This window comes from Chenopodium quinoa, unplaced genomic scaffold, assembly GCF_001683475.1.
Source record: "Chenopodium quinoa cultivar QQ74 unplaced genomic scaffold, ASM168347v1, whole genome shotgun sequence".
NCBI classification, from domain to species: Eukaryota; Viridiplantae; Streptophyta; class Magnoliopsida; order Caryophyllales; family Amaranthaceae; genus Chenopodium; species Chenopodium quinoa.
The window spans coordinates 1,456,144-1,528,232 of NW_018744790.1; the positions used below are offsets into that span (position 1 = coordinate 1,456,144).

The 72,089-nt window shown below is 33.8% G+C and overlaps 3 protein-coding genes across 4 annotated transcripts; 2 read left to right on the top strand and 1 right to left on the bottom strand.

Annotated features, from left to right (window-relative positions):
- The first annotated feature begins 23,157 nt into the window (after positions 1-23,157).
- LOC110703932 lies at positions 23,158-33,784 on the top strand. The gene is made up of 5 exons (XM_021881731.1): positions 23,158-23,396; positions 25,852-26,062; positions 27,447-32,220; positions 33,292-33,445; positions 33,536-33,784. The coding sequence occupies exons 1-3, from the start codon at positions 23,238-23,240 to the stop codon at positions 32,213-32,215; spliced, it is 5,139 nt and encodes a 1,712-aa protein (XP_021737423.1). The 5' UTR covers positions 23,158-23,237; the 3' UTR covers positions 32,216-32,220; positions 33,292-33,445; positions 33,536-33,784.
- A 2,114-nt stretch (positions 33,785-35,898) lies between these two features.
- On the top strand, positions 35,899-39,387 carry LOC110703933 (pentatricopeptide repeat-containing protein PFL1605w-like). 2 transcript variants are annotated; one of them, XM_021881732.1, is made up of 3 exons: positions 35,899-36,728; positions 38,695-38,783; positions 38,912-39,387. In XM_021881732.1, exons 1-3 carry the CDS (start codon positions 36,155-36,157, stop codon positions 39,077-39,079), a joined length of 831 nt encoding a protein of 276 aa, XP_021737424.1. In that variant the 5' UTR covers positions 35,899-36,154; the 3' UTR covers positions 39,080-39,387. The 2 variants fall into 2 exon arrangements, with proteins under 2 accessions (XP_021737424.1, XP_021737425.1); XM_021881733.1 differs by having other exon boundaries at positions 38,915-39,387.
- A 1,092-nt stretch (positions 39,388-40,479) lies between these two features.
- Positions 40,480-42,742, bottom strand: LOC110703934 (NAC domain-containing protein 83-like). The gene is made up of 3 exons (XM_021881734.1): positions 41,692-42,742; positions 40,989-41,260; positions 40,480-40,804 (listed from the first exon to the last, which is right to left on the bottom strand). Exons 1-3 carry the CDS (start codon positions 41,870-41,872, stop codon positions 40,571-40,573), a joined length of 687 nt encoding a protein of 228 aa, XP_021737426.1. The 5' UTR covers positions 41,873-42,742; the 3' UTR covers positions 40,480-40,570.
- Positions 42,743-72,089: the final 29,347 nt, after the last annotated feature.

Below are 72,089 nucleotides of genomic sequence, written 5' to 3' on the forward strand. Positions count from 1 at the left end.
CTGAACTGAACTGAACTGAAAATAAGTAAATATGAACAGGCCCTAAATATGAGGGAATTTAGGATAATTAGTTTTTTTTTTTTTTAATTTACACTTATAATTCACTTTGGCATTGTGGCCAAAAGTCCATCACTTTTCATCATTGGTAATTTCCGTATTGATAGCCTTTTTTATTTTTGAACAAAGCTTATTTTTTGAATGGATATATATATAGATTATGTTATGCAATTTGATAGTTCTGTATTTATAGGCAACCAACAACCGTAGTATGCATTATCATCTAATACAATACTTGTAGTGTTTTTTTTATTTTTATTTTTTTTTGAAATTTTTTTTAAAAAAAAAAAAAATTTGATGACATCATACGTCAAAATAGTGGGAAAATTTTTAATTTGAAAGCGACACTTAGGATAGGGAGGGGGGTGTATGATGTCAGCAAATTTTTGTTTTAGTATTAGTTAATAGAAGATTTGTCTATTAATTAGGAGTAAAGTAATAATGTAATGCATTATTCTTGGACATTTCGCTCTTGGGTTATTGGATAGTTCTCCTTTTTTATTTAGGGTTTGATCTTTCTAATTTGTCATGTCAGTTTATCTTATTTTGAACCCAAAAATTTTTTTCATGTCAAATGGAATTAAAAAAATCAAAAACGAACTAAAATTACAAAAGTATATAGAAAGCGAGGAGGAAAAAAATGGAGCATTGACGTTGACAAGGTGGACGATGCAAAGCGAATCATTATTCTATCAAGGGAAAGATTTTGGACTAAACGAATTTCAATAGAAAAGCCCTACATATGTTTCATATGCCTAAGCATGACTTAGAAGGAGGTACTATGCCTTAACAAATTGTACGGAAATTGCTTCTTGTTCTTCCGCCAGCTTGTAAAGGCTTGAGTCTTGGCGTAATAGTTGTGGCACTATGAGAGGTATGTCTTATCTTGGTGCTAACTACTAAGCCAAGTTTCAAGGATCAGAAATCATCAAACTCTTATGCTATGAGTTTTCAAATGTTGCAAGCACTCACTTCTAACAAGTCGATTATACAGGGAATAGTATGACACGTTATTCAAAATCCGCTACTCGTTTATATACAAGATACAACTGTTAGCTTTCTCGTTTATCTTACTTTAAAAAGAAAATTACAACTTTTAAGAGAGGGAAAAAAATTAACAGAGCTACGTGCCTACGTAACAAAAAAAAATCACAAGTAGTCAAGCAATGGGTATCTTGGAGTCGATCTCGAGTAAGATTAGCTCATTAGGACCCTTAGTCCTCTACTTACAGCAAACTGATTCGCTTGTACATAACAAAATCTCTTGCAAGCTTCAATAAAGGATCACATCTCAAGTACCTCTTTTTTCCCCTTTTAACTACTTATCATTTCTAGTTACGGTCTTTTGTTTATTAATGTTATTTGTTGGTATACGTACTACTTATTATTCATGTGCGTGTAACCAAATTGAAAATAGAAGTAGATTGTTAGAATATTGTGCAAACACCCTCAAATTACTATCTATAAATAAAAGAGAAACTAAGGAAAATAAATACAATTTGCGGAAGGTTAAACCTTTATCGGAAGTATTACTGTCACACTCGATAAGGACGATAACAAGTCAAGTGCTAAGGCTAAACGAAACCCCAAATTACAATTCAAATTATCTAGTTAAAACTTGAGATACTAGTGAATGACAACGTGTCACTTTTGACACATCATCCACTAATACCAGAAAAACAAAACAGATATTCAAAAAGAAAACCACAAAAATTAGTGGAAATTGTAAGCTCTACTTCACCCTATGAAAAGGTAATTGTAAAACTATATTCATTTTAAAAGATCATTTTTATTTTTCATAACCTTTGTTAAAGGTATACTCACATGCGTAAACATGGTGAGTATAGCAGTTGAACATTCATACTCACATTCATAATAAGTTATAAACCATAACAGTTAAGCATAAATCACCATATAAAGATTAGAGGTAAATGAGTGAACATGGTGAATACCGCAATGCCACCGCCCGAGGCCGAAAGCACTTACCAATTTACAAAGTGCACACTCCCCTTAAGGGTAATGTCAACCCAAAGAAGTTGAATAAGCCTAATGTACTATTGGTTTAATAATGTTTGATATAATTTTTCAATGTTCACCACCCAAAATGTATAGCTTTGTGGTAAAACAATGAATCAAATCCATCAACACATTCACTCAACAAAACACACAAATTCATAAATCATTGGGCGGCATAAAACATTAGAAATCTTATTTATAATTAAAACACTTTGAAATGCTCAATACAAAGTTCATACACACCATCAAAACAATTTAACAGGGTTGTTAAGACGATAAACATAAAAGCTTATCTTCAGTTTAATCATGTAGTCACCTTTGCTAATTAATTTTTCCATTTGAATGGGATAATAAGATGTGAGATAAAAAATGTAATCAACCCTAGCTATAACTCATGAGTTTGATTAATGTCATTCCCTTGGAAATGATGATTGATTCATGGATGTATTAGTGAAGATGATTGCAAATTATGGATATTATTAAGGTGGTACAATGGAGATGATTTAGCTACGGAGTGAATTGTGGTTAGCTAATTGCAAAATTCATGGAAATTTCTAGTTTGGGTGTTAGACAAAATTTGTAAAGAGGAGAAAGAGGAATATGCTTAATTTCTACCAATGAGCATGTGGAGTAAATTTCCAACAATGATGGTCGATTGATTTGCAAATAATAGTTTGAAGTTAATGTAGGGTGTTAGGTACTCTAAGCGGAATTTCATGAATCTCATTCATAAGCACCTAAACAGGATCTCATGCATATACAAATAAAGGATCACATTATAGTTTAGAATTAACCTTTGAAGCGTGAATCCTCTTAGCAACCTTCTTCTCTAGCGGAGATAAAGAGCCTCAAATGCAACTCCTCTATTTGGTCCACTGGGTTGAATCAACACTCCACCAATGCTAGTTGGACGGGAAAAACCTTTCAACTTTCTTGGAGTAGAGAACCGATTTTAGAGAGAAAATATTGAGAGAAAACTTACGTTGTTTTCAGAAAACTGAATACTGTATTCTTTATTTTCCCAAATCACTAATTAATATATAATCATATTATTATTAATTAGGGTAGGGTTTTCTCTCCCCTTTCCCTCCTTGGCTGGTCACCCTAAGGCCCACTTTGGGCTTCGGGTTTCTTTATTAATCCAAACCTAATGTGTGACCTTGTAGGATCCGTTTAGGCGGGCTTCAGGTTTGTTACTTACTAACCCAAAGTTCTATAGCATTCTCTAGCAAGACGAATAGACGACCTAAATAAACGAATTACTATCTCCATAATACGATCCATGATTATATTAAGTAATTGCACTAAAGTCGAGGACACATTTCCTTCAATCTCCCACTTGTCCGAGACAAGTATGCAATATTCAAATTCCTTAAGTCTCTTAGTGTCTAATTTGATAGTATGATCACATCACTATGCTATCCATACTAGCGTTCAAATTATTTCTTGAAATCCGAGTTTGAATTGCTAAGAAAATGATCATCTTATGATCCATTTGAGCACGGCCATGCATTTTCAATTCTTACTTTTCAAGAGGCCAAGATACCCATCCTATCTAACATAGGAGGACCTATTCAATCTTGTGGAAACCAAAACTCCCACTCAACTTTTAGCAAAACCCGAGTGTTTCCTTTATAGTCCCCTTTTACGGCATGACGTTTGACAACATCAAAGTTACACTAATCATTGAATCGAGTAGTGTTCCACTCATGTCTAAGGAATCCACTAATATAGTTTGCGAAGTTTTTGGAACTTCTAAGTAGGTCTGTTCAATCATATATCGACAATACATATCCATATGATTGACTAAACATCTCCATGTTTCCATAGCCCATGAAACGGCACTATCAATCAATCTTATATGCTAATCCTTTTATTGAGTCATTTAAGTCCAAATTAACAACTCAGATTAGGAACTTAAATATTTTATGAATCCAGTTCACTTATGGGGTTTCATTCATCAAATCACGTATTTGACAAGCCCATTAAATAATTCAATAAATATATTGGACATTTTATTTAATACTAAACCAAAATTAAATAAGATAAAAAAATTTCATACCATATAAACATAAAACATCAAAATCATGTCTTTAAATTGTAACAAGTTTCTCTAAACAAAAACAATCTAAAGCCATTATAACACTTGCTTCAACCCTACAGCCCTAGCGTGACGTTCATGCTTGGGTTGAGGGAGAGGTTTAGTGAGTGGATCAGCAACATTCTCATCCGTGTGAACTTTGCAGATCTTGACATCATTCCTGTCTACAATCTCGCGAGTGAGGTAATATTTCCTCATTACATGCTTGGATTTGTCGTTTGATCTTGGTTATTTTGCTTGTGCAATAGCTCCATTATTATCACAAAACAACTCAATTCCTTCTAGAACACTAGGTACGATGCCTAGCTCTGTTAGGAACTTCTTTATCCAAACAGCTTCCTTAGCTGCTTCTACTGCCGCTAAATATTCTGATTCTGTCGTAGAGTCTGCTACAGTGCCTTGTTTTGAACTCTTCCAGCTCACTGCTCCTCCATTCAGACAAAAGATGTACCTTGATTGCGAGCAGTAATCATCTCTGTCGGTCTGGAAACTTGCATTAGTATAACCTTTAACAACCAACTCATTTACTCCTCTATAGACCAAAAACATTCCTTTAGTCCTTCTCAAGTACTTTAGGATGTTCTTAGTCGCAGTCCAGTGTGCTTCACCTGGATTTGCTTGGAATCTGCTACATAAGCTCAGAGCAAATGCAACATCTGGTCGAGTGCATATCATGGCATACATGATAGAACCTATAGCCGAGGCATAAGGTATGCTACTCATCCGCTTCAACTCATCAAGCTCCGATGGGCACTGACTCTTGCTAAGCGAAATGTCATGTGACATGGGAATGAATCCTCTCTTAGAGTTTTCCATGTTGAACCTTGCAAGAACCTTATCAATATAAGTCTCCTGGCTCAGTCCAAGCATCCTTCGAGACCTATCTCTATGGATTTTGAGTCCCAAAATGTACTCAACTTCTCCAAGGTCTTTCATGGAAAAACAACTTCTCAACCATTACTTGACTGACTCAAGCATTGGTATGTCATTTCCTATGAGTAGTATGTCATCTACATACAAAACCAAGAAGACTAAGCTACTCCCACTAAATTTCTTGTAGACACAAGATTCTTCTTCACTCTTGAGAAAACTAAACTGTTTGATTTCCTCATCAAATCGAAGATTCCAGCTCCGAGACGCTTGCTTCAATCCATAAATGGATCTCTGAAGCTTGCAAACTCTTTTGGGATTTTCTGGATCCTCAAAACCCTCAGGTTGTGTCATGTACACATCCTCCATCAAGAACCCATTCAAGAAGGCGGTTTTGACATCCATCTGCCAAATTTCATAATTGTAATGTGCAACAATAGCAAAAAGTATCCGAATTGACTTAATCTTTGCCACTGGAGAAAAGGTTTCATCATAGTCTATACCATGTATTTGTTTGAATCATTTTGCAACCAGTCTTGCTTTATAGATATAGACATTTCCATTTTTTCTGTTTTTATTTTGAACACCCACTTGCATCCAATAGGTTTGACCCCATCAGGCAAGTCGACTAGGGTCCAAACTTTGTTCTCAGACATGGAGTCCATTTCGAATTTCATGGCCTCAAGCCATTTCTCAGAGTCAAGGCTCGTCAAAGCTTGTTTGTAGGTAGTAGGTTCAGAATTTTCCAAAATCAATATTTCAGAGTCTTCTATTAACAGGAAATCAACCAACTGCTTGTTTGGGATCCTTGTTCTACTCGACCTATGTGGGGCTTGAGCATCAATAGAAATATTCTCTTCAACATCTTGAAGATTTTTGCATGAATTAGATTCAAGTGGGACGATAGGAGTTTCTCTTAATGAATTAGCTTGCTTCGACACTTGACCTGTCATAGCAGAGTCATGCGCCCTCGCCTCTGACGTGGTTTGATCCACATCCATTTGTTGATCATCTCGAATATCTTCGAGAACTATTTTACTCCCACTTGTCTTTCTGGAAATAAACTCCTTTTCAAGAAAGACACCATCACGAGCAACAAACACTTTGTTCTGTTGACGGTTATAGAAGTAGTAACCCCTTGTCTCCTTTAGGTATCCCACACAGAGACATTTATCTGATTTGGGTGCAAGTTTGTCTGACAGTGAAGTTTTACATAGACCTCACAACCCCAGATTTTAAGAAAAGATAAGTTTGGAACTTTTCCATTCCACATCTCATATGAAGTCTTTTCTACAGCCTTTGACGGGCTTCTATTTAGTGTGTGTGCAGTTGTTTCTAGAGCATATCCCCAAAAATAAATTGGAAGATCAGCAAGACTCATCATTGATCGAACCATATCTAGTAAAGTTCGATTCCTCCTTTCAGACACACCGTTTAACTGTGGCGTCTCTGGCGTAGTCAACTGTGAAACTATTCCACAATCCTTTAGATGATTATCGAATTCTTGGGTCAAATATTTGCCACCACGATCGGATCGTAATGATTTTATTGTTTTACCAAGTTGATTTTGTACTTCATTTTGGAATTCTTTGAACTTTTCAAATGATTCCGACTTATGCTTCATTAAGTAGATTTACCCATATCAACTTAAATCATCAGTAAAAGTAATGAAGTAACTAAACCCACCTCTTGCCTTTGAACTCATAGGCCCACAAACATCTGTATGTATGAGTGCCAAGAGGTCATTGGCTCTTTCACCCTTTCGAGTAAAAGGTGACTTTGTCATTTTCCCCAATAAGCATGATTCACATACATCAAATGATTCATAATCGAATGATGTAAGGATTCCATCCTTTTATAACTTTTGGATGCGCTTTTGGTTTATATGATCCATCCGGCAATGCATAGATATGTTGGGTTTAAATCATTCGACTTTTGTTTCTTGCTATTTATGTTATAGACTTGTACTGTTGTAATACCCCGTATTTTCATACGTATTTTCCTAATTAATTATTATTTTCTAAAAAGGGTATTTTAGTAATTCAATTTACTATTTAAATCTTGGAGCCAAAATGATATTTGAATTTTGGCGCCAAAAGTATTTTGAAAACTAATCATTATTTTGGATAAGATTTATTATCCATTTATCCTATTTTAAAAACCGGATTATTTATATATTTCGGATATTTTAATTAAGGAAAAAGCTATATTTTTTATTATTTTAATAGATCCAAAAATCCCAATTAATTAGCTTATAATTTCAGATTTTCCTACGTGAAAATCTGATTTTTATTAGTTAAATTATTTGGTGAATATTTGGTATTTTATTATTTAATTATTTATTACAATAAATATTATTTACACAATTATTTTTAATTCCTTTAAACTAGAAAAATATGTTCCTAAATACTAAATAGGAAGGCCAAAAATATAAGCTTAGGAAAGCTAAATAATTTCGGCCATCCCATAAAGATTTTGGGAAAATATTTTGGTAATTTGTATTTTTATTATCTCCCTTAAATCTCCTAGTTTCCATAATTCTAATTCTCCATCTTTTTGATATCCAATTATTATATTTTCTTGCCATTCATTCTTCTTAATTATTCCCCAAGCAATTCCAATTTCCTTAACATTTTTCATAACATACATACCTTCCATATTCAATTATACACAATCCCTTCAAATATCAAAACTTTCCTTAAATCTTTGCTCACTTCCCCAAGTAATCTCTTAAACCCTAATTACCATAATTCTTCCTACATTTTTCTACCATAATTCATGCTCATACTATCCTATAAATACCCCTTCATACCTCTCACATTCTTCACACCAATTCTCTTCTTTTCTTCTCCTCAATTTTACACAAATCATCCCGTTCATCTTTGAAGTCAATTTTCGGGAACTTCTGGTCATTTTTTGGTGTAGTAACGTTTCACAAAACATTGTTACTCTCGAAAAATCCTTGAGGTTAGGCTCAAGAATCACCCAATTTGGAGCTAAATCGAAGGAGTTATAGCCTCTGAAAGTTCTGCCTTTTATTTCCTACGCAAATCCAATTCTTTTCTTCTCCTTTTCTTTTATTCAATTATTATTATTATTATTATGGGAGATTAATATAAAATTATTATGAGTAGTTTTAATTATATAAAATCAGATTTTAATAATGTTCATGTTGAATTAATTTAAGAGGTTCATGTACATTTAGTTGGGAGGGTTTAATTTAATTATTTGTGATTATTTGTTAACCTTATATTGATTAAGGTTATATTTACTTGTAGAGTATTTTTGATCAAGCTACTTGAGAGTTCTTTTGAAGTGTTGTTGGCTAAGTGAAGATCAAGGTACGTTAGGTGGCTAGATACCTTGAAAGTGATCGATTTGAATAACATGTTTGAATGATTTTATGATGAATTGAATTAAATTGAATTGAATTATGGTTTATGAAATAAAAGTATGTTTAAAAGATTGGTTTTAATAATTAAATTGGAGTATTGATTTTTATAATATGTTTTGATTAATTAATTTATTATTTATGTTTAAAAAGGATTGATTTTAAAAGCATGTTGAATTTATTAAAAGAAGTTTGAATTATTATTATTATTAAAGGTTGAATTATTGGATTTAAAAGAGGATTTATTGAATCATGGATTTATTATTATTTATGCTTTATAAGCATGTTGGTAATCCCACTATGCGGATTTGGTTTATTGATAAGGCCTTGGACTTTGTATGACCGGGTCTTTCCTCAAGAATAGCCTTGTAACATAAGGAGACTAGCTTGGGGGGTGTGCACACTTGGAAGAGGAATTGATTTTAATATGAGGAATTGGTTTTAAAATAATTGGATTTGGTTTTATTGATTATTGATAATGGAATTATTGAGAATTGGTTTTAAACCATGAGTTTGGAATTATTGGATTATTTATTGGAAATTGGTTTTAAAGCATGTTTGCGAATAAATTGAGTTTAATTATCTTGCACTTATCGTACTTAGCATATTTTGCTAACTCGTACTTCTTATTTGTTTTGGTTCGCCCTGTTTATCGTAATGGTAAGCAGTGTTGCTTATTTTCAGGTTGGAGTCAATAAATGATGGATTGAAGTCTCGGGATTGGTTTTCACTAAATTAGGAATTTGGTCTTGTATCTATTTGGAGTACTCATAACATTGGTTACTATTATGGTTATTATTAATAAAGAAGAGTATTGAAGTTTCCGCTGCAAAGTATTGTTATTTTTAGTAAGTTGAGTAGCCTTGCGTAATCACGCGGCGGTAATACGCCTAAGTCTATCTCTACGGTATAACTATACGTATTATACTAGTATTTTCGTAGAGGGAGATTTGGGGGTGTTAAAACCGTCCTATCAAGTACATATATAAACCATTAATCAATTTTGCACTAGCATAGAACATGTTATTATAAGAAATGGAACAACATTTGTTCTTAATCTCAAAACAAAAACCTTCATTATCCAAAACAGAAATGGAAATAATGTTATTAGTAATTAACGGAACGAAATAACAATTATTAAGTTCTAAAATTAATCCAGATGGTAAATGTAAACTATAACTTCCGACGGCAAGTGCAGCAACTCTTGCTCCATTTCTGACGCAAAGCTCCACCTCGCCTTTTGCTAGTTTTCTACTTCTTTTTAGTCCCTGCACATCATTAACTATGTGAGAACCACAGCCGGTATCAAATACCCATAAAGAAGTAGAAGTCAAATTAACTTCTATAACATAAATACCTGGTAACTCCTTACCGCTCTCTATGTTAGCCATAATATCTTTTTTGATATAATCTCCATTCTGTTCAATCTGTTCAAGTAACTCAAACAGCTTAGTCAAGGAATCATTACTGTCCAGCACAAGTCTGTCCTTATCGAAACCATCGTGGAGAGAGTGTAACATGACGTCATGGGAGATAGCCTCACCAAGTGGTGCTCCCAACAAGTCCAAGCGTTCAAATAATCGCATCATCGTTCGCAAATGGGCTTTCAGTGATCCACCTAGAGCGAGTTTGGCATTAAGTAGCTGAGCGCGAGTATTATAAGAATCAACTCTGAAGCCTATTCTCCATGGGTTGTTGATCCTCGCAATCGAATTAACGATATCAACAACATTTTCATCTTGGCTACCATTCTTATAAGTTCTAACCTTTCCTCTACAAATGTCACAAAGGTGCTTAAGCAACATGTAGGGTTCATAACTTACAAATCTCGCACTCCAACTACTTGGAATCGAGTTTAGCATGAGCTTAAGAACGATCTTAGCGTCCGAACATATTTCGAAAACAGCTCAGCAGTCATGTCTTTGTCATGTTCACTAGAGTAAGGACGATCCAAAGGATATTCCATATTGCGATACCTTAGAACAGTTCTTAGGTTCCTTTCCCAATCAAGAAAATTTCCCAAATTCAATTTATGTCCAACTTGCTTGGAATATAAGAGTTGTTGTTGTTGTTGTTGTTAGACATGATATCTACAGACAGAAAAAGGCAAAGTTCAATTTTATGTTTATAAAAGTACCTTAAAAAATGCAATGGTTTCTAGGTTACTTAGCACTCTATTCAATTTTAATGTCCCAATTTGAATAAGTGATTCCAAGATCCTATCAACATGCAACGTTAAGCAGACGGAGGCCTTTTATTTAAAATTATATTTTCAAGGTAAGTAAACTCTTTACTAATTACAACATTTGTAATTCTTGGTTAGACAGAAAAACATCTCATGCTTAACTGTCCCTTTGCTTCAAAATCCAAAACGCTTTTGATGATTTTGTTGAGGTTAACCAAATTAAGTGTGCAAAATTCGCAATTTCACCTCACCTCCCAAAATTAATAACAATACCCTGCGGAGGCATGACCTATTACTATTAATTAAGGGTTAATAAGTACTTTATATTTGGAAAAGCAAACCTCAATATTAGCAGGACCTAAGTTTATTATGTCGTTATTAATTAGTGAACTCTAGCGCATTGATAACATACATACAATAAACTTATAAGCATTTTAAGAATAATAATAAAATGCAAAATTAAATATGAGCTAGTATGGCCCCTAATCCTAAGAACTAAGCTTGAATAGGCACCTCCTTGGACTCTTCATGGATCTCCATCCACCTTCGTCATGGGCCTTCTCATTTGGGCTCTTCTTTGGATTAATTAAGGATTTAAATAATTAAACTGATTCCTAATTAAATAAATTACAAAAATACTTAACGATACGCAGATCGTATTTAAATTACAAAAATACATAACGATACACATATCGTATTTATAATTTAAATCAGGGCCATACTAGTCATTTATAGCAATAATATATCATATATATATATATATGTATGTATAAATTTCCATATAATAATATCACATATTATACTTGTCAATAATCAAAATATCAAATATTCTTAATTATGTCAAAAGGATAAATCAATTAATTAGGAAATCCTAGAATATAAATCATATTTAATAAACTGAAATCCTAACCACCTAAAAAGATTTTATCCTAAAAATAAGCTAACCAACTAATTTTAATTAGATAAAAAATCAAATTATGTAATTATCTTATAATCAAGTTAAAACAACCTTAATTGGAATTGCTCAAAATCCTCCTAAAATTAGTTTTTCAATATTATCCAAAAATGTTTTATTATTTTTTTTTTGTTTTTTAAAAACTAAAAACAGGGGCTGCGTGACTAAGCACGCTGCCCAGCCACGTCACAGCTATCGCAGCAACCAGTCCGGAGCCCAGCCACCGCAGCAGCTGGCCGCCGCAGCCAGGCAGTCGCCCAGCCACAGCAGCGCTGGCTGGCGCACCAGGCAGCAGCCCAGCACACCAACCAGCCAGAACAGAGCTGCCCTTCCCCTTACCGTCGTGCCTGCTGACCTCCGCCCTTGATGACCACCAGAGCAGCCACCGTGGCCCACCATTAGGTGGTTCTGCCACCCAGCCGTGGCTGCTCCCCTTCAAACTATCAATTTCATTTTTTTTGAGTTAAATTAAGTTTTACAACTTTTGCAAAATTAATTTGGTGATCTAATTACAACTAAACACAAACTCCTTTATGCATAATTTCAGAAAAATTAATCAAAATCTCCATTTTAATTAATTTAGGGCTTTTCGTATAAAATAATTTCCAATTCATATAAAACAAATTTTACATGAATTAATTAATCATATCTAAACCAATTTTAAATAGGAAAAATAGATTAAATTATATGAATCAACAATTAAAAAACGAAAAATTAGGGTTCATAACCATCAAAATTCGAAATTTAATTAGGTGCTTTAGGGTTCTTATATTAAAAAAAATTAGGTTTAGAGGCTATTTGAGCAATTAAATTCACAATTTAATCAATTCCAATCAATTAAAATCATATTTTAATAAGGTTATTTAATCCATAATTCAGTTCCTCCCCTTAATCGAATTAAAATTAGCCTAATTACACATCAAAATAATCATATTATTGTGACCGGTAAATTATATGCAAGGGGCTAACTGATACCACTGAAGGGTGTTAGGTACTCTAAGAGGAATTTCATGAATCTTATTCATAAGCACCTAAACAGGATCTCATGCATATACAAATAAAGGATCACATAATAGTTTAGAATTAACCTTTGAAGCGTGAATCCTCTTAGCAACCTTCTTCTCTAGCGCAGATAAAGAGCCTCAAATGCAACTCCTCTATTTGGTCCACCGGGTTGAATCAACACTTCACCAATGCTAGTTGGACGGGAAAAACCTTTCAACTTTCTTGGAGTAGAGAACCGATTTTAGAGAGAAAATATTGAGAGAAAACTTACGTTGTTTTCAGAAAACTGAATACTGTATTCTTTATTTTCCCAAATCACTAATTAATATATAATCATATTATTATTAATTAGGTTAGGGTTTTCTCTCCCTTTCCCTCCTTGGCCGGTCACCCTAAGGCCCACTTTGGGCTCCGGGTTTCTTTATTGATCCAAACCTAATGTGTGACCTTGTAGGATCCGTTTAGGCGGGCTTCGAGTTTGTTACTTACTAACCCAAAGTTCTATAGCATTCTCTAGCAAGACGAATAGACGACCCAAATAAACGAATTACTATCTCCATAATACGATCCATGATTATATTAAGTAATTGCACTAAAGTCGAGGACACATTTCCTTCATTTAGGACTTAGGAGTGACATACCTTTGTAGAGGAATATAATAAGGAAGATACGTCATAAATTCTTGTTGGCAAATCATACCACATTCAATGTTCTCATATTGGTAAGAAAAGGGGATAAAGAAAATAAGAAAGATATAAATAATTTCCATGTATAGTCTCAATTCAATGTTTATGATTACTTTTATGGATTAAGAAAATAAAAATTAAGGAATGATAGAATATTAAAAAAATTAGTAGTAATAATAAGTTACTCTGTAAAATTGAATTATTAGGGATGTAATTACCTAATAATTATTTTAGTATATACCCAAAAATTTGGGGTATTACACATTGCTCTTTGAAGAATATAAGAGGGTAGTAAGAAATCATAAACATGATCACATAATCCATACTAACTAAAAGTGCATATCAAGGTAGTTAGCTACTTAGCTATACACAATCACGTAGTCTCAAAACACTCACACACACACACACAAAAAAAAAAAAGGATAAACAATCATGTTGTCATGCTGGGACTAAATAGTATGGGTGACATTGTTGCTAGTGTCCTTGTGTTTGTGTATGTGTATGTCCAATAGACGTGCAAACTATTTTTTTTTAAAGGTTTTAACACATTATCAAACAAGTGCAATTGGATAATTATCCATTTTAATTTATCTTAAGTAAATCATATGAAATCAAACTAAATTGATAAATAAAAAGGTGCAATTGGACGATTATCACTTTATCATAAGTAAGTCATACGAAATCAAACTAAATTGATAAAAGTGAACCCCCCAAAGAACCCACAAAATTCAAAATTAGCTTCACCTAGTTGTCCATAAACACTTTATGCATATAAGACATACTCAAAATTGGATTTTAGGCGTTTGAGTGAGCATATGTTGGAACGTTTTGATTGAGGAAGAAATGAGATACATGCTTTTGGTGTGGTAGCTACTTGAATCAATCGCAAAATATGGCCAAGTGTTCATGACATGTTTATATAAAAGTTTGCAAATTTTGACTTGTGAATTGTTGGAATAAGTTGTACTGTTAGAATTTTCTAGATGATTTGCTAATTGTTCATGTAATTTTGAATGAGTTTGAATGAATCTAAATGGCATGTTAGATGAAATTGGAGTTACAAGGTGGTTATGGACAATATATTCTATGGCCTGGACTTAAGGAATTCGGACTAATGAATTGAACTTACAAAATTGATTAAGTAATTGGCCAAATTAAGAAATCGACAAGTTAATTAACTTGAGTTAATTTTAAGAAGAGACTTTTAAATCAACATATTGATTCAATTAAGGGAATACATCATTCGAACTCTCTAAAGATAAATATAAACTTTTTGATGATTTGTACGAAGTAGTAGTTTTTATACGTACAAGTTAAGAGATACACGCTACGTGTGTACAATATAAAAAATTAGATGGAAAAAAAATAACAAAGTGGTTTTATATTTTATGGGGAGTGAGAACAGTTGAATATGTAAATTTATGTGGAAGAAAGGGAGCGGTTATTATTGGGTAGTTATGATAGGATTTTTTGTTTTTTTGTTTTTTTGGTTTTTTTTGGTAATTTTGCAACTTGAGAAGGGTAATTTGGGGATAGTGAAATTTATCACCTAAAAGGCCCTTTCACTTTTCATATAGGATATTAAAAAAGTGATAAGTAAATTCTAAAGTGTAAAAATAAAGAGATAATGGATTTTTGTTTAAGAGGTTAAAATGTGAACTAATTATCGATGAGGAGTTTTGATTAAAAATCAGTTGGGTTAAATAAAATGAAAAAAAAATAAATACATTTTGACGAATAATGGATAGAAGCGGCGATTTATAAAAGAAAAAAACAATTGTATTTGAAAAGTCAAATTCAAACGGATTTGAATTTCCCAAATCCAATCTGGTCTAATCCATAACCTTAATAGTTTGGAAATTTGGGTTTGGTTAGAGGTGATCAACATTGGCCCGACCCGAAAATAGGGCGAATTTTTCCCTAGACTCTAATATATGCAGCTTCCCCTACACCCCCCTTTCTATACTACGTCGTTTTATCTAGTAGCACTTTTTGTATTATTTTTTTTTTCCTTTCCTTCTTTGCTTTCAATTCAAACAAGAATATTAACATTTTTACAAACCTCATTTGCTTCATTTTCTCTCTCTTCTTTTTCACTGATATCATTTTCTCTCTCTTGTTTTTTCTTTTTATTATAGTTTTTTAAATTTCTCTCTCTTCTTTCATGGAGATCAATGTAAATAATTCGTACTTTTAATGATAATCAGTCAATCGATTTTGATAATGCTTTGTTTTATGATTGTAATTGTATGATTATAATGTTTTGATTTCATAGTTTTTGTTGTATTGATTTTAATTTTGATAATGCTCTGGTTTTGGTATTATTGTTGTTGTTATAAGTTGATTAATAATTTAGGTTGTATTGTTCTTCTAATTCGATTGTTTTTTTTTGTTTTTGTATTTTTTTTATTGTAATGTTATTATTTGAATGTTGTTTTTTTTATAGACTTCATTTTCTCTCTCATTTCTTTCACCAATTTCATTTTCTCTCTCCTCTTTTTCACCAATTTCATTTTCTCTCTCCTGGTTTTTTTTTTTTGATTTATTGTTTTTCAATTTTCTCTCTCTTCTTTCATGGAGATCAATATAAGTAATTCTTACTTTTAATGATAATTAGTCAATTGTTTTGATAATGCTTTGTTTTACAATTGTAATTGGATGATTATAATGATCTGATTTCATAGTTTTTGTTGTATTGGCTTTAATTTTGATAATGCTTTGGTTTTGTTATTGTTGTTATTAGTTGATTAATAATTTAGTTTGTATTGTTCATCTAATTTGGGGTTTTTTTTTGTATTTTTGATTGTTGTTTATTCCAGTTTTGTGCGCTTCGTATGAGTATATATTGTTGTTTTAATTTTGCTATTCGATTATTTTTACCAGTTTTGTGCGTCGTAAAAAAATAATCTTAGTTAAAATAATGATCACTTCTGTAACAGTAAATGTTCATTTATATTTAATGTATTTTGTATGTATTAAAATACTTGTATATGTTTATTGTAGTTGTATTTGAATACTTATGTTGTACATGTGAATTTCAATTATTTTCATTGTTTTATAAATGCTCATATACATTTTAACTAGTGAATATATTTTATATTTGTTCTGTTGTAATATTGTTCATTTATGTAATTATAAATGTTCATTTATATATATACTTGTGTTTATGGAATTATATGTTGTACATGTGACTTTTTTTTAATGATTATCACTATTTTGTAGTTTTAGAAATAATGTTCAGTTATATGACGATAGATGATCATTTATGTTTTACATTTGGTAATTCAACTGTAATTGACCAAATGCATCATTATAATTGAACATTATTGCTAATGTAATTTATTACATGTTACATTATTGCAGTGGGAAAAAAGGATATTATTATTTTTGAAGAAGCAAGTAAGTCTGAGTTAGTGGGGAACGAAACAATTTAAAACTGCTGATGAAGTTTATGAAATGTGTTCAAATTCCAATTATATGGTCAAGCAAATAATCAAGTTGCTACTAGTGTTCAAAAGATCGAGTGCTCAACTTCCTCCCATTATCTTCCAAAAATGTAAAAATTCCTATAAATGCTCAAATGGCTCTAATATTTATAAGAATATCTTTAACCTTTTGTTATTAGGATCTTGCTAACGAGCGCCTCGGGGTGTTAGATAAGGTTAAATTATATTGGTTGAAATAGTATTAAGTTAGGAATTCATGACAAAATCATGCGTCGTTCGGTGCAATTAATGTTAATTTTACTCTAATATTTGCACTTTAATTCTCTTATCTAACGCCTCGAGGGCGCTCATTAGCTTTTGCCTTGTTATTAAGTACTATTCTTCTTATTGAATATTAATTTTTTTTAAAATCTTCTATAAGTGAATATTTTAGTATTTGTAACTGAGCATTTAGTTTTTAAAAATGATCATTAAGTTTTTGTAAAGAATCATTTAGCTTTTGTGAATGATCAAAATTGATTAACATAATACTTTACATAAAATCCGCAATTTTCATATAAAATTGTAAGAATTATTCTATAAACAAATAATATCTACTCCGTATCAAACTTTAAACGTATAAAATTAAATAGTAAATCACATAGAGTAATTCTGTTAACAAATAATATCTACGAAGTATAAGTTTTATCAACCAGCTATGGACATATATCTATCTATAAGTGAACATATTATATTATGCCTTTGCAAATCTTCTTGATGTTATTCTATTATTCTTAGACTCATGGTTTTTCTTCAGTAGCATTAGTTGAGCAGTGTATTGCAATTTGCATCCCCAACCTTGTGATTTAGCCTACATGTTAATGAAAATGAATTGTTATTAAAATAAACAGTACATTAAGTGTTATATAATTGAACATTATGTGCTACAAAATTGAACACTAAATACTATAACTTGTTTATTAAATTTTACTTAAAATGTTAGCTTTAAAGGCACAAACATTATGTGCTACAAAATTGAACACTAAATATTATTTTGCCAAATCGTTTATTTTTATCACATTGGTGTATCGTTTAAAAATACTTTTAGTAAAAAAAATGATCACTTGTGTAATAGTAAATGTTCATTTATGTTTAATGTATGTTTCTGTAGTAAACTATAGGTTTATTGTAGTCGTATACGAAAATATATGTTGTACATGTAAATTTGAATGATTTTCATTCTTTTAAAGATGCTCATGTAAATTTTAACTAGTGAACATATTTTAATATTTATTCCCTCAAAAAAAATAGTTTAACATTTGTTATTCTGTTTTGTTGTAATAATGTCCAATTATGCAATTATACATGTTCATTTATATATACACTTGTGTTTATGGAATTATAAGTTGTACATGCAACTTTTAATGATTATCACTGTTTTGTAGTTTCATTAATAATGTTCAGTTATGTAACTATAGATGATCATATATATTTTTACATATGGTAATTTTACTGTAACTTATCAAATGCATTATTGTAATTGACCATTATTGCTACTGTATTTGTTCATTTATTACATTTTTAATTATTGCAGTGGGAATAGAGGATGCTGTTATTTTTGAAGAAGCAAGTCACTTTGATTTTCGGAGGAAACAATTTCCTTCGGTAGATGATGCTTATGAAATATATAATGAGTATGCTTTTATGAAAGGTTTGGGATCAGAGTTAGGAGGAGTAAGAGGCGTAAGGATGGCTCATTTTTTATGAAAGGATTTATTTGTTCTAATAAGGGGTTATAAAGATAATAAGTGTAGAAATATTAGATCCTATGAGTGACTTGATACAAGAACTGAATGTTTAACTTTTGTACAGTTTCCTATTGATCATTAAGGTGTGTTTATGAACATATTCTAATATAGTTAGTGAATGATGGTTCAAAGTCGTAAAAAAATATTAGTATTATATATATACTATTTAAATGTTTGCTTTTGAACGATGTGATTTGTAATAATACTTTGGGAAACAAAAAGTTTATATTCTTCTTATTAAAATCAAATAGAAATTGTATATCACCAAAAATTAAACTATTGAATATTAAATATACAATTCAATTCTACACATATTGATGTTGCGCGAATCCATGCATTCTTGATTTCCTTATTTTTGTCGTCTGATCTTTCTTTTTTTTCCTTGCTAAATATCCACGATTCTTTGTTTAACTAATCGACAAAAACAAGATTTTTTTAGTTAGATTTGAGCAAGAATAAGTGTTGAAATGAACCAATTTTCATATGAATATGAAAATATAACAATTGAAATGATCGATATGGAAATGAACATATATTAATATATAAATGAACATATATATTTGTAGAATTGATCATCTATTAATATGGAATGAACAACTATTAATACAATAATGAACATATTTACATAATTGAATATGAAAATGTACATCTATTAATATATAAATGAATATGCATTAGTTTAAAAATGCCTATGAAAGATATCAATCGATGAACATGAAATATATACGTAAATAACACTTGAAGCTATCAATATGTGATTTATCATACATCCATCTGAAAAAAGATATATGTTGAAACTCAAAATTTAACCGAGCATGAAATACTTGAAGAAGATGACCAAAATATAAATATTTATCAAAATTCTAGTAATCGTATATTAATATGTGAAAACCATATACTTTTATGCGATTGAACATCTACCAAAATACAACCGAATATTCATCTAAAATCACTTTCCACTCCAAACTATGAAAAAGAATTAACATTAATACAATGACTATGTTGTGATATATAAATGTAGTAATATATTTATATTAATCATCTATTAACATGTGAATGATTGTATACTAGTATATAAATGAACATTTATTGAAACGGAAATGAACATTCAGTAAAAAAGAAACGCTACAAACTAATTCAATTAATGTTTACTTTTCTCCAGATTCTTTGATGTTCTTCTCTGAAACTATTTCCTTCAACTGCCCAAAAAAAAAGAGAGAATACTTCATAGTTCATACCCAAAAATGAAAAGCTACTTGTTCAGATTACTAGTTTTTAAATGAAAATTAGTAAAAATTACTAAAATGCAATAGTTCATAATCTTTTTCTATGTTTTATACTTCGATGATGATCCTGTAACACAATTGCAACAAAAAATTACTAAAACTAGGGTTCGTTTATATTCTTTTTTGAACTAAATATGAACAAAATCACTTACTCCTTTGAATTTCGACCTTGATTAGTTGAATTATGTAGTAACTGAACAATATTTTTTGATAATTTGTCACAAATTTATAGAAATTTCATATTTGAAAATGCAAAAAATAGATGTAGAGAGAGAAAATGTAGAAAATGGGTGAGGAGAGAGAAAGTGAAATGATAATGGTTTTTTTTTTCTTATGTATATATGGGGTGGGGGAAATAGTACGGATATTACTATGTAGTTACTGTAAAAGTGAGTATTTGGGGAAGGGGTGTTAAACGATGAGTTTAGGGAGGGGTGTAGGCTAAGATGCCTAGACTAGAGTCTAGCCATATACAATCCGGTTTGCACAAGCATAAAAACGCAATTTTAGTTAAAAAGCCCGAAAAACCCGAAAAGCCCATTATGGCCCAAAAAGCCCGCTACTTTTTTACGGGTTTGGGCACGAAAAATTGTGTTAAGGCCGGACCCGATTCATTTTATTTTGAGCCAAATAACCATTCGTAATGATGCAATTAAAGAATACTCAGTAAAAAATATGTCTTGCGGATGATTAAAAAAAGTTTTAGTCGGGTTAGCTTATTGGGCTTTCTATGTTACTAAGTTTAATTAGTTGACAAAAAAAAATTTAGACACATATAAAAATTTTATTTTGTTCAATTTTATTTCGATTTAATTCAATCAGGTTTTTAAAAATACCCGATGTGTTATACCAATTTGTTTGGATTGAAAGTCGATTTGAGTTTAATAATATCATTTTTGGAAAATGAATGTTACTTTAAATAAATAATTTTAAAGTAGAATTATTTGAATTTGCAACATTGAGTTAATAATGGTTTTTTTTTTTTGAAACAAAGTTAATACGGAGTAATGGTTTTGATAATATTCAAGGCAAAAACTAAGAAAACCGGAAAATGGCATATTAAAGTCCACGTCATCGATCCACAAGCCTCAATCCGTATATCTTACTCTAAGCTACTCTTCACCCTTGGATAAATATCAAGATCGACGGTTCTGATAAGATTCTGCCTTTCTCACAATTTCCCACGTTGTATAAAATCAACCTTTCAATTTCCACATTTCAAAATTTGAAAAACCATGGCGCAACCTGAAACCGTTCTCCAGCCTTCTCCTCCTCGATCCTCTTCCGGATCTCCCCCCTCCGAGTACTCCGCCATCACTCCGCCACCGTCCCCTACTCATTCAACACCCCCTGCTCTTGTCCTTCCCGAAACCGAACCACCCTCCCCTACCACCGACAACCTTCGGCAACTCATCATCACTCGGAGAGCCATCTCAACATATGAGGATCAGGTGATGAATGAGGAGGTAACTGAGGAGCAGAAGGCTCATCTGGAGAGTATGAGGAAGAATGAAGAAGAGTTGTTGAGTTTATTGTGAGAGCTTCAAAAACATAACCGTTACTTGCTGGGCAGAGTATCAAGAGTTCCTGACGATTCCAGGCAATCAGAAGGTTTCGGTCCACTGGACTACTCCTGCAAAATATGTGAAGTGGATCAAAGCTGGGTCCCGTGGTGTGCGAATTACGTACTTGGAGGAACAATCTGCAGAACAGAAGTGGAAGTGTGAAGAGAGGAAGAGGGAAAGGAAGAAGAGGATGAGAAAGAAGAACAGGGTAAACAAGAGGAGGAGGAAGAATTCAGAGAAGATGGCTCAGCATACTCTGTTTGTGGATGAAGGGGAGAAGTCTGATGAGTAAGAGAGAAAATAGAAATTTACTAGGGTTTCAATTTGTTTGTAGTTAATGATTTTTTTGTGGCTATTATACAAGTTTGATGTTGGTAAATATATGTTGAAAATGCAAATTAATGAACAAATTTTTTTGGTGTCAATTGTTTGTAATTTTTTTTATTATTCAATGCATATGTATTATTTCTGGTTTCAATTAATTGGATTGACAAAAATTCAGATAAATCAGCTCAAAAGATAATCCAAGGTGTCAATTGAAGTTAATTTCAGTGGAATTGTTATGATTTCATTTTGTGCGTATGTTTTTTTTTTATTTTTTATTGAATTGCAATGTTATCAGAGAGATGATGGATTGATGATCATTTTATGTTGTTTAATAAGTTAGTACTCCGTAGTAGGCTAAACCTTTCGATTATTACTTAATTTTGCTGTAATTAACTTTCATATACAGTTTGCGTTATAAAGCTTTGATTTCGATAATTGGCCACGAAGAGGAGTCGTCATTTCATTGTCATCAAGTGCTGCTAGTCATTGAAGCTCAGCTGTTAGCGAGATTTACATTAATTAGGGTGATATTTGTGTACGAATTAGCTTTAAATTTGGTGAAAAAAAAGGAGATTTGAACTTTAATTTTCGAAAAAATTGATTATTTGGCAATTATCAATGTTTAATTTTGAATTTAAGTTCCGCATTGAACAAGATTTGCATTACTTTGGCCATATATGTGTATGAATTAGCTTGTACGGAGTAATTAGCGAAAATGTTGATTCGAGCTTGAATTTTGAGGAATTTGATGTTAATTTTGCTAATTTTTGTATTTGATTTTTGATTAATAGGTCATATTTAGATTTGCGCACTTAATTGGTTGGAATTGGCAAAGTGTTGTTAGGGATTTGAGATTATAGAGGGAGAAACAGGAGAGAGAGAGTTGAAATTGGAGGGAAGGATGAAGAAGTACAGGCAAGTGAGTCAGAGAGAGTGAACTTCTTACTACAGTAATAGCTAGTAAAGGAGAATGAAAAGGGTAATATAGTCTTTATCATGTTTAAGTGTGTTTTTTTTCAAATCCTGCATTTAGGTAATTTTTTTAACCTTGGTTGAAAAAAAAAAACAAGACAAATTGACAAACCCTATATCCCAAGAGTTTAATTAACTAATCGAAATCAATAAGTTGTTGACAAGATCGTAGGGTTCAAGAGCAGATCATTCGACCAAAAAAAACAGTTAACAATGGAATAAAATCTAGAGGAGTCAATTGCAAGTCAATTCAATAATTTTGGAAAAAGTGAGAAATCAACTCAAATTTATTTACTGTGAAGTATAGTACATTAATTAAAGACCTTGGCAAAAATCTTTCTTAGGAAGACGAAAGAATGACTAGAAGACGACCAAATGCACCAATCAATGATCAAAAAGCATGCAAAAGGTCAATTTCTCTCTTTTCCTGTACACAATTTTCCTTCTTCCCTAAGTTTATTTCTTCTTTGCTTTTAAATAACCCTTTTTTTTCTCTGTTTTTTAATTTTAATGGTACATTTCTTTAAAACATAATTCTGAGATATTGTTGTGTGAAATTTGCAAAGGAGGAAACAAAATTCTGGTACAATGGAGGTTGCAAAGCAACATATTGAAGAAATAAGAAAAAACACCTTCGAAATTGGTGTGAGAAAAAACCCTTTAAGGCAAATGTTACGAGAAGCTGTTAAGAATCTCTCTGCTGCTTTATACTCAAAAGATGTTCATTTCTTGATGGAACTTATTCAGGTTTATTTCTTGTTACTTTTATTTTTTGTTACATTTTATTACTTTTGTTATATACTTAAATTATACTATCTCCATTCCACAATGATGTTCTTATTTAGAATTTTTTGTGAGACAACTTTGGTCAAAGTCGGAACATCATTCCGAAACGAAGAGAGTAGAGTTTATGACGAGTCCTCGTTTCTGACCCTCTGCCGTTATAATTTTTCCTGTTTTATAGTTATTGTCTCAAAAGTAAAAATCAAAATAGGAAGAACTATTGTAGACTAAGGAAGTTATTTAATGTAATTTTTCATAATCGGGTCGAATTTTAGTTCTTAAACAAGATTGCAAGTAGTTTACTCTTTTTGGTATGAGCCGTTCCTTGTGAATTTACATTCTTTTTGGTAGCCGTTCTATTTTGAACATTTGAATAAGTGTATCCGTGTTTGACTATAATCCTGTGATCTTATGTTAGATTTATTAGAGTAATTTAGGGAGTAGTTTATAATCTTCACCTTTTATTATTCATGCTTTTAAGTGTTGAATTAAAAGTGAACGAGGAAGTATAATTTAGGGAGTACTCCTTTTATAATGTAAAGAGTACACTAGTAGTGTTTGGCTAAGACTTTATTCTCATAGCTTGAAATAAGTTAATCTGCTCTTAATATTTAAAGATCTAGTCTGTTGGTATCGTATGACAATTTATAAGAAAATATAATGTTAGATATTATCATATTCGTCTTAATGTGTTTTTGTCAATGTCTAATTTTCTATTTTTTTTAGTATGTAAATTGATGATCTTTGATGATTTGGTTCAAAATTTTCTTGTTTGGCTTGATTAACAAGATTAAAAGATTCAATTCTGATAGTCTTGCAAGGTAAAGAAAACATAACCTTATTAAGACGGGCTTAAGTGGTAAAGTGTGAATTAAAGATTGAAAGTGGGTTAAGAGAGAAAAATAACTAGTAATAGAAAGATTAGTTATTGTGAAAGTACATGATTGATATGAATACTAGCACTTTTGTGTAAATAATGCAGCATTTTTTTCCTCATATATGGAGCTGGAGTTTGATGGTACTCTTGTATTAGCTTGCTTTATGCTCTGGTTTTCTTAGTGTACTTTGTTTGCTTTTGTTATGGACGATTTGGTGCATTAATTAGTTTGTGAAGATGAGTGTAATAATCAAACTAGATTAGATTACAAATATAGCTACTATATTTAGCATAAGTAGCGCGAAGTTGGGACATTTTGAAATCTAATAAATACTGTAAACACTTAGTTTGGATAGGAAGAAATGGAAGGAAAAGAAGAGAAGAGAAATAGAGGGGGACAAAATCTCTTGTTTGGGTAAAAGATTGGGGGAAGGAGAGGGAGGGATCCATTTTCCCTTTCTCTATAATAACCATAATCTCTCCAAAATTGGAGAGATTTAGAGGGAAAATGGAGCTCGCCTCCCCCTCCCTTTCTTTTCCCTTCCCTTCCTCCATTTTCCCTCCCCTTCTTTTCCTTCCTTCTTTGCTATCCAAACAAACTCTTGTATAGCTGATGAATTGAGTAAATAATCTTGAATAGGATATTAAAGCTTCTAGGCTATGTTTGGATAACAAAAAATGGAAGAAAAGGAAAGGAAGGGAAAGGGAGGGAGGGAGACAAACTTCCTTGTTTGGATAATATGTTGGGGGAGGGAGGGATCCATTTTCCCTCCTCTGTTAATAAAGACCATCCCTTCAAAATTGGAGAGATTTGGAGGGAAAATGGAGCTCATCATTTCCTCCACTTTCCCTTCCTTCCCCTTCCTCCTATTTTCCTCCCTTCCATTACCCTTCTAATATGTTATCCAAACATAGCACTAAAGTTTCTACATAGCATCGAAGCAACCGTGCATTATAATGTATATACTTGCACAAAATAACGGTCTTGGTTTTAGACAGTGGGTTAATGCTGCTTGATTTAGCTTGGTTATGACTTTTAGCTGTGATATTATGTTTATTTGGGAATCTTGGGATGGTTGTTACATAAAAGATTTTATTTTTTTTACTCTGATATGATAACATGATAATACATCATATCACTTTTAATTGATTTATACCTTTTGCCTATGCATGTATGAAGAAGCATGTTTGGTAATCTGTAGAATGTAGATTTTCTAGGATTAAAAGTATGTAACCTGTGTTTGTACATATTACGATTAGCCAAGATTTAGTGTATGTAATTGGCATACATTAGAGCACTTGACAAATGTCTATGTTGCATTATGTATTTATGTTGTATTAGTATCTTGTCAATTTGGATACGATGAGCACTTTGTAGCTAAAGGCTTGAACTTAAGCTTAACTGATGTCTGATGTAACTGAGTCTGTTAGTATCTTAATCTAATTTGAAGGCCGTTAACCAAAACAAATAAATAAATTTGGATGAGCATTAATTTGATATCATCTGATGAGGATATTTACAAAGAATATTTTGTTATGTAGAATGCTGAAGATAATGAGTATCCGCAAGGAGTTGATCCAACCTTGGAGTTCTTGATAACATCTCGGGATATAACAGCCACAGGGGCTCCGGCTACATTGTTGATTTTCAATAATGAGAAGGGATTTTCTAAGGGAAATATGGAATCCATTTGCAGTGTTGGTACTTCTACCAAGGCTGGCAAACGCAAAAATGGTTATATTGGAGAAAAAGGTTAGTCTATTCAAACTTGCAGATTGTAATGTGCCCCCATTATATTTTGGATCATCCTTAATCATTCTGGCTGTAAATGTAAAATGTGGCTGTGATTGCATAATTTTTCATCTGTTTTATTTGATTTTTTTATTGTATTTTTTTTAATTTTATTGTAGCCTCAAAATATTTTCTTCTTAAAACTAAAGCAAGCTGTACCTTACATATTAGGATATTAGTAACTACTGTTTGAATGTTTATTATTTTTGTTATATTGAGATCAACCTTTAAACTGTACGCACTATGCGGAACATAGCATTTATATTAGGAAGTTCATGTATAAAAGACCCTTTTTCTTAAATTTGTTACTCAAAAGCATTCACAATCTATCAACTGTTAGAAAATTTGTGAAGGGATTAAGAGAGTGATAATGATGTTCGGTTCAGTGGTGTAGTCAGATACAGTTCATGTGCTGTCCTTTGTAATTGCAGTTTTTATCAGCCCAATGGTATAGAAATGCAAACTCGTAGGCATCATAGTTCAATCCCACACTCCTAAGCTTAACAGGTACATAGTAACTTAAGTGCGGAGTGTTAAGCTTAGCTCAACTGTAAAAACACCATCAGTCTCATGGTCTACAACATCAATGTAGTCCATAATTTAGTTGATTTCAGTGAACATCGAAAAAAAAAAAAATTGAGCTTTAACTCATAAATATGGGGTTTGATGTCTCATATATTTCTTGTAGAAATCAATATAATATCTGCATCGAGTGCCTCCAAATAAATGAGGCACTAATAGCCCTTTTGGTGTACATGACTGTAATTGCTAGTTGCTACGAGCTCATATATAACTTTGTAAATTATGTCGCACAGAAGGAGTCCATGGTAATGCTTTTTCTCCTCATAGTATGTGAATTTCTTTTAATTTCCATTCCCACTCAATGCCTCCTCTAAATGGTAAATGATTTGATGATGCAAATTTACGAAGAGAAGTACATACTCTGGAATACAATTGCATCAACATGAACATTAGCATAGGACAATCCTTGCATTTCCATTATTTCTTATAGCTTACCAAACACTATTTCTGCTCGTATTGAAAAAATTACAAGTAAAGTGCAATTAGGTTACTGTTAATGTTTTTTTTTGTAGATTTCTGTTGAACAATCACAGAGTGTTGTCTAAGGCTTTTTTTTTTTTTTTTTTTTTTTTTTTTTTTTTTTTTTTCTAGTTTTGTATAGCTTACCATAGCTATGTAATCCACAAATATTGTACTTGTTGACACCTTTCTGCCACATTAATATCAGAAGCTGAACAAAACTGACCATGTTTAAATGTTCTTTACCTCATTATTAAGGCCCTTATCTCTAATGAAATTGATTTTGTGGTTTTTTTTGTCACAGGAATTGGGTTCAAAAGCGTGTTTCTACTGACAGCTCATCCCTATATCTTTAGTAATGGCTATCAAATTCGTTTCAGTGAAGCACCATGTCCTCAATGTGATGTAGCCTACATAGTACCTGAGTGGGTTGAATATCCCTCAGTGGCTGATATCCAGCAAGTGTATGGCAGTAATAGAGCCCTTCCGACTACTACACTGATACTGCCTTTGAAGGGTGATAAAGTGAAAGCTGTGAAGGAGCAGCTTTCAAGTATCCATCCTGAGTTACTCTTGTTTCTCTCAAAAATCAAGCGTCTTTCAGTGAAAGAGCACAGTGAGGATCCAAAACTCAACATCATACGAGCTGTTTCCATTTCTTCTGAAACGGATTTCAAATCAAAGAAGGATATTGATGCTGAGTCGTATACAGTACATTTGATGGCAGAAGAAGAAGGTAGTCCTGACAGCGATGGTGAATGTGGCTACTATATGTGGAGGCAGAAGTTTCGTGTCAAGGATGAAAACAAGGTTGAAAAGAGGAAGGAACTCGAGGAGTGGTCTATTACATTGGCCTTTCCATTTGGCAAGCGTCTGAATAGAGGAATGATATCTCCCGGAATCTATGCATATCTTCCGACTGAGACAGTTACAAATTTGCCTTTCATAATTCAGGCAGATTTCCTTCTTCCATCATCTCGTGAGACTATTTTGTGGGATGACATATGGAACCAAGGGATTCTAGACTGCATTCCTTCTGCTTTTGTCAATGCATTTGTTGCTCTTGTCAAGACGAGGGAAGATGCGCCTACCTCTTCTCTGGCATCCATGTTTGCTTTCTTGCCGGTCAAAGACGCATGTCACCCAAAGTTAGATGCAATCAGGAATTCAATCAAAAGGAGACTGCTTCTGGAAAATATTATTCCATCTGAGTCGCATTCTGACCAGAAAATTTTCCATAAACCTCAAGAAGTTGCCCGGTTGAACCAATCTTTCTGGAAGATATTGTTGAAGGCAAAGCAGAAAGGGATGAAATTGCACAATCTTTCATCTCTAGGAAAGCATATATTGCATTCTTCTTTCGATGTAGACAGGTACAACGATGTGCTTAGCTTCCTTGGTGTGAAGCCCGTTGACACAGAGTGGTACCCAAAGTGCATCCAGAGTTGTAATCTTGTCATGGGAGTTGGGGAAGAGATCTATATTGAGTTGCTTCAATTTCTTGCGCGGTATTGGTCAAGTTTTGCTACGGCTAATATGGTAAGTATACCCCTACTGAAGTATGTAGGTGATTCTGGGTATGTATCTCTTCTTAGCATAAATGAAGCTACTCAGACAAGTGGTCTACGTTTGTGTCGATCTCAAGAAGCACAACATATTTCATGGATGATAGACTGGAGTAAAGAATTTAGATCTGCTGCAAGACTAGTTTTCTTACCCGAGAAAACGCAAAGGGCCATCTTAGGAGTGAAAGATGTACTTACCTGGTTGAATGACTATGTGAATGTTAATACTTTTCGCATGGATGAATTTGCAAAAGAGCTTCACCACTCAGTGGGAAACAACTGCAGAATGGTATTTGTTTTTGCACATTTTCTACATCACACATCTTCCAATGGATTTTTGAATGAGATACAGTTACGACAATTAAGTGATTGCATGCCACTAGTGAACAATTTCAGAGGTGTATCTGTAAGAAGAAAGGGTGTACTAGTTCCTGCCAACGGGAGCAAATGGGTGAATCTGATAGGTGGTTCCAATTTTTGGAGGGATCAAGATTATGTGGTACTATCTGATGAATATTTGCATTCTGCGCGATATGCTGGTTATTTTACTCCGGAAAAGAAACTGATGGAGCTCCTCAAAAGATATGCCGGTGCCTCTGATATTCCTGACGCATGTCCTCCAGATGCTGCCTTCCCTACTGTAAATGGGCCATTGAACAAAGAAAATGTTTTCTTGATGTTGGATTGGATTAAGAAGATAAGATATAAAGGAATCAGAATGCCTGATAAATTTCTGAATTGCATTAAGAATGGAACCTGGTTGAGGGTAACTATGAGTGGTCATCCTGTTTACAAACCTCCTAATCAATCATTTTTTTCGAGTTCATCATGGGGAAGTCTGCTGCAGAATGGCTCCCAAATGGTTGATATTCCCTTGGTTGATCAGCAATTCTATGACTATAAATTGAATGAGTATCAGGAGGAGCTAAAAGCAATAGGGGTGATGTTTGATTATGGTCAAGCATGTAAATTCATCGGAAATCATCTCATGGCTCTGGCTACTTCTTCTAATTTGACTAGAACCAAGGTTATCGCGTTGCTTAATTTTATACAATATCTGAGAGAGAAAATGTTGTCAGTGGATGAGATTGTCAACGCCATCAAAAAAGTGAGATGGGTAAAGACCTCGTGTGGTGAAAGGTCCCCGGTTGAAACTGTTCTCTTTGATAAAAGCTGGACATCTGCTTCAGTATTCAGTCAGATTCCCTTTCTTGATGAAGAGTATTATGGGTGCAGTATTCAAGAATACAAGGTTGAGCTTGAACTACTTGGTATTACTGTGGGTTTCAAAGGAAAGCATCAGAATGTGCTTAACCATCTTAAACCTTCAGTAAGCTGGAGCACTCTAATGCCCGCCCATCTCATTTTCTCTCTCAAATGCATCAAAAAGTGTCCTCATGCATCAGCAAAACTTGTGACTACAATGAAAGATTCTGCATGCTTGTGCACAAGTGTCGGCTTCAAGTATCCCCGTGAATGTTTCTTATTTGATCGTGAATGGGGATGTATCTTACAGATATTTGAGGGTTTCCCATACATTGACGGCAGCTTATATGGTGACAAAATATTCAAGTACAGAGAAGCATTACAGAAAATTGGGGTGGTGGTTGATTTTGATGGTGCAACTAAGGCATTTTCTATAGAGTTTAAGCAACGAGCAACAATTCAACAGATTACTGCAGATAATGGTCTCAAATTCATTTCGTGTTATAAAGAGTTGAAGGATACACCGTTCACCCTTCATGCTGATCTCAGAGCATGTATTCGAGATGCTAAATGGTTAAGAACTCGCCTTGGTGACTACAGGCCACCCAAGGATTGCATTTTGTATGATTCAGATTGGCATCCAATCTCTGAGATTACGCTGCTTCCTTTTATTGATGACAGGGAGAGCTGCTATGGGAAAGGCATACATGAATTCAAAGATGAGCTGAAGAGAATGGGTGTAGTGACTGATTTCAAGGAAGGCTCACAATTTGTTTTTTCTCATATCTTTTTACCTCAAAATCCAAGTGAAATTACTCCTGTATGTGTCATGTCATTGCTCGAATGCATTAGAAGCTTCCGGAAAAGCCAAGATCCCCTCCCAGAGGATTTTTTGAAACAGATTCACCAGACAAAGTGGTTGAAGACCACTGTTGGCTATATGTCCTCAAAAGAATGCATGCTATTTGATCCGAACAAAAAGTCTTCGTTGCAGCGATGTGATGGTCCTTTCATTGATGAAGAGTACTATGGGGCAAATATTTTGTCCTATAAAAGCGAGCTTGCTGATATTGGAGTTATAGTTGATCTGTCCAGCAATGTTGCAAACTCACTGCTTGCATTTCACATCAAGTCCCTTCATGAGTTTGCTAAGATTGAGCGTATCTATGAATTCCTGAGTGAAGCTGACTGGAAGCCAGAAAAAGACGCTCCTGTGCAAATTTGGATCCCGACAACTTCTGATGATGGTGTGTGGGTTGCTCCGGAGGAATGTGTTTTGCATGATGATAATCATCTGTTCAGCTCTAGGTTGCATGTTTTGGATCAGAAGAATTACAAGCCGAAGCTGCTTACTTTCTTCTGTAAGGCCTTTGATGTTAAAAACAGACCCTCAACTGATGATTACTGTAAGCTTTGGATGGAATGGGAGAATTCGAGGCGTGTGATATCACACGATGACTGTTGTGCCTTTTGGGTGCATGTTATTAGGCACTGGAACAAAGATACTAAGAAAGTATTTTCTAAAAGTGTGTCTAAAATCCCTGCAGATTCCTATGGCTCGGGTGATATTCTGTTGCTTAATAAGCAGGACATTTTCCTCCCTAATGATCTCTTATTGAAAGATCTTTTTGAAATGGCTTCTCCTTACTCTTTCTTTGTCTGGTGTCCTGCAAGAAACCATCCCTCGATTCCTCGAGCTTTACTTTTTGATACGTACTCCAAGATCGGGGTAAGGAAGATATCAGATTCTGTTAAAATATCAGAGCTGTCTGCTGTGGATCATGGAGAACTGATTGTGGCGAAATTGAAGGATGCTTTTATTGTGAAGGGGCTTGTAATGATCATTTTAGGATTTCTCTCCGATCCCTCACTGAATATAGAAACAAAACGGAGGCATGAAGCTGTTAAAAAGCTCCTCAATGTCAAAGTCTTTGTGAGTCCAAACCCCATTACTAGAACCTACAGCTTAATGATGAGTTCAGGTAGTGATGTCACAGCTAGCACGCGTCAATTGGTGCGCTGGGAGAGAGATACTTCTGAGTTTTTCGCCCAGAAACTCGACAGATCAGGTGCTCGTAAGACTGTCGTAGAATATGCAACAAGGTTTTCTCAAGTGGTATCTGAAGGGTTGCTTTGGGATGAGGAGGATAAAATTCATCCACTTTCCGAGCTCATTAAGTTTGGATTCTTGATGGACTTTGATGAGGATGCTGTTACTTATTTCATGAAGTCGAAAAATTTGCAGATCTTTCCTGAGGATGAAGAGTTCATATCCTCTGCTTTCCCTTCCCTGATACAGTAACATAGGTAAACTGTTTCCCTTTAGTTATTTAATACTAAGTCTGTGATTTTTAAATTATTACTTGTATTACTACTTTGTTAGTTGGTGAGTTTCTGTGCTGCTGTTGCTCTTGATTTTCTGCTAGCATCAGTACTATTAACTTTTTTGTTAATTTATCTAATACTTTACGATCTGCAGTGTTTTTCATAGGAGGGTATAAAAATGATTAATCATAAAGGGTCAGAAAATCAGTATTTAATCCTGTAATTTAAATATATTATGTTTTTCATCTCTTATTGCTGCCCATGAAGTCATCTTTGTTTTAGTTACTTGTTTTCTAGCATTTGGCTATGAACATTTGGTTTTAGATTGTTATTAAGGGTTTGTATTGACATTAGACCAGTTTAATCGACTGCTCAGGCCTGATATATTTAGGAATGGTACAAGTAAATTTGGTCTGCCATTGGAATATCAATTTAAGCTGTAGTTATATTTCTGAGGGTGATTTCTGGATTCACATCAGTTCATCATGGTGCTGCTGCAAACTCACTTATTTAGAAAAGATGTACTCGTATGAATGTATGATCACTAAAACAACAAAATAGAAATAAGTTTTCAAACTGATATGGAATGTAAATCCTCTGCATTGGAAACTACTCTAGTTTGTTGTCCTTCAGACTCCTACTGCATGTTTAAAGGATTACAATTCTCATCTGCTATTATTTCGGACTGCTGTACCCCTAGTATATGCTTCCATATCTCTCTAGTCATGGTTTCCTAAACCGTTCCTAGGGAGACAGGATAACGTCACTTCAGAGAAATCATCTGGAATGTGATCCTTTTAATGTACCTGTTGCCAAGATATCTTGAGCTTCATCTGTTCATCACCATTTGCTAAATCCGCTGCGTGTCAGAGCGTTTGTTTATGTTTCTATTTTCTCCTGCAAGGCTGCAATGGAGGCTTACTAACATAGTAACATTCAACATTGTTAGCTTACTAACATAGTCATCAATTGCTCTATTTTCTGGATTATAACGTTTTCCTCGAAAGGGAACAACATACTGATATTTGGTAATCTGTGTTTTGATGTACTCAGAAGATCAAGTGTAAATCAACCAGAATGAAGATTGCTGATTCTGCTGTGAGCATCAGGTGTACTTATTAGAGGATGGAACTTAAAGCAGCCTTGGTTTTCTTATGTCCTCTACCTGTCTATTTTGGTTCTTCGTGAAAAGGCAAACGTCTTACAAGTAATTCTTTCACATTTTACAACTTAAAGCTTATAGATTTTAGTGCCTTCGTGCAATCAAATCTGATTAACTTTGTTACTTGCCTTTCAGGAACTTCCTCGAGGGCAAATATATAGTGGTGAACCTGAGTTTGACAGTCAGTCCGTTAAGGTCAGCAGAGTGTTCTTTGTTAGCATTATCGTGTTTGTAAATGTGTTATTAAAAGTTTCTAAGAACAGAGCTGCTATACAATATCAAGTTGATGTTTTTCTAGGCCAGCTGATTTCTTTGCTGTGTAAGTTGTTAAATAGTACAAGTAATGAAACTTCATGGCAGCTTTGTCATCTTGCTGAGTTCAAATGCTTGTTTTACTTTATTTTCGAAAATAATAAGTGTTTGAAACTTTCATATTTAATTTTCATATACATGAAATTTGGAGTCATAGTTGATAACCAAATTTGTATATCATCAGTGCTGAGTGTACTTGGGTAGTCGGCGTATGGTGAAAGTCTTAATTTTGACAGTATCATAGTTGATAACCATGAAAGTCTTACAACGACGCTGTAGGAGATGATCCTAGATGCTGATCGCACTAACACTATTTTGAGAGTATGACCTTAATTGGTTAAGCCCGAATGAGTAAATAATAAGGCTACCAGTATAATTTGAATTCTCATTATTTTAGCAAGTGAACATCAGCTAAGGTTATGACGGATGAATAATTGAAGAGAAGGTGGACGCTAATGGAACTGGAGATTAATATTCTTGATGTTTGAAGCACATTTGTGTTTCGTGTACCAGAGGTCGCTGAGGAACTCTCGATGAAAGTCAGCAGGAATATTAATAAAAGGCACCCGAAAAGAAACCTGTAGGCTGTAGCTTGGTTAGCAAAAAGACATACAGTTAGTCTAGGATTCAAGACTTAGCATCAGACACATTGAATGAAAAGTGTACAGAGATGAATGAATTCCAGACCCACTGCACTTTATCCATCTCTCCCAAATCCCCGTCTCTCCAGTCTCCATCCTACTTGTTTGATCGAGGGGCAGTACTAGACAGCATGTTGAGCTTATTGCAGAAGAAATCGAAGTCTCCATCGATGAGGCTGGTAGAGCAACAGCATTTCTAGCCATATGGTCAATCTTAACTGTTATTTCCTTTTCTACTCTCTCCCTACCTTCACCTTCCATGGATCCATCATGATTCATGAAGTAAGCTCGGCGTGCTGTCTAGTACCACCACTTGATTGTATAGTAGCAGCGAAAATTTGAGAAACAGCAACAAAAAAGAGAGTGCACAAATGAAAGTATGACAGAAAAAAAAATTAGTTTTTTTTTTAAAAAAACCAGAGAAGGGAGGGGGGGGGGGGGGTTAGAGTTCTGGTGGTGATTGAGAGTGACAAGCGAGCCTTAAACACCGATGAAAGTGAAGCTGCACAAAAAGAATGTTTCCATGGAAGAGATTGATGGAGACAGTCAGATATCTGATGAGCGGTATAGATATCCTAGAGTAGAAGAAGAGAAATGGGTTTCTTGCATTTTAGAGTTCTTGATTCAAGAACGGGGGGGACAACGTATTGCTTGGAGCTTCAGGACAATGAGGTTGCATTCAGCATATGTACCGAGTATTTCCATGACAAGGATTATGGTACTTTACTAGCTGTTGCGACTGCAAAATCGCTGCAATTTTCTCCCAAAAGATCGTTTGATGCAGCATATATTCACATTTATCGGTTTGTTGATGGTGGAAAACTTGAGCTTTTGCAGAAGACCCTAGTAGAGGATTTCCCGCTTGCTCTAACCCAGTTTCAGGGAAGGTTACTTGCTGGGATTGGAACTGTCCTTAGGCTTTATGACTTGCTGCTCAGGAAATGTGAGAACAAGCAGTTTCCTAGCACTATTATGTCGGTACACACATACCTTGATCGTATTTATGTGGGATGATTTATTGATGCCAGGCACTCGTTCTTACAGAGGAGCTTGAGCTCATTCTGAAATATGTTCATAGTAGAAGTGTAAATTTGAGCATCATTCTTACATAGGAGCTTGAACGCTGGGATTTGGGATCCCACATAAATTAGGCCTATTTTCTAGGTACATAACATCTTGGATCTGCATTAATGTTGTAGGATCTCCTAGGAAAAATTGTCACATGTATATGATCCGAAATAGACTAAGCGGAATCTAAATAAACAAGTCACACATCTGTTAGAGTCCAAGACCTTTGTATGCTTTGTTTCATAAAATAAGTTAATACTTCGTAATTTCTTAAACATTAAACCTTGAAAAGAAAGGCATAAGATAGGTTTGATAGAAGTTCAATTAATTAAGGATTGCCTTTCAACATTTTTTAATCGTCATACACCCCTATATTCTCTATATTGATACCATTGCATATAGTATAGTTATCTAATCTATACCATTAATCATTATAACAAAAAATATTGTTAAAAAAAAAACTAAAAAAAAAAAAAAAACCTCACTCTTGTTAACCAAGTTGGCGCCAATTTCGTTACACCTTTCATTTTAGAGTTCAAAATAATCCTCAAATAAATACTCCCCTAAATTCTCTCAAAAAAATACATCATTCCTACTTAAAACTAACTTTATTAATTTTTTTTTGTCATCTCCTCTCAAATCTATCCTTGATCAAAATAACATCCATGTTTCACACTCACGCATCCTATTTTATCTTTCATGTGTGCATGTAAAACAACATATTTAAGACAAAATGGGTTGCGGAGGATCTAAGCTTGAGCCGGAACAAGAAGCTGGCCTCCGACCAATCATTCGTCGTAGGATCGACGAGTTTCTAGCCAGGAGGAACGCTGGCCTCTCCAAGAAGGAACTCCTTGCAGGTGACGTTACTACTTCTCATCGCTCTGAAGTAGAAGAAGAAGAAGAAGAAAAAGAAGAGATCATTGCTAAGGAAGATAAAACGTCTATTTCGCCTCCTAATAATGTTTCTGATGACGATCATGCCTCCTTTCTTAAACAAGATAGCCCTCAAAAAAATTCTAACATTGATGATAATAGTGCATCAATAATATTATTCCCTATATTGGAGGATAAAAATGATGTTAATAACATTAAAAATGATGTTAATAATGTTAAAAATGATGTTATTAATACTGATGTTGATGAAATTAAATTTGAAAATAATTTGCATGATAAAGAAGTAATTAAGGAGGAGGAATGCACGTTTGATAATCAAGATGAGCTTGAGAGATCGGAGTTGTTGGCTCCGAGCTCTCCTAGCTTTCGAGTTTATTGTGTTCATTCTCTTGATGAAGAAGAGCTTCAAGGTAATTTCTTTTCATTTGCTTATAATAGAAATTGTTTTATTTTATGCAAATTTATCCTATTGAGGAAATGTTTAATGGACAAAAAGAATTATAATGTTAGGCCAAGATGAAATGTATTGTTCAATTAATTATGTGAGAATTCAATTTAGGAGATCCTTCATGATATATATATATATATATATATATATATATATATATATATATATATATATATATATATATATATATATATATATCTTCCTCTTTTTTTGCTAATTTAAATTTAAAATTATTGGACCTTCTTTTTTACAGTACATAAAAATTTGTCATTTTTTATAAGATTTGTTTGCTTTATGAAAAGATAATGAGTACACATTATTGATTTAGAGTGGGTTAATCATTAATTCATAATCTTAGGGTTTGTTTGACATCATTTTTAGTTTTCAGTTTTCTGTTTTTTTGAAAACTAAAAACAGGAAATAAGAAAAAAGTGTTTCCACTTTTCTGTTGTCAGTTTTCAAAAATTATCATGATTTTAATAAGTTTAAATATTTTTTGATTCATTATGTGATATATATAATATACTTTTAAAATACTTCCTCCGTTACACATTATGTGCAACAAACCTTATTGCACGTTTCCCAAGACAAAATTTGTTAATATGTGATTAACGAAGTAAAGACTTTGTGATTAAGGGTAGGAGAGATAAAGGGGGAAAATTAATCAACCACCACTACCACCCACCAGCAGCAACATCCACCACACCCACCACCCACCAGTAGCAACATCCACCACCACCCACATCTACCCAAAGCCCAAAACCACCACCAGCACCTCATCCCGTAATCCCGTAATCACCATCTCACCACCACCACCCCATCTCGTCTCATCACCATAACCACCCAAAACCCACTCCAGACAAATCGCATCAACAATCCACCACCCGAGCGAAATCGTCGAACCCCACCACCTGAGCGAAATCGCGAAAACCCACCACCTAAGCGAAATCGTGGAACACCACCACCACCCTCACCTATCTTACCCACCACGATATTTCACGATCGATCATCTTTCACCAAATTTGCTTTAGATCTGAGATTTCAAGCTTACTCAAATTCTCCTTTTTCCTAATCAATTACCCACCACGATCCTTTTTTCTGAGCGACTTTGAGAAGGGTAGAAAAGGTGGCAGCGGCTCTGACGAGGGGAGGAGAAAGTGGCGGCTCTGATGAGGGGAGGAGAAAGTGGCGGTGAATTACTTCCCGAGGAAAAGGGGCGGCGATCAAACAGAGTGGTGCGTGGTTGTGGTGTGGTGGGTGTGAGATCCAAAAGAAGAGAGAGAAAAGTGGTGGTGGTGGCTGAGAGAGAGGAGAGAGACAACGTGGTGGTGGTGGTAGATGTGGTTGTGAGAGGAGAGAGAATGTGGGTTAGGTTTAAATAATGGATGAACTAATTTAGGTTAATAGATTAATAACATGTGATTTGATGTGTTTATTGAAGTTAAATAAGGGTAAATTGGTAATTATGCATAAAAAATTTACTAAAAGAGGAAAGTTTTAGTTTGTTGCACATAATGTGTAACATCCATTTTTGGAAATTGTTGCAGATAATACGTAACGGAGGAAGTACAAAAAACCAAAAAACAGAAAACCACAGCGATGCCAAACGAACCCTTAATTTTCTAAAACTGTTTTGATTTATGATAACCTTATAGAATTCCTTATAAGTATTGTTAATAAGTTGATTTCAATTTACTTTTAAATTAGTTTTATTTGTTATGGGGGATGTTCTATATTAACTAGTACTCTATGTTTCTTCTTCTTTTTTTTTTAATAACAAAGTACTCTCTATGTATACCTAAACGTTCATTGTTTTGATTTTTAGACTAAGATGAACAATTAGTAAGAACCAGTAATTAAATCGTGACAATAATTTGTAAATTGTAAATATTGTTACATTAAATTTCAAGTTCTACACTACTATGCAGATGTTGTAGGACAACTTGAACCAGTAGAAGAATGCAGCCAAGAAGATGATAAAAATTGGTTACGACAAGAATCATCTAGTTCAAATAAGGTAAATATAACGCATGTTTGATTTAATTATTATCATCTTAATTAATTAATTAATCTTTTTCTCCCTTTAATGCTAAATTAATCGTGGTTTATTGTCTTATTATAACTATCATGATTATAATTAATTAGCAGGTAGTGGAAGAGAAGAACACCATGTTGAAGAAGCATAAAAGAGTGAAGATGTTTAAAATAGGAATTCCAAAAGGAGGAAAACATATATTTCATAACATGCATTCGTTATATCACCTTCCTTGTACTTCACACAATTCTCATTTCATTCAACAAGCAGCTGCGTGATAGTATATATTCAATGGAACATACGTACGTCGCGTCTCTATAACAATTAGGAGGAGCTTAATTCTAAATTCGATCTAGGAGAGAAATAAAGGAGGGATTTGAAATGGTGTTTAATTAATTTTCCTAGTAATATTTTTTCAGTTTCCTTTTTTATGTGTAGGAAGATGATATGATCTTACTAGCAAACCTAAAGCGTAGTTGCGAGCATGATTTCATGATATTCTATGATTTTGTTGTAGGGAAATGCAAAATATTGCTTTATCTTATCTCATCTTCAACGTTCATCTATTTTGTTATATAAAAAAAAAAAAAAATATGTCCATGTGATCACTTGGTAAGAGTAACACATTTATGCATAGGTTGTTTTGATTGACATTGTAGGTTTAGTTGATTTGTCGTATTAAATAGCATTTATATAACTTTATTTTCATTTGTTTTGTCCATCATGTCTCAACCTTCACGGTTTATAATTTGGTTCATTATTTATGAGATAGGGTTGCAAGTTATTAGGAGATAAGGGTAAAGGGATCTCCACTCAACTATCCTCAATTGGCAAGAATTGAATTAAAATATCTGAAATTTAAAGTATATATAGTCAGAACTTTAATTTATATATCGAGCGAACCAAACTTTGCTTGACATATTTAGAATATATTTTTACATCCTAACTTATTAATCTCAACTTTCAATCAATAAATAATTCTTGAATCATAACTTATAATTAGAAGAAAAGGTAGGGAAAATTTGAACATGTTTAGATGTGACTTACCTTATCATATGATCCCTTGATGTGGTAAAAATTGCAAAATCTTTTGGGATTTGAGTCTTTGTTGCCACAAATTCATTGTTGACTCCATGTATGGATTTGCAACTTTATCAAATTTAATTTGACCAATAAAGTAAATGGAATATTCAAAAGATAAAATCACGTTAAATTGTCGTCACAAATAAAAGGGATATTACGTTGATAACCATGCATATAATATTTTATCTAGTCTTACCTTTTGTGTATGTTGTTTCCTTAACGTGGAAGATTTCTTAGTACTTAAGTAGCACGAGTAGACGAAGTTACTTGCTTTATGCTTTCATTATTATGCTTAAAATCAATGCATGCATGTTTGTACATTTCATATTGACTTTGGTGTCCCACTATACTTATAATTACATAAATTTACTCTTTTACGAGTAGGTCATAATTGTTTGATTGATTTCATTTTTTTTGAAATCAAAGTTTATTAACTTTGAACATATAAGCTATGTGAGTTCCTAATAGATTATTTTAGAACATAAAATATTAAAAATTAAAGCTATTTATAGTCAAACATATTTTTAAAAGACCTTAAAATAAAGAATAAATGAAGAGTAGCATAGTACGGAGTACATTCAATATAAAAGTCATAATTAATTCAATATTAGCAATATAAATAATGTACTTTAATGCATAAACTGCATAATTAAGCACAAGAATTATGATATGCTGAATAAATTAAATTACATAAAATTATAGCTACTCTCTTCATCAGAATGTAATTCATATGAAGAAACATGTGCAAATGAATTTGATGACGACGAAGAAGAAGAACAAGGGGATGAAATATTGGAGGTTAGTCTGTAATGACTATTATTATAGTCTAACATAATTGCATCGTCATTTCCTTCAATTCTTTGCTTCAAAAATACATGCCAAATGACCCAATCTTCCATTTTGGATACACCTTTGTTATTCTGCACGAAAATTATTAATATAAGTCATTAGTATATATACTACCCCTATATAACATACAAATTCGTGCAATTTTTAACCAAAGTATCAATAGACCAGGCCAACTCAATTACAAGGTTAAGCTTATGGTTGAAATCTAGGATTGGTTCATATAATGTATCACAAAGTTTAAGAAATGAAATTCACCTTATTATTATAGACTAAGCTATATTCATTCATGTACCAATCAGTTGGACTACCGCTTGGAGCCCTTCCCATATGATATACTAAAGTTTTTTTGATGCCCATCATCATCATCGTTTCGAAATTTTGGCTTGGAGGAGGAGATATATGCATTTCCGAGCCAGTCTCTTCCCAATAACCTAAGTTTGTTGCCCTAATCGATCTATTAATTTGGTTACGCTTCTTGTGCCTTCCTCCCTTCTTGGTGAAGACATATCTCTCTTCCATTGAATCACCTATAACATATGCATGAATGTAAAAATTTTAGACACAAACACCAACATAGGAAAATTATTGGATTATGTACTAATTCGAAATCGGGATTATTCAATTCTCAGATACCAATAAAAGTTTTTACTTAAACCATTCGTGTTAATTTTAAAATACAAAAATGAGACATAGCTAACGTTATAATACCTTTTTTTTTCCCTAACCTAAACAAAATCTCGTCCACAATCCTATCTTTGAGAGCATAATAGACTAATGAGGTGATTATGAACTATGTTATAGTTAAAAGTACCATGTACTATGCAATATTAAATTTCTTATATGTATAGAAGCCAAAATTTACTAGCATTTTATCCCTGCCATTATGCCATAATACAATTATTAACAATGACATGAAGATTAAGGGAAATGTATGATGAGCAAATTATGACACACGTACCGGGAAGCTCCCAAGGGTCTAACTTAAGAGAATGGACCTCAGGGATGATGGAGGCCGGAAGAGGAAGCGAAAATATCTTGCATCTTAAGTACTGGAAAAGAAGCTCCTCGTCGGTAGGCTGAAATCGGAATCCGGGGGGCAATCTGTTCAAATTTTCTCCTACAAAATTGTGTTTTTTCATTTAATATCTTACTAAAAAATTGAGATTTTACGTAGACAAGTACTAATTTCGCGTAGATCAATCGAAATCGAGTGAAGAGATGGATAAATCAATGAGGTAAAGGTGTGTTTAAATTAGTGTGTAGAAAGACTAGAAACTATGTATTGTAAATGGAGTAGTAGTACCTCCCTACTATACAATGGTGGAGCGAAGTATATATATATATGAAGGTTTACCTAACTTATAGTAATAGGATGCATGCATATATAATGAAAGTCTAGTGTTACAAAAGAAAAGTTGGATCCTTTAAACTTAGGGTATCTTTAATCTTCTTTTAAGATCCTTCGTCTCGCAAAGTAAGAATATTTCAATGCTACCATCTTTACTTAATCTTGGCACCAAAAGTAAGTCAATCTTTTTTAAATCAAAGTTGTCCCATCTCCTAGCCATATGGAAAAACATAATGTTGTGCAAAGGATAATTCACGTAAGACTTGCGATAATATGACAATATAAAAAAATTAAATTAAAAAATAAAATAAAATAAAAGGTGATGGTGGTGTATAGACCTGGCAATTGTCAGACCCGATGACCCGACCCGAATGACCCGACCCATGACCCGAAACCAGTGACCCGAAATTGACCCAAAACCCGAATTAATAACCCAACCCGACCCATACCCGACCGGAAGTGGAACTGACCCGACCTTGACCCGAAACCCGAAACCCGAAACCCGAAACGAACTGACTCGAGATGACCCGACCCAAAGTTGACCCGAGACCCGAAACGACCCGACCCTAAGTTGACCCGAGACTCGAAGTTGACCCGATCCGAAAATGACCCGACCTTTAACTTCTTTTAGTAAATAATTATATAAGTTATAAAAAGTTTATATTAGGAAATTATACATTAAAATAGACCCATCAACATCTTACATGACTACATTTACTTTCATATAATAGCTAAAAAAGATGGTTAAAGTGAGATGTGTGAATAGTGCAAAATGTCAAATCGTTAAGAGTAATTTGGGATGGAGGGGGTATAAGAATAATTCAAAGAAATTATTACAACAATGACAATGATAATAAGAGTACGTATTAAAACTAAGATCAATAAGAGAGTGAAGTATAACTCAATTAGTTAGAGCATCACTCTTAGTTTCAGGAGATCCTGAAAGTGATTCTCAGTCTAAAATTCTAAACATAAAAAAAAAAAAAAGTTAATAAAAGTCAAACAATTACTATAATCCATGAAAAAATAGCCTTAATAAATATAGTGAGTTTTTTATCAATAAATAAATAAATAAATATATATACAGAGTTGAATTTAACCTAATGAATCACCCGAATATGACTCGACTAGAAGTTGACACAACCCGAAGTTGACCCGAAAATCGGACTCGAAAATTGACCTGACTCGAACTGACCCGACCCGAAAATTGACCCGACCCAAACTGACCCGACCCAAACTTGACCCGACCCGAACTCGACCCGATCCGATTATCGGTCGACCCGAAATGACACGACCCGACCCGACCCGATAATCTTTTGACCCGAACTTGACCCGACCCAAAATGACCCGACCCATACCCGACCCGAATGACCCATTTGCCAGGTCTAGTGGTGTACTCGGATCGTGACCGATATAAATCTAGCAAGTTACTCCATTTATTATTCATTAAATAAATCGTTTAAATCTTAGGAAATTTTGTGTAGAACTACCTTAAAGATAGGGTCATTTGTGAACAACTACCTATTTTTTTTTATTTGTTTAAAACTACCCGCAAGTTTGGAAAAGTTTGGGTAGCACTACCCACTAATGTTTTTCGTCCCATTAAAATGTTATTTTGACCCAATTTTTTACTTTTTTCAATACAATGGTCAATTAATGCTAAAATAAGCAAAAACCCCAATTCAATTAAACCCCTAAACCTTAGAAATTAAAATCCCCAAATAATACTACACTCATGAACCCTAGAATAAATTATGATTAAAACCTTAATTAGGTTAATTAAGGTAAATTAAAACCTTTATACAAATTGGGAGAGTTAATTGGGTGACAAAAGTGAAAAAAGTGAGCTCCGATAACGTCTTAATTGGACGAAAAATGCTAATGGGTAGTGCTACCCAAATATTTTCAAACTTGTGGGTAGTTCTAAACAAATTAATAAAAAAAATTGGATAGTTGTTCACAAATGACCCTATCTTTAGGGTAGTTCTACACAAAATTTTCTAAATCTTATATGCAATCTGATTACAAAAAAACTTATGTGAATATAGTTCACAATAATACTATTGTGTACCTGACGTCTTCCCGTGTCAATCAATATGAAGTTAAATAAATCGACCATAATTTTAACATATTGACCTTCATTAAAACTTTTGTAAATATCAAGTCCAAAATAATGTTCCAACCAACATTTTATTAAACATAGTAACCCTAATTTTTAATATAGTGACCTTTATTGTTTATATTCACAAGTATATTAAGAGTTCAATGTGTATTAATCTCTTTTATTGCGACCTTTGTTTTACCCAATGACTTATTTTAATATATTAACTTTTATTTTATCATAATGACATTTATGTTTAAGTAAAACATTTACACTATACTTATTATATGAGTAATAAATAATGCTAGAAATAGGGACATAATAAAGGGAAGGAGAGAGTATCTCTTAATAAGTGGTCCATAATAAATTAATGTGAACCCCGTTTAGTTAAGAGTAGTTATTTGGCTATTGTCATGAACTTATGCTTCACTTAAAGAATAATATTGATGAAGTGTAATAAATTAACTTATCTCTTAGGCCACATGTTTAGTTCATTTAATTTCGGACTTTATTACTTATTTAAGATCAAATTAGAAAAAATAAGTTTTGAACATACTTTTTCATTTTATGTACGATTTTTTTATGTTAAATTTTATTAAATATTAATCTTTGTTCGTCTGCCAAAGATTGAAGATTTAGGGTTTCACAATCTCCAAAAGTATCTAGAAGGCCATATGAGTTCACCCAAACAACTATTCATCCGTGGATCTCAAGCCAAATTAGTGCTAACTCACATATTGTATTGTTTCGGATGAATTTTTTTATAAAGATGATCAATCTGTGATGTAACTAGTTTTAAGGTGAATTATATTTGTGTTGGAATTTTAGATTTCCTCGGAATTATTTGTAAGTGTCATTTGGGTATCTTTCATTAATGAAATCATTTTCTTCTTATAAAAAAAAGGACATATAATGGATGTAACAAGACTTCACTATTTTTTTTCTGTAAAATTAGCTTACATATAAGATTAAAGTTTAATCAAATTAACCATCATATCAGATTTTAAGAAAAAAATAAAAAAAAATTAACTAGATAAGTAAATATAAGATAAATTAAACAAAAGCCTTGCTACTTATTACAAGTTCATTTTAATTGGTCAACTCTATCTCTTAAAATTACCTCTACTTTCTTCTTTCATGAGGTGCGTTCATGATTGGGCCGCCAAAGAAATAAAAAAGGAAGAAAAAAAAAAAAAAAAAAACACTCTTTCACACTCAATAACTTACTACATGGGCCGACGATTTTTTTTTCTTAATTAACTTTTAGGTCAGATTGTTACATCCTAAAATATGAATGAAAATAGTCTTTAGTAATATTGGTCTCACTATATCATTGTTAAAGTAAAGACATGTTCTCATTGACTGAATTGAGCCAAATTGTACTGTACTGAACTGAACTTAACTTAACTTATTATAGTTGAACCGGACTGAACTGAATTGAATATGGAAATTAGGAGCTGAACTAAACTGAACTTATTAGAGCTGAACTAAACTGAAAATATTATGATGAGAACAGAGCCTAAATTAAACTTTATACTCTACTAATTTTTATCACTCTCAAGTTACATGGAACCGGTTGAAAAGGTAAACTTTACTGACTTGTAATTATTTATACACGTGTCGCTACTACATGATAGGTCAAAAATTAAATATTTTTTTTTTAAAATCCCAAGTAGCCCTTCTCTCAGCCCCAAACACTGGCAACGCAACCACCTTACCAACACCACCGGCAACGCAGCCCAGCCCCTGCCCCACCTTTGACGCTGTACACACCCCCTTCCTAGCCCACGACTACCGAGAAACCTAAACCTCCCTTTCCCACTACTAAAAATTGGCCAAATTGCGACCGCCGCAAACGATCGCAAAAAATAGTGAAAACGGTCGCAAAACGTAATTGCGACCGTCAACGGTCGTAATATGGTGGTCGTTATTCTCTTGGTCGCAAAAAAAAATATTACGACCGCCAGATTTTTAACGGCCGTTTTAACTATTTTCAACGACCGTTCCGTCTTAAGAAATGGTTGCAAATCTGGAAATTAGCGACCGTCAAAAGCGGTCGCTAAAGGTATTTTTTTTTTTAAAAAAAAGAAGAAAAATCACCCAATTCCTGCACTTCACACCAGCCCTGCCACCACTGCCCACCCCAAAACACCACAAACCATCACAGCCGACCCTTAAACACAACCAGTCGCCACTACCGACCCTTGAACACCACCAGCCACCGAGAGAACTCCACCAAGTCACCACGGAATTTCGTCTTTCACCCCGAAAACTTCAACTAGCCACCACAAAAAATCAAATAAGAAATAACCAAAATCAAACCAAAAATATAATCAAACCAAAAATCAAATAAGAAACAACCAAAATCAAACAAAAAAATATAATCAAACCAAAAATCAAATCAACCAAAAAAGACATCAAATCAAACCCAAATAACATACCAAAAACAAACCAACCAAATTACCAAAAAATCAACCAAAACAAAACGAAAAAGCAACCAAAACGGGACAAAAAATCAACCAAAAAAAAAAAAATCAAATTTCCCAAATAAACATATCAAAAAAAAAAAAAAACAACCAAATTACCCAAAATCAACCAAAACGAAACGACAATCAACTAAAAACGAGACAAAAAATCAACCAAAAACAAGAAAACATAACTCAAACCTTGATTTGACTTCGAACTTGACCTCAAATTTGGTTTAATAAGGTCAAATTTGGCCATGAAAACCCTAGATCTAGAGCTTTCATGGCCGAATTTGACCTTAAAAGCCATGAACTAGTTAACAACACCACCAAAGCATCTTGAGGGAGGTGTTTTCGGACTCAACAACACCACCATGAGTGCCGTTATCCGTAATAAAAAAAATAAATAATAAAAAATAATAAAAAAGGAAGGAGTATAGGTGGGGCTAGTGGCGGATCGGAGGATGTAAGAGTTACCACGGGTAAAGATGGAGGATAAGGAAAGAGAAAGGAGGAGAAATGAGGAGAAAGAAGAAATCGAAGAAAGAATAAAGAGAAGGAAAGAGAAAAGAGAGAAGGCTGAGCGGCGTGAGGGATTGAGTGTGTGCATTAGAGTTAGGGTGAGGGGTTCCTTTTATACACGGTAAAAAAAAAAAACTTTGCGACCAGGAAGGAAGGTCGCAAATTTGCGACCATTTCACAAACGGTCGCAATTTTGTGCAATTTGTGTCCGTTTCTAAAACGGTTGCAATTTTGTGCAATTTGCGACCGTTTCTACTGGTCGTAATTGGATAAATTATTTTACAATTATTTTAAACATGTATTTATTTAAAAGAAAATTGTTCAAATACTCTTGCGACCGTTTTGTACGACCGCTTATAAAACGGTCGCAAATTCCCATTTTTGCGTCTGTTTTTATGACGGTCGTAAAAAACAAGTCGTAATTTGACCTAATTTTAGTAGTGCCCAGCCCTAAACCGACAGTTTCCCACCGAAAAACAACGCCACTCCCTTAAAACGACCGCCAAAAATAGCCAAAATTGGCCGATTTTGGGGGCTGGATGGTTGATTTTAACCCTGAATTGGTCGATTTTTGGCTGTTAGTGGCCAATTTCGTGGTCGTTTAAGGGAAAAGGGTTTCGTTTTAGAAGGTTTAAGGCTGCCGGAATCCTCGATGTTGAAAGGGGAAAGATTTGGGGCTGTTAAGGTATAACTTTGAGAGAAGGAGACTATATGTATTATAACTTCCTGTATACATTTCCTTTCAATTAAAAAATGAAGATACTAACTTTGAACATATATTAATCACATCTATTGATATTTACAGAATATTTTATCATATTTTTAAAATTAATTTCAATTAACTACGAGCAAATATTTATTTACATCCTCTAAAGGACACACACACACACACACATAGGGGGAGGCTCTCGTGAGAATTTTTCTGATGGGAGAACACTTTTTATATTCTAAATTTTTACTCGTATGTTCTAAATTTTAAATCTGGTGTTCTAAACTTTTTCCCATGTGTTCTAAATTAAATTAGATGTTCTAAATTACTACTCACATGTTCTAAATCATAAATTAGTTAAGTTAAATGTTATAAATTTCGAATGACCTATTCCGAAATTTTAACTTATATGTTCAAAATTTTAAAACGTGCGTGTGTTCTAAGATTTTTAGTTATATGTTCTAAATTCAAAAGCATATGTTCCAATCACATGTTCTATATTTTTACTTATATGTTCAATATTTTTACTCTCATTTTCTATATTTTATTCCAAGTCTAAATTTTTTATTCACATGTTCTAAATTTTAAATTAGATGTTCAAAATTTTAATCATATATTCTAAATTTCATAAAGCAAATCTTTTAAATTTTTACTCACATGTTCTAATTCTTGAATTAGATGTTTTAAATTATTGCTCACACATGTTCAATATTATTAGTCATATTCTAAATTTAAATTTGAGTCGCACGTTCTAAATTTTACTCGTATGTTCTAAATTTTTACTCACGTGTTCTAAATTATAGATCAGTTCTCATATAAGTATGAATTCTCACATATGAACCTATTCTCACCGAATCCCTCCCCATATATATATAAAAAGGTGTATTTCTTAGGGGAAAAAAAAACTAATAATCCTTTTAATTAAATGTTTAATAAGTGCTTAGTGCTAGGAGCCTGGGAATACCTTTGTGTATGTAGATGAGTGTATCTCCAAGAGTCCAAGTAATAAAAGGTATCTTTAGCTAGGCTTTTTATATAAGGAAGTTACTCTTTTCACTGTCGGATAAAATCTTCATAGAAGACTCAAATTAGAATATACTTGTGTAGGATTTAACTTTGCTTATGGTATTTAGTTATTGGTCACCATCTATATATCTTTAATTTCTTGTAAATGTGTTTGGAAACATGACACTAGATTGTCTCATTAATGAATAAGCACCCTTACATACACTGTAACAATTGTAATTTTCAAAAATAGATGAATTTCAATCTTAATTTGATATGTCTTTGTTAGATTTATTTCTCCATTGTACATATTGTATAACTTTTATGCTTACGCTGTGTAATTAAATATCGATGAATACATAAATTTGTAAGTTGAATTGTTTTTTTAATTAAGAATTTAAAGCATGCAAGCTTTCCACTGCTTGCTAACGTTGAATTATGGACGGATGACACATAAAGGGCTCATAATTTCTTAACAAACATAGTCTAAGCCGTGATTTAAAACAACCAATTTTTACTACTTTAGCCTCTTTTTTTCATTGTTTAAGAAAGCTGCACATCTAATTAAAGGTAAAACCAAATAAAAGTGGAGAAAAGCACCAAAAAAGCATTTCAAATTTATTTATGCAGTGGTTTTGGTACTTTCCTTCATTGTTAAGATTGTTTTTTCTTTCGTCAAAGTTTGAAAAGATGTTTTTCTTATCATACAATTCGTTTATTACCCATTATCACGCTATTCATTTATTACTCCATACTTTATTTTTAGGAAATTTTAATTTTTACCACCTTCAAATAACCACTTAATTGAATTTACCACCTCCAAAAAAAAAAGATTTACTTTACCACCACCAAAATTTCCAAAAATTCGATTTTACCACCAACTACCGGATTCCGTCCATGAATCCGTTAGTATGGCCCACATTTTTGACGTTTCTTGTTCATCTTCCCCGATCTTCCATGTCAACCAACCAGCAACGACATTAACTACCTCGGTTGGTCGGAATTTCGTGTGGGTTTCGCGTCTGGGTGGTGGTGGTTTCGGGTTGCGATGGTTTCGCGTCTGAGTGGCGTGGTTTCTGGTCTAGGGTTAGGTTGGTTTTGGGGTTAGGTTGGCTGGGGTGGGTTGCGGTGGTTTCGCGTCTGGGTGGTGGTGGTTTCGGGTCGCGATGGTTTCGCGTCTGGGGGGCGGTGGTTTCTGGTCTGGGTTTGGATGGTGGTGGGGTTGGTCGTAGTTGTTAGGTGGTGGCTAGGGTTTTGAGGTCGGAAGTTGGTGGAAAGGGGTAGAAATCGGTGTGGCTGTGGTGTGCGGTGCGGTGGTAGCGGTTAGGTGGTGGGGTTGGTCGTAGCTATTAGGTGGTGGCTAGGGTTTTGAGGTCGAAAATTGGTGGAAAGGGGGTCGAAATCGACGCGGCTGTGGTGTGCGGTGCGGTGGTAGCGGTTAGGTGGTGGGGTTGGTCATAGCTATTAGGTGGTGGCTAAGGTTTTAAGGTCGAAATCGGTGCGGTGGATGTGGGTTCCGAAGGTGGCTGGTAGCGGTTAGGTGGTGGGGGCTGGTCGTAACGGTTAGGTGGTGGGGCTGGTCGTAGCCGGTCCGGTGGTGGGGGTCCTGACGGTGGCAGCAACCACCGGTTGCTTGATGGGGATTTTTTATTATTTTTTTAAACTTACCCAATAATATGGCGACACGTGTGTAGGGTAGGCCCCACTAACGGATTTTTGGACAGAATCCGTTACTTGGAGGTGATTGGTGGTAAAACTAATGTTTAATTTTTTTATGAGGTGGTAAAGTAAATGTTTTTTTTTTTGATGTGGTAAATTCGACAAAGTCGTTATTTGAAGGTGGTAAAAATCAAAATTTCCTTATTTTTAATCCGAAACTACTATATCGTCATGTTATAATGTATGCGATAAAGCATCAAGATTAATCTGAGTGATGTCTACTGAAAAGCTAATCATGGAACGTATTACTTCCTTTGTTTTATAATATTAGTTCAATGTTTTGCCCCTCTTTTGCACCAAGGAAAAAAATAAATAAAAATATAATGTTAGCTCCATTTATGTATATCGATGCAAATCTTTGATGACAAAAATATTAGAGTTTGGTTTGTTATATATGTTAATATTGTATTATTGGAAAGTTTATCTTTTTTAGGAGTTTTAGGCAAGTTAGGTATTTATTATTGTAGGAAATAATTCAAGCGTTAATCCCCTAGCTTGAACCCCACTGTGATCATACACTAAAGTACGGTGGCGTCCAAAGGGAAAGAAGATAGAGCAAAAGAGTCGCCAACAAGTTTTTTTAGGAACTTGTAAACCGTTCACAGGGTGAAGATTACACCCCTTAACGATCCAAGAGATCGTCAACTCCATAAGGTCTTGAACCAAATAGTGTTCGGGGATGAAGGTACAAATTCAACCTAAAAGAGATTGAACCTGCCCTAGTAATAGGCCTCTACTTTATTCTGATCGTATTCATGTGCGCTTTCTGACTAACATGCAATCAATAGGTTTAACCCTAAACCTGTTTAATCTATGTTGGTTGAATATTAATGCACAAATAAAACTATTATTGGCGATCACTTGAATTATAATCAAATTAACCCTAAACAAGATTATTAAATATCTTATTAAGCGTGATTACAAGTACAAATTCCCTTTAAACATGCATAAAAGGTGTGATCAAGCAATAAAAAAATATATATCAAGCAACATAATAATAATCATAATAATAATAATAATAATAATAATCATAAAATTATAATAATAATAATAATATTCATAACCATAATCATGAATCATAAAAATAATCATAATCATAATTAATAATCATAAATCATGTTAAAGCATAATAATAGCAAGATCCTAGGCATGATACTAACAAGATTAATAACAAACCCTAGCATGTCACTAACAATAAAAATCAAATCTTTAACCCTAACATGATACTAACAATCATAAATATTAGGAAGAACATAAAAGGCACCATAACGATCATACTTAGTATTAAAGTTACCCTAGACATGATACTAGGAATATCATAATAACAACCTAAACATGATTTCTACATCATAACATCAATAAAAACCATCAAAATACTTACTTTGATGTCTCGTACCTCTTTCTAACAACAAAATACACACGTTAGTAACTTCAAGAAAAATAATGATTAAAACAATTAAATTAAATAATGGAAAGAGAGATTTGGGATCAAACCCTCATAAATTAAACCTTTCACGTCTAGGGCGAAGGCAACTTCGAATATGGCTAGGTGTTTCTAGATCTAATGAATGCGGAATTTTGATATTTGTGAGAAGCTAGTTTAGAAAAGAGAGAAAGAGAGATCAAGGAAATCTTGATGAGAGTTGGTAGATTGTAGATGAATGAAAATTGGTTATCGAAAACGGAGTTTTTAGCACGTTATTTATAGAGAAAATCAGCCAAAAAGATAAAATATCAAAACAGAGTTCTGGCGCACATAAAACGATGTTGGCGCCAACGGTGGCTATTGGCGCCAGACGCCAACATTAGCGCCAGGCGCCAATGCTAGCGCCAGGCGCCAAGCGTAGCGCCAGGCGCTACAGCTGGCATTTGGCGCTGATTCAGAAATTCATGCGTTTTCTTAAAATCAGATAGAAATTGCCGTACAGGAGGATAAAATCGTATCTTCCTCAAAAAACGTTCTTTGATTTTAATTAAAACTCTGAAAAGTCAACAAAAGTCAATTTATCAATGCTAATTGAATTAGGAATGAAAAGAACCTTCTAGAAGAATCTAGAAGACTAAAACCATTCTTGACTGCATTAGGAATGATAAATCTATATTAGGCCCTCCCCTATATCATTGGGCCGCATATAAGGCTCAAACCGGGCCTAGTTCAGTAAATTGGCCATAACTTCCTCAATATTAATCGGAATTGGGCTTATAATATATCGCTGGAAAGCTCTTGTCAAGCCCCATCCAACTACACTACTATTGGACCCATATCATGGACCAACCAAACTGGATTGGCTGTTTTCTTAAAATAAGTTTTAAAAAACAGAGAGAAGAGAAAAGAAATTAAAACTATCCGCAACACTAGACTTTCCACACTTTCACTTCATTCGATTATGATTCGACGCAAAATGTACTCATCACTGGGTTTGGTTTTGGGGAGACACAAATGGGTGTCTACAATTATAATGAGTATATATTTGTGATTAATAGAATACAGAAGGCGAAGCCATTTTCTCCAATATTTCCTTGAGTTTAACATGGTATCACAACCTCTCTGATTTAAGAGAATTTTTTTTCGATCCTGGTTTTTTCATCTTTGATTAATTTTTCCGCAATTATTTTTCTGAGATTAAGGCTTCGATTTTAGTTTTTTTTTCTGGTTTATTGTTCATGAAATTGGGATTCTAAACCCTAATTTTGTGAGTTGATTTTTCTGGTGGGTGCTGCGATTTGTAGTGCTCCGTGTGTGGGTGTGGTGTGCAACCTCTTGTGTGATGCAGAATGTTTAGTTGCTGCGTTGTTTGCGTAGTGTGCTGTTGTTGTTGTTGTGAGTGTTGTTGCTGTGCGGTACGTTAGTGTGTGGTGCTGCTCCTTGTGGTGCTACGTACGGTGTGTGTTGCGTGGGGTGCTGCTTGTGTGTGGTGCTTTGTGAGAGACGCTGGTTTTTTTTGGTTGCGCTGTGAGGTGTGATTGTGGTGGTAGTGTGTTGCTATTTTTTTGGTGGTGTGGTTTGTTTGCTCGTGGTGTAGTGCGATGGCCGGTGATGATAACACACCTCCTCCTCCTTCAAAGTACGAGCCGTTCACCAATTACTCCCTTCATCCTAGTGAGGGCTCTCAATTGGTGATTTGTCTAGTGTTGCTTACCGTCGACAACTATGAAGAGTGGTCGAGGTCAATTTGCAACAATCTTCGGTCCAAGAGCAAGCTCGGGTTCGTTGATAGTTCTATTGTTCAACCCGATACCAAGCATCTGAATTTTCGTCAGTGGGGTATTGCTAATTCTACAGTTGTTGCTTGGATTTATAATACTCTTGATGTTTCTATTCGTTCTACTATTATTATTTCTGATGATGCTAAAACTTTATGGGATGATTTGCGTGATCGTTATTCTCTTGGTAACGGTCCTCGTATTTTTGAATTGAAACATGATATTGCTGATTGTAAGCAAAGGGGTCGTTCTGTTGAAATTTATTATGGTGAATTGAATAAATTGTAGAATTTATTATCTAGTTATGTGAAATCGCCTACTTGTACTTGTTCCGTTGCAAAAGAATATGCTAAGTTGCATGAGAATGAGTTGTTGCATCAGTTTTGTCTTGGCTTGGATCCTAAGAAGTTTGGTTTTGTTGTGTCTACTTTGTTGTTGATGAGTGATCCCTTGCCTTCTATGAATGTTGCTTATGCTAAAGTTGTTACTGATGAGGGTAAGCAATCTGTGTCTGAGGCACATGAGACCTCTGCTTCTTCTACGAATGTTGGTTTTAATGCAACAGGTACGGCTTCCGGTCAAATTTTCGAACGAATTGAGTGTACTTATTGTAAACGCTCTGGTCATGATAAGGACCACTGTTATCAGCTTCATGGCTTCCCGGGTGGGGGGCATGGAGGACGTGGTGGTCGTGGTGGTCGAGGAGGTAATGGTGGTCGGTCTTCTGGTAAAGGCAAGGGTGAGTTTGCTGGTGCTGCTGGAAACTCTCGTGGTAACAATGAGCCGGTTTCTGATTCTGATTGTGGGAGTATTCCAACGTTTTCTGATGCTCAATGGAAGGAACTCATGTCTGAGGTAAAGGGTGCCAAGTTTGGTTCTTCGTCAAATAGCAACAAACTTGGTACGTATAATTCCATTGATTGGCTCATCAACACTGGAGCTTCAAATCATATGTTTGGTAATATTGATCTTTTTACTGATTTACATGACATCTCTTCGCCTGTTGGTTTGCCCAATGGGAAGAGCACGACGACAACGAAGGAAGGAAGAGTTATTTTGTCTGATAATTTAACTCTTGATAATGTTTTATATGTTCCCGCTCTTAAATGCAACTTGTTATCTGTGTCTTAATTGTTAGAAAAACAATGCTATTTTATTATGTTCACTGACATGCTATGCATTATTCAAGACCGCAATTTGAGGAACCTGATTGGAGCGGGGGTCCAATGTGATGGGGTCTATATTTTTCGTCCGATTCGTGCTCGGAATCTACAGGCGAACAAAGTGGTGATTTCAGATGCAAGTTTGTTATGGCATAGGCGTCTCGGGCATCCGTCAATGCAAGTTGTGAGCTCTTTTCTGGGATTTTCTAGTAGTCATAGTACTCATAGTAGTAACTCTGTTTGTTCTTTTGATTGTGACATTTGTTTTATGGGGAAGCAACCCCGAAACTCTTTTCCGTTAAGTATGAATAAAGCATCTGGAATTTTTGATTTAGTTCATTGTGATATTTGGGGTCCGAATAAGATTGTTTCTAGTTGTGATGCTCGTTATTTCCTAACCATTGTTGATGATTTTTCTCGTGCTACTTGGGTGTTTTTGATGGTTGGTAAATATCAGGCTTCTCAATTGGTTCGTGAGTTTTGTGCTATGACAAAGACTCAGTTTGGCAAGAAAGTGAAGGTGGTTCGAAGTGATAATGGTCAAGAATTTCTGATTTTGGGGTCATTCTTTGCTCAGAAGGGCATTCTGCATCAACCATCGTGTGTTGACACGGCTCTAAAGAATGGTAGAGTTGAGCGTAAACATCGTCACATTTTAAATGTGGCTCGTGCTCTTCGGTTTCAGGCAAAGTTGCCAAAGTATTTTTGGGGTGAGTGTGTCATGACTGCGGTGCATCTCATTAATCGCACTCCTACTCCGGTTTTGAAAGGTAAAACCCCTCATGAGCTCTTATTTGGTCAGTTACCTTCATATGATAGTTTGCGGGTTTTTGGTTGTCTTGCTTATGTTGCGAATCGTCCTCGTGTTAAAGATAAGTTTGATTCTCGGAGTCGTAAGTGTATTATTGTCGGTTATCCTCACGGGAAAAAGGGTTGGCGTCTCTTTGTCTTGGAGACGAATGAGTTTCTTGTGAGTTGGGATTACGAGGACGACGAATTTTTGGGCAATGGTGTGCAAAATCGGGCTGTCCATATTGAAGAAGTGGGCACCACAGCCAGGCCGCGGGAGGATACTCCACGCTGCAGCCCAGCTGCAGACTGCTCTGTCCCGCAACATCATCAGCAGCCCCAGGCAGAGAGACCCGCAGCCAGGCCGCGGCACAATGCCTCAAACTACAGCCTAGCTGCGGACTCTACTGCCCAGTAGTCTAGCAGCAGCGAGCCAGCACAGCCCAGCTTGCCAGTGCTGGGCAGCTGCCACCCCAGCCTGGTACGGCTGTGCAGTCCACTGTCGCCGGCCTGACAGTGCAGGATGCCAGCGCCGGACAGCCGGTGGTGCCGGAGGATGGTGCTGGAGGGTGGCGCCGGTGATGTAGAGCGACCGGAAAATATTATTGAGCGAGAAATTGTTGATGAAAATATTTTCATTAACCCTGAATATTTAAGGGGGAGTTCGTCGGAAAATTTGGGTCATGGTCATCGTGAAAAGCGACCTCCTTCGTGGCATCGGAATTATGTTACTCATACTATCATCACTGAAAATATAGACCCCTATACAACAAATATCGACCTTCCTTAATCACATTCCTCAGGTAAACCTTTCCCTATAGCTTGTCATGTTGAATATAATCGTTTTTCTAACAAACACAGGTGTTTTCTGGCGACGATCACTAAGGGAAAGGAACCGTCTTCATTCAAAGAGGTAGTTAAAAACGTCTGTTGGCGTAAGACTATGCAAGATGAGATTGATGCTCTAGAACGCAATGGCACATGGTCTGTTGTAGATCTTCCTCCAGGCAAGAGGGATATTGGCAGTGGTTGGGTGTATAAAATCAAGTACACCGACAAATAAAAAGTGGAACATCTCAAAGCTCGTTTAGTTGTTTATGGCAACCCTCAGGTCGAAGGTGTTGATTATAATGAGACGTTTGCTCCGGTTGCAAAGATTGTAGGGTTATATAGGTACTACGCAGCGGAAAAACATGAATCATATTCATACAGTACCTAATCCCAAGATCTAATGCATAACACATAAAGAACATATAATCGTACCTTTGAAGCGTGATTCCACATGCGATCGAGCAAGAACAATGGGAGATAAAGAACCTCAAGCGTGATTCCTCTACTTGGTCCACAGGCACAGATTAAGTCCTCCACTATTTCTAGTTAGTTGCAATCGAACACTTCAATTGGCCTTTTATGGAGTTGAACGAGCAACGAACAAATCACGAACCACCACGAAGGGAAGGGATAGGCGTGTGGTACAAAGAGATAGAGAGATTTTGGATACTGGTTGCTTGGTGCACAATTAACTGTTAATTGTGTTATTTCATACAACCCTAGACATGGACTTTATTTATAGATCTCATCTCTAAATAAGAGTCCATGACAAAGCCCAAATCCTAACTCTAATCTAACTATACTAGCCTAATCCAATTCATGATTGGTTACTTGTTCATGAGGCCCATAAATGGGCCTCTAACTTGCTTAACCCAATACCTTTGTTGTGTGACCTCATAGGATTCATTCTAGTGGGATTTGGACTATTTGATTAGCCCAAAGATCATTGATCATAGTCTAGCAACAGATAATGACGACCCAAAAAAAACGAACTTATTATCTCCATAATAGTGATCCTTGATATATCTAGTAATTGCACTTATCGAAGACATAATTCCTTCAATCTCCCACTTGTCTGAGACAAGTGCGCAATATTCAAATTCCTTAAGTCAATGTGTGTCGATTTGATAATATGATTGCATCTCATGTCGTGATCATATTAATCTACAAATCTTTTCTTGAAAACTGAGTTAGAATTACAAAACAAATGATTACTATGTAATCCATTTGAGCACGGCCATGCATTTTCTGAATTCTCCCTCTTCAAGGGGCCAAGACACATTCCTAATTAAATAGGTAGACTCAATCCAATCTTGTGGCAACCAAGGCTCCCACTCAAATCATGAGGTAACCAGGAAACACCCTTTATAATCTCCAGTTACGGGAAGACGTTTGAATGTACACAGTTACATCAATCATTGAATGAAATCAATGTTCCACTCATGTCAAAGGAATCCACTAATATATCCGGAAGTTCTATACTTGAACTTCAAAATAGGTCTATAGTTTGATCATGCATCATTCATGCATATCCATGTGATTGACCAAGCTTCACTACGCTTCTATAGCCCAAGAAATAGCACTATCCAATCAATCTTACATGCTAGTCCATTTAAAGAGATTATTTATGTCCACTTTAATGATTCCTAACTAGGAACTTAAATAATGTATGAATTTAGTTCACCTGTGGGGTTTCATTCACCAGGTTATTTAAATAAATTAACCTGATGAGCCCATCAATCCATAATTATTTTGGACATTTTATTTAATCTTGAAACCACAATTAAATAAGATAGAAACTTTGTTTCAATTGATAAACATAATTCTGCAAATGAATGTATTACATATGTAACTTGTTTTTCTCCAAAAACAAATACAACTTCTAATTACATCATTTGCCTCAATCCAGTTTCATTAGCATGTTTCTCATGCTTTGGAAATGGAAGGGGTTTACTAAGTAGAGTTCATGAGACATTCTCATAAACATGAATTTTGCAAATTCTAAATTTTATAATCATTTTCATCTCTATACACTAAGAATTTTCTTTGCCCTTTCTCAAGGAACTCTGGAATTTCTAATTTGTATTCCAACGTTATATTGGATTTCGATTGAAATCTATCATCACTTGTTCTAAAAACACGTGAATCAAACAGACGAGTATAGCCCATGGCATGCATGATGCATCCTTTGAGAATTGCATAAGGATCATCACTTAAAACCTTAATTTCATCAACCTTTCTCAAAGTATTGAATCATTAAGCAATGTGCCATGTTACATGGGATTGAAACTCTTTTCAATATAATGTTTAACCTTATAAGAATCTTATCAATATAAGCTTCTTAACCAAACTCAAACATCCATCAAAACCTATCTCTATAGATTTTGAATCCCAAATGTACTCATCATTCTCTTCAAGGTTTTTCATACAAAATACACTATCCATCACTTGACTCTTCAAGCAATGAATAATTTGCTCTTTATACTAGACCAAGAAGACTTCATAGCTCCCACTAAACATCTTGTACACACAAGACCTTTTCTTTATTTTACAAGAACATCAAACAATTTGATTAACTCACAAAATTAAGAACACTAACTCCATGATTCTATGCATCCCTAGGATTATTGGATCTTCAAACTTTTGATTGTATCATATACAAATATTATTTCATTAACAATTTCAAGAAAGTGTTTTGAAATCTATCTACCAAATCTATAAGGTAGAAATCACTAAAATATCTTTAATAGATCTTTGCAACATGACTTATGTAAAGTTTTCGTCGTAGTAATAGTCATACTATGAATTAGTTGAATCCTTTAACAAGTCTTTGCTTAGTTAGAAAAAAAATTTCTTTCTTATCTGTTTTGCTTATAATGGGTCTCACCCAATTAGGCAAATTATTCAAGTTTCATACACTTGCTTGCAGACTTAGAATCTATTTCAGATTTCCTGGTTTTAAACCACTTGGAGTCATAACTTGTCAAATCATCTTTATTACTTGCATAATCATCATGTTCCAAAATGAATATTTTAGAACTCTTAGTCAATATGAAATCATATTTCTTTGACCAAGTTTTACATATGCTAGTCATAATTGTGGGTTTTGTATGCAACAATTGAAACTCATACAACAACTTTGTTTAGCTTTCAATGAGAAACGACAATAGAGGATGTGCACTTGGAATGTACTACCTTCGACACATGGTTATTATTCCCATTACACTTAATGAGACCAGGCGTTGTCATTTGTAACATGAGGTGAATCATGCTCATATTGTTGCTTTGATTCGATTAATTCTCAAATTTCTTCAAGATTTTCGACTTCACTTTTCTTGAACTTTTCAAGGCTCTCAAACTTTTCAATATTCTTATACTCCCACTTGCCTTTTGAGGAGGCATATTTAGCATAGGGTGAACCAACCCACTTGCCTTTTGAGGAGGCATATTTAGCATAGGGTGAACCAACCATGGTTTGAGCCATGTTTGTTTGTTGCTTTTCTCGAACTCTTTCGAGATTTATACTACTCCCACTTGACCTTTTAGAACAATTTCCATAAGGGAATCTACTTGAGAAACAAACATTTTGTGCTAAGTATGATTTGTGTGGTAGTACCCTATGCTCTGTATAGGAATTGATCGTGCATTAAACGATTTAATACAACTTTTATTCCTTGCTTTGTAGAAAGACTTTATAAGAAATCTTCTTTTCCATATATATCACATATGAAACCTTTGCTACATTTTGATTTGACCTATGTTTCTTTGTTTAGTTTTGTAGCTTATCTTAAAAGTATATCCCTCGAACAATGGTTGGAAGATAGGTAATTTTCATCCATTATCAAAATATATCTCATATATATTGATAGCGCTCCCTTCATAAACACTTCATAAGGTTTTCTTTCGGAGTTTGTTGTAAAACGATTTCACAACTCTTGGATGTTTATCAAGGTCTTGGCTTAAATTCTCATTATTACGATCATATCGCAATATTTTGAATATGTTTCCAAGTACATGTCTTGACTTAAATTTTCACAATTACAATCATATTGTAATGTAATCATTATCTTGTCAAGTTGATACTGAACTTCATACTGAACATTTTTGAACTTTTCAAAATTTTCCCTCTTATGCTTCAACTAAGCACAAGTAGTGATCGTATCACAAATGAAGTTTTATTGTCCGTCTCTAGCCTTTGAACCTTTGGTTTTCTTACATCGATATGTATTCGACCTTGAGTTCTCATCATCATTTCTCTAAATGGTGACTTTGTCAATACTTTCAAATTAGAATGATATTTACATATATCAATGGATTCATAATCCAATGATATTGAAAGTCCATCCCTTTGGATCTTTCGCATGCAATGTTCATTTTTCATTCGAATTAATTGACATATTAGAGATAATTTATATATATAGAAATGGTTTAATTATTTCTATCATATAGAACTTTAAACCTGTTTAGCAATTTCAAAACACATTATGACTCAATGAAGCATAGAATAACTTTTATTCCACGTTTTTGAATCTTCGATGCTTAGTCATTACTAACATTGAATGGTGTTTTGATAATAGCAAGAATTAATAACATTTATTTAATTCTAGCCAATAACAAGGTAAGGTGAAATATAGGTTCTACTTGTAAAGTTGCAACTTTTGCTTCCAAACTCGTAGATTCTACGTGTGAAGTAGCAACGTTTGCTTCTAAACTTGTAGATTTATTTTTCCTTTAGCCATAACTTCTTCCTTTAGTTCAACCACATTGTTAATGAGTGATCTAAACAAGACATCATATGTCCAAGAAGTAGCAATATGCTAAATCAATTTCTATAATACAATTCTTAAATTTGGAACATTTCCATTCTGTTACCTTCCAACTATATGAGGTAGTTTCTAATCAATTGGAATTGGTCCATTTAATTTGAAACATTTGTTGTTCATAACAAATTTTAGCATGTAAGTAGTTCTAGGTTTGAGAAGTAGCAACTTGTTTGCATTTCTTGGCCTATAACTTCTTAATGCAATCCTCATATATTCCTAAACCTTTCCCATTTGAGCCACTTAGAACACTTCTCTTAGGTTCAAAATGATTCTTTGCTTAACTACTTTAAGCATTTTTCATGATTTTTCTAAGTCTATTCAATCATTATTTATAATAGAGTTTAATCAATTATTTAACTCTTATATAAAGTGGATGAAGAATAGCGTCATTTGATCAACTTTTGATCATAGAGATTTCCAATCACTTTCTTATATTCAATCATATTGAAGATAAGAGATTTTATTGGACTTCTATACTTGTCTTTTAGAGGGTTTGTACCTCCCATCTCATCATATCCCTTGAAACACTTTTCAAAATGAAGATGTGTTGGCATTTTACTCAAACATTTTGAATAAAACCAACCTTAGACATGTGACATGGGTTTCTAAAACTTGCCTTTTAGAACTATTTTAGCAAAATTGGAATATAGGTTTATGGATTATCTTTTAAACTTTTGAAAACGCTTCTCAACTTTATTTTAAATCGAGGAGATAATATTTAATAATAAAATTAGAACGACATGTTACTTATAAGTAAACGCAAAATTCAATTATGTTTAATAAAATTTAAAGTACCATAAGCGAATTAATTTTGGCAACTTTAAAACATTTATTCAATTTTAATTGATCCCTATTGAATAAAAATGATTCCAAGATCCTTTATTTGTGCAATAATTGACCGGACTTTAGCCTTACCATCAACCATTACATTTTCAAGGTGAGTAAACTCTTTACTGATTACAACTCTTTGTAACTCTTGGTTGAATAATTAATCATCACATGTTTAATTATTACCCTTAGCTTCAAGGTTCTAAACTCTTCAGGTAACCTTGTTGAGTATAACCAATCAAAAGTGTAAAATTTGTTTTACCCCCACTCCCCTAAGATATAATATGACACCCAGCTTTAGCATGACTGATAGGCTTATCGCGTACCTAACAAAAATAACCTAACTATTCCTTCTAACTATGTAGTAGGGCAAGTAAGGATCGAATCCCAAGAGACTATGGTTCATTCAATTAATCAGACTCAATTAATCACTAAGCACGTCACCAATCAATAATGGATGATAATAATCAACTAATATATTAAATAACACAATTAACTAGAGGAAATATTAATCAATAAACTAAAGCATCCAAGATCAAGCATTACCACGATTATGATTGATAAACTAATAAATCTACCCCCAATATATAAATCAATTGACAAGAAGAAAAGCAATCCCTAATAATAATACCAAAGGTCTCTTCCAAGTTATCAATGGCTTCCCAAATTAACTATCAAGCCTACTTCCGTGGAATCAAGCGAATAAGGGACATTAAACACCATGCCTAGATTCCTAATTATTCAATCATCTACTTCCGTGATGATCTTCAAACCCTTAATTGGAATAACCTAATCCCGTTAATACCCAACTTCCGTTGCAATAAGAACAAAGGGATGATAACAATACTAATTATTCCTAATCTAGTATTGGCATAAACACAATCAATTAAGCATGTCAATTGGGATTATTATTGGGGAATTTAAAGATCTACTTTATACATCAATCATAATCGGGCTTAGCAAGATCCCGGATTAAGGAAACTACTCACACATCATAATAAAATCAAAATCAAGTTCAAAAACAAGAAACAGTAAAGAAAACATATTTAGAGAACAGTGAATATCAGAAAAGAGTGAAGTAAGATAAATACCAATTACTCCAATTGAAAGAACTCAAATTGTTGATGAACAATTGATTAATCTGGGATTAAAAGATTGAAATTGCTTAAAGGAAATAAAACTAGGGTTCTTGAGAGTTTTCTAGGGCTTAAGGAGAAAAACTAATAAAAAAAACTCTTCCTAAAAGTTAATTACAAAAGGGTATTTATACCCCCAAAAGATAGAAATTCGGAAATAGCTGAAATCGCGCAATCTTGAACATCGCCCGGTCAGACCGGGCAGATCTCGCCCGATCGGGCGGAGGAAGGCTGCGTAAAATACGACAGTTTTCCTTCTTTGCCCGGTCAGACCGGGCGAACCTCGCCCGGTCGGGCGCGCGTAACACGTTTCCAGAATTGCATCTTCATAACTTGACTTCTTCATCGCCCGGTCTGACCGGGCGAAGCCTGCCCGATCGGGCGCGCGTTGCACCGTTCAGAATTGGGCTTCTTCCTGTGAACTCTTCATTTCCCGGTCTGCCCGGGCAAGCCATGCCCGGTCGGGCACTCCACATAAATTGCAGTTCTTGGCTATCAACTCTTCCGAATCTACTAAAAACACGTCCAATTGCCTAGAAACGCTTCATATTCCTGAAAAGCTTACTAAAACAATCGAATACACTAAAGAAGAGATTGTTAGCAAGAAATGGCTCCGTAGAGCTCAAAACCATATAAAATTACTAAGTAAAACCGGGGAAAACCATTGTATAAAACACGTATATCAATGACCCATCATAAATATCGACGGTTTCATCGGGTTTTTGATTGGAAAAGCTACCTCAATATTACTGGGACCTAGATTCATTATGTTGTGATTAATAGTGAACTCTAACACATCATCACAAAACATCAATAAAATCTAACATGCATAATAAACTGAATGCATAAACAAGACATATCATGGCCCCTAATCCTAAGAAAACTAATAAAGTAAATGCTCCCACTTGAACCTTCATGGATCTTATCCACCTTGCTCCTTTGGGCCTTTAATTCACGGGCTTCTTGGATTAAGTGCAACCTGTAATACTATTCTATTCTATCTACTACTTAAATAAAATAAAATAAATTACAAAAATACTTTACCGGTACGTAGACCGTACTAAGATTACAAAAATACATCACGATGCGCAGATCGTATTTAGCAATCTACTGGGCCATACTAGTCATTATATAGCAGTAAATAATATCATATATTATAAAGTGCCACATAATAAATCACTCATCATGCTTTCCTAAACTACAACATCGAATGATCATAATTAAGGAAACATGACATCTAAATATCTCATATTTTAATTAATGCAATTAGATAATATCATATATTATTCATGACCATCAATAAAACATCGTATATTTTAAATTAGTCATGAGATAGAATCAAATCTTATTGTAATCTTAAAAGATAAATCATATTTATCCTCAAAGATTATCCTAACAAAGTTAGGAAATTCTATCCTAATTACTAGCCAATCACAAAATTTTAAATCAATTATATCCAAAAATAATTATGGGATAATCACATTATTTAAATCAATTATTATGCTTTTGGAATATGCTCAAAATATCCTAACAAATCTTATCCAAAATTAACCACTTTAATTATGGATAATTACCAATTTAACAACTTTAAATATGGATAATATCAAATATAACAACTTTTGAAAGATTTGATTTTATCCTAAAATAAAAGATTTTATCCAAATAAAACTGAATTTATCTTTCAAAATAAAAGATCATATTTTTAAAATATTTTATCTCATCCAAAATAAATCATATTTATCTTGAAATATTTTTAAAATAAAATAATAATAATAATTTTAATTTTTTTTTTGAAAAACGTGTACCACCACACCGGCCACCCTAGTTGGCCAGCCGAAGCTAGCCACGGTGGCTGCTTGCCAACAGCAGCAACTGCCGCAAGGGCAGCAGCGTGGCAGCAGCACCAGTAGCCGTGGCAGCAGCCGTACAACGCTTGCACGCTGCTGCCCACAGCCACCTTGGACCGCCGCCCTCCCCTCCCTCCCTCTTGGACTGCCACCAGGTCGGCAGCCGCCGTGGCTGCGCCAACCAGCCGCGACTGCTGGCCTCAATTTTTTTTTTGTTTTCAATTTAATTAAAATAACATTTATTAAAATTAAATCAAATCAGTCCAAAATTAAAATTAAATCAACATTCAATCTTAAAATTAGGGTTCATCATAAAATTAATCCCAATTCAATTTTAACTCTTAAAATTAAATCGATGATCATACACAAAACGTTTTTTATGCATAAATCAATTCGATTAAAATTATGAAACATAAAACAAATCAAATTATATCATAATCAAGCACAAAAATCACATTTTAGGCTAGGTATTTTCGAAATAATTCGAAATTAGTTTAGGGTTTTCGAAAATCCGAAACTAGGGTTCTAGGATTCGAAATTTTCGAATGGTCTAGGGCTTAATTCGGTCCTCTTCATGGCTATTTTGAGCATAATTAAATCACATTTAATCAATTCCAAGAGTTAAATCACATTTAATATAATATTTAACCCATAATTAAATTATTCTCCCTCCTAATTGAATTAAAATTGTGGACTATCAAAGAATTATAGTCAATATGCGTAAATGCAATAGGCTAACTGATACCACTGTAGGGTTATATAGGTACTACGCAGCGGAAAAAACATGAATCATATTCATACAGTACCTAATCCCAAGATCTAATGCATAAAACATAAAGAACATATAATCGTACCTTTGAAGCGTGATTCCACATGCGATCGAGCAAGAACAATGGGAGATAAAGAACCTCAAGCGTGATTCCTCTACTTGGTCCACTGGCACAGATTAAGTCCTCCACTAATGCTAGTTAGTTGCAATCGAACACTTCAATTGACCTTCTATGGAGTAAAACGAGCAACGAACAAATCACGAACCACCACGAAGGGAAGGGATAGGCGTGTGGTATAGAGAGATAGAGAGATTTTGGATACTGGTTGCTTGGTGCACAATTAACTATTAATTGTGTTGTTTCATACAACCCTAGACATGGACTTTATTTATAGATCTCATCTCTAAATAAGAGTCCATGACAAAGCCCAAATCCTAACTCTAATCTAACTATACTAGCCCAATCCAATTCATGATTGGTTACTTGTCCATGAGGCCCATAAATGGGCCTCTAACTTGCTTAACCCAATACCTTTGTTGTGTGACCTCATAAGATCCATTCTAGTGGGATTTGGACTATTTGATTAGCCCAAAGATCATTGATCATAGTCTAGAAACAGATAATGACGACCCAAAAGAACGAACTTATTATCTCCATAATAGTGATCCTTGATATATCTAGTAATTGCACTTATCGAAGACACAATTCTTTCAAAGATGACTACGGTACGTATCTTGTTAGTTGTTGCTGTGTCTTTAAATTGGGAGTTACATCAGATGGATGTTATAATGCATTTCTTCATGGTGATTTGCATGAAGAAGTATGCATGCAATTTCCTCCAGGGTACGGTACTCCAACACCTGGCAAAGTTTGCAGGTTGGAGAAATCTTTATATGGCTTGAAACAAGCCCCGAGGCAGTGGTTTTCAAAACTGTCGAATGCTCTGCGAGGTTTTGGGTTTAAAAACTCACATGCTGATTACTCTCTATTTAGCTATGTACAGGGAAGTGTCTCTTTACATTTTCTTGTATATGTCGATGACTTAATCATTGCAGGCTCCTCTCATGATGCCGTTGTTCGTTTTAAAGTCTATTTGAGCAATTGCTTCTACATGAAGGATTTGGGTTTGTTTAAATATTTCTTAGGCATTAAGGTTGCTCGGATTCCCAAGGGCATATTTCTTTCTCAACAAAAGTATGCTCTAGATATTTTGACTGAGGCAGGAATGTTGGTTTGTAAACCCATTGATACTCCGATGGAGCAGAATCATCGTCTTGCACATGCTTCCAGTGAGCCGTTCGCTCATCCGGAACAGTATCGTCGTTTGGTTGGTCGATTGGTTTACTTGTCGGTCACTCGACCGGAGTTGAGTTATTCAGTGCATGTTTTGGCACAGTTTTTGAGTGTTCCACATGTTTCTCATTGGGATGCGGCCATTCGTGTCTTGCGCTATCTTAAGGGTAGTCCGGGACAAGGTATTTTATTGCGACCTACGACGGACTTGAAATTGACGCCGTTTTGTGATAGTGATTGGGCGGCATGCCCCTTAATTGAGTTGGCGTTCAGGTTAATTTGTTTTCTTAGGTCGCTCCCCTATTTCTTGGAAGACTAAGAAACAACCTACTGTAGCCACATCCTCATCTGAAGCCGAATACAGGTCAATGGCTCTCACTTCTCGTAAGTTAAAATGGTTGAAAATGTTGTTGTTTGTTCTTAGTGTCAAGCATTCAAATCCTATGCAGTTGTTTTGTGATAATTAGTCGGCTTTGCATATAGCTAAGAATCCGGTGTTCATGAACGTACGAAACATATAAAGGTAGACTGTCATTTTGTTCGTGATGAATTGATAAACGGTAATATTTCTACGTCATATGTTTCGACAGGTAATCAGTTGGCAGATATTCTCACCAAGGCTCCTGGACGTCAATAGTTTGGTTTTCTCTTACGCAAGTTGGGCATTCGTGATTTACATGCTCCAACTTGAGGGAGAGTATTAGAGTTTGGTTTGTTATATATGTTAATATTGTATTATTGGAAAGTTTATCTTGTTTAGGAGTTTTAGGCAAGTTAAGTGTTCTATTGTATTGAGTATATATTTGTGATTAATAGAATACAGAAGGTGAAGCCGTTTTCTCCAATATTTCCTTGAGTTTAACAAAAACAAAGTTTCATATGTGGCTGGCCACACGCACATGAAAAAAAAATGTGGCTGGTACACTGTGTGACCGAGGTTACTTATTCAAGGTAATCCTTGACTGATCCCCTGACCGATTGAGTAACCCCTGATCGAATGATTCACCCCTGACCAAGTAACCTATGACCGACTGAGTAACCCCTGATTGAGTAACCCTTGACCGACCGAGTAACCTCTAAATAAGTAAGCCCGGCTAGCTGCATAGAAAACGAGCTAGATTGCAAATATCTTTAATCTCGCACTAGTAAAAATTATAAAAATTTGATATTAATAATGTACTCATGAATAAAACTAGATCTCATATGACCATGTTTGTTCTAATATAGAAAGAGAAATTTAGAAAATTCTCACTAATGTTTAATATAGGAAGTAGGTTGCAACATTAGATCATCACAAACAAATTGACCTATCAAGATATTGACCATTTTTAGAAGATTTTTTCTTTTTATTTTTAAAAATTGAGACATGATTTTAAGTTATGATCTGAGTTCATCTATTGATAGTGTTGAGTTTTTTTTAATAAATTTATTTGATATATAAATAAATAAAATTTCTACATGAATCTAGTATGTAATAAATAAATTTGCTCTATGAAATATTAAAAAAAAGTATATTTACCTTTTCTTTCAAGGTTATATTAGTCAAATTTTTGTTTATTTGCACCTTAAACATCTTGTTGAGCATCCATGTTTTGATTATTGATACTTCCTCCGTTTCGTATTAATCACAACTCTTTCCATTTTACATCTACTAGTTCAAAACCCGTGTCATGCATGGTTTTACAGTAGTGGCAACATTCGTTTATTAGAAAAGTTACATACCAAACATAATAAGTGGAAGTAAAAAAAAAAAAAAAAACAAAAAACAAAAAAACTTAGAAAAAACATATTAATGTGATATACTCATATACCATAAGATGAATCTCAATAAATATACGAAAATTAAAATGAAATACAAAAATAAAAAAATCAAAATAATTGATTGATCCTTAATTTATTAGTCACACTATCAATGGGTGTCATGTAGTTGGTCGGGTACTTAATAGCTGATACCCCTACCAAAAAAAAAATTACAATAAATAAATAAAAAGGATATAAAAAAAAAGAGTTCATATTACAATAATATTTTGTTGTAAGTAATGAGAAGTAATGTACCTATTATGCCAAACTTTGAAATACTTCTTTGAATACTACATTATTTGTAGTACTGTAAATCCGACCTTCTTTGAATACTAATATATCGCTAGGGATCTCTATATTTGCTGCTCCATCATTTGGACCTCCCTCTATACCATCTCCTATCCTCAAAATCCACTCAAAAAATTCTCTTATCTCATCTGAAGCTAACATGAATTGATGGTTGAAAAAACAATATCTTGCCGACTTACTTTAGGGATAACAGGTAAAATTTGTCGGAAATCACCTCCAAGGACAACTGTTTTTCCACCGAAAGGTTGTTCTGAACTTTGTCCATTTGAAAATCTAAGAATATATCTCAAACTCTTATCCAAAGCTTCAAAACAATATCTAAAACACAATTGTTAAATTAAATAAATGTACGAAAGCAAATATTTAGCAACTTAATTCACAACTTGTTAATAATCAGTTTACTTCCTCCTCATATTACATATTAATGATTTAGCCAAAAAAAAAAAAGATATTGAAGTCAAACAACTAATATAATAATATTTGTGTAGTCCAATATAGTTAGCATTCTTAGCTTATCACTTAGTATTATCATCACTTTAAATTGTTAAGTTGTTGATGTAGTTAGCTTATCACAAATGTTCATTTTTAACTTTCAATGTAGCTTGTATTTTATCACCCTGTAAAATCAACTTAAATAAAAAGGTTTTTCAATTAATTAGTTTAAGAAATACTGCAAAATTGAATAAAAATAAATGATATAACCTTTAATTTAAATAATTTATGTATTACCTTTTCATCCATGACAACCAATTCAACACTATAATGATCTTGTGGTTTGTAGAAATCGTCGGGAGTAGTCCAAAGACGAATCACTTTTACTTTAATACTCCATGTTTCTTTCGCTGGGTTAATTTCTCGAACGAAATCATATATTTGTGCCATTTGAGATGAGATGGAAGAAAAGAGTTGAATATTTTTGTGAAAAATATGTATGATTGATATGAACGTAAATATAATTTTATAAAGAGTAAATATATACAGTCATATATTACTTAATTTTTCAAAGTGTAACAAACTCTTTTTTTTTTTTTTTAATCTGAGCTGATAATTTGCGTAAGAGTATCTCAAACAAAAAGTTTTATTTTTATCTCAAACAAAAATTTTAATTTTTTTAATTAATTAAGAGATAATTATCCAACTTTTATATTTAAATTCAATTTTACGTAAGATAAATATCAAACTTTCATATTTAAATTCAAAAATAACTGTTTGTTTTTAGAAGATAACCAAGAAAAAAAACTGTAACAAAAAAAAAAAAAACAAAACAAAATTTGGGCGGGAAAATATTTAATGAGAACGTGACACGTGTTATTAGGGGATAAGCACGGTGATTACTTTAGTATAGGAGTATTGATGGATTGATTTGATATTAATCGCAATACTTCTATATTTAGAAAGAGTCCACCATTACTTGTACAAATATTTTATTATTTATCTTTCCTACTAACCCACACACACTTCTGCTTCTTCTTCTTTTTTTTTTTATTTATTTATTTTTTATTTATCTCTCTTACTAATTATATTTTATATTATCAGTCTAAAAGTCTAGTCTATAATTTTCTTGAACTTTGAGTCACCCTATGTAATACCTCGTATTTTTATATGTATTTTAAGCAAGATAAGTATTTTAAGAAGTATTTAATTAAATTGAATTACTTTATTTAAAGTATTTTAATTATTTATTTTTTAATAAGTTTGGAAATATTTATAAAAGGAAAGTTTATTTAATTAAGTTGGGGTTTAATTTAAGGAAAGTTTTAATTTAGTAAAGTTTTATTAGGGATGGGATTAGGAAAATTAAATGAGGAGAGTTAGGGAAAAAAGGGTTTGTAGAGAAGGGGTATAAATATCCCACATATGAGGCAAATCAAACTTTGCCCTACCCAAGGTAAACTTCTCTCTCATTTCTCCTTATTTTTCTTTCTCCTTTTTCCCCTTCCCCTTTCTTTTTTCGGCTTCTCTTTCTCCCCCACCACTGCCGGTCACCGGCAGCAGGCGGCGGCCGCCGCCAGCAGCGTCAGCCGCCGGCGCTAGCAGCCGACATGGTGGCTGCCGCTGCACCCTCTTCCCCTTTTACAATTATATATATATAAAAAATTGAATCTTTATTACTTAAAACTAATTTATTCCTAAATCTAATTGTTAATTATGAATTTTGGGATTTGATTTTGATGTTTGATTATAAGTATTATGTTAATTAATTTTCAGATTATGTTTTTAATTAAAAAGCCCCAATTTTTGAAACCCTAGGTTCTTGATTTGTAAATTATTGAAGGGTTATGATGTATAATACTTTAAACCTTTGATTAAAGTGTTTTAAGGCTTAATTACAGCAAGTTTTAATTAAAATATAGTGCTGGAATTTTTAGTAGAGCACTTAAAATCAAGTTTCTTTAAGGGATTTTGATTAATCATTTATTGGGACTAAATTATGATGTTTTAAATATAATTTCAGCATGTTTTAATAAAATTATGAGGGGTTTTATAATAGTATATATTGCTGGAAATTTGTGTTAAGTGGATTTTAATACTCTTCTATATATGTATATATATATATATATAAAGTTTTTCCCCGAGTCTTTAGGAGCCACGTAAGATTTAATTTTCTAAGCGCGCCATGTAGGATTATAAATTTAAGTGATAGCCAATTAAATAAGAGATTATTAATTTCTTTTACAATTAAATAATTCAAAT

Bases quoted from the DNA above. Each gene is read 5' to 3' on its own strand.
- LOC110703932 (XM_021881731.1), top strand. From the start codon at position 23,238: ATGGAGGTTGCAAAGCAACATATTGAAGAAATAAGAAAAAACACCTTC. The intron at 23,397-25,851 runs GTTTATTTCTTG...TTTGTTATGTAG, and splicing joins TCTTGATGGAACTTATTCAG to AATGCTGAAGATAATGAGTA. The intron at 26,063-27,446 runs GTTAGTCTATTC...TTTTTGTCACAG, and splicing joins TGGTTATATTGGAGAAAAAG to GAATTGGGTTCAAAAGCGTG.
- LOC110703933 (XM_021881732.1), top strand. From the start codon at position 36,155: ATGGGTTGCGGAGGATCTAAGCTTGAGCCGGAACAAGAAGCTGGCCTC. The intron at 36,729-38,694 runs GTAATTTCTTTT...ACTACTATGCAG, and splicing joins TGATGAAGAAGAGCTTCAAG to ATGTTGTAGGACAACTTGAA. The intron at 38,784-38,911 runs GTAAATATAACG...ATAATTAATTAG, and splicing joins AATCATCTAGTTCAAATAAG to CAGGTAGTGGAAGAGAAGAA.
- LOC110703934 (XM_021881734.1), bottom strand. From the start codon at position 41,872: ATGAAAAAACACAATTTTGTAGGAGAAAATTTGAACAGATTGCCCCCC. The intron at 41,261-41,691 runs GTACGTGTGTCA...CATATGTTATAG, and splicing joins AGACCCTTGGGAGCTTCCCG to GTGATTCAATGGAAGAGAGA. The intron at 40,805-40,988 runs GTGAATTTCATT...ATTTTCGTGCAG, and splicing joins GCTTAGTCTATAATAATAAG to AATAACAAAGGTGTATCCAA.